Genomic DNA, 57,583 nt, shown 5'->3' with positions numbered 1-57,583 from the left:
CAAACTTTGTTTCTTTTACAAGAAGTTGGCAAAAATGTTTAGTATTTTTTAAAAAATTTTTAATATATCGCCTGTAAAATCCAACATGTCCTAAAAAGCTCCTAACTCCTCTTACTGTAGGTGGTGGAGGTAGGTTTGATATAACCTGAATTTTTTTAGGATCTAGTTCCATGTCATTTTCTGAAATTTTATGACCAAGCAAAATTCCTCTTGCAACCATAAATTGACATTTCTTCTAGTTTAATATGAGATTAGTTTTTTTCACAACATTTCAGAACTTTCTCTAAATGATTTAGACATATTTCAAATGAAGTTCCAAACACAGAAAAATTGTCCATAAAGATCACCAAAAATTGACATCATACATCTTTAAAATATTGCAGGTGCATTACTTTATTTAAAGGGCATTCGCCAAAATGAAAAAGTTCCATAAGGACTAGTAAATGTTGTTTTATCTTGATCCTCTAAAGTAATAGGTATTTGATGATAACTGGTATATCGATCTCGAAAATAAAAATATTCATGCCTAGCCAGCCTATCCAAGCCAGCCTATCCAACATCTGGTCCAAAAAGGGTAAGGGAAAATGATCATTCCTGGTGGCAGAACTTAATTTTTTATAGTCTATGTAGATTCACCAACCAGTGACTTGTCTTGTTGATATTAATTCATTATGCTCATTTGTCACTACAGTCACACCTCCTTTCTTTGGAACATAGTGAATTGGATTTACCCAAACACTGTCTAAAATAAGATATATTATTCCAACATCTAACCATTTTAGAATTTCTTTCTTAACAACCTATTTCATTATAGGATTTAATCTCCTTTGAGGATCAACTCTTAGTATATGTTGATCATCCAATAAAATTTTATGCATACAAATTGAAGGACTAATTCGTTTAAAATCAGCAATGTCCATCCAAAGACTTTCTTATATCTTTTTAACATTTCCAATAACTATTGTTCTTGCTCATCAGTTAACTTTGAGGATACTATAACATGTAATGTAGATAAATCTCCTAAGAATGTATACTTTAAATGTGTAGGATGCATTTTTAGTTCTAGTTTAGGAGGTTTCTCAAAAGATGAAATCAAATTTTTGTTACTTTCTGCAGGATCTAATATTTTAATTTTTTTCTGAACATAATCCAAATCTTCTTTACTCACTTCCGTAATTTCATCTAGAATTTTATCCTCATTTTGATATTTCATATATTCTTTTTCAAATTCGCTTTCAAATGTCTTCTTGAAATATTCATGGCTTAAATGTTCATTAATATCCATTATGAAGCATTCAATCTCTTGCTCTTTTGCAGGGTATCTCATTGATTTTGTAATGTTAAATGTAACCTCTTGATCACTAACTCTCGTAATTAGTTCTCCTTTCTGCACATCTATCAAAGCTCTTCTAGGGCAAGGAATGGTCTTCCTAAAATAATAGGAATTTTCTTATTTTTATCCATATCTAATACAATAAAGTCCACAGGAAATATAAATTTATCAACTTTTACCAAAACATCTTCTATAACTCATATCTTCTATAACTCTCTATAACTCATTTAGGATAGGTAATCGAACAATCAGCTAACTGAAGAGTTGCAGTAGTAGGTGAAATATCTCCCAAACCCAACCTTCTGAAAATCGACAACTGCATAAGATTAATACTGACTCCTGAATCACATAAAGTTTTTCCATAAAATCATTTGCCAATAGCACAAAAAATTATAAAACTTCCAGGATCCTTAAGTTTTTCAGGAAGTTTTTTCTGAATTATTGCGTTACACTCTTCACTGAGTGCAACAGTCTCATTATCTACAAACTTCCTCTTCTTATTAAGTATATCCTTCATGAACTTCACATAGCTTGACATTTATTCCAAAACTTCAACAAATGGAATGTTTATCGTTAGTTTCCTTAATATTTCTAAAATTTTTGAAAATTGATTGTCTCTATTTTTCTGCTTCAATCTTTGAGGAAATGGAGGCAGTGGTCTTTCTATGGTGATTTTCATTGATTTAATGGGACATTCTGACTCAAAATGAAAATCTTCTCCCAATTTTTCATTTTCCACCTCAGTTTTTTCAACTTCAACTTCTTTTAAGATTTACTTAAATAAGTTCCTGAAGGTTTATTGCTAAGTGCGGTAGCAATACATTCCAATTGATTTTCCATGTTTCTAATTGCAGCTCGACTTTATAATTGACTTCTCATTTGCAATATCAATTATTTCATTGGTAACTTTTTCTCCTTCCTCTGCAAATTATTAAATCTTGGGGGGTAATAAGGTTTATAAGCTTGATTCACTTGATTGTTAGATTTTCTCAATGGGTTCACAATGTTGTTTCCCCATTACAGATTTATAGTATTAGAATTATTGTTACTCCAACTAAAATTTGGATGATTCTTCCAATGAGAATTATAGCAATTAGTATAAGGATTATTAGAACAATTATTTATTGCATTTAAGGTTTCATAAGAAGATTGAGATTCTACCATTTATCCTAATGAGTTCTCATCAAGCATAGGTGATGTTTGAGAATTATTCATTTCATATTGATTTATCTTCTTTGATATAGCAGCTATTTGTGTAGCTAACATAGATATTGCATCAGAATCATGAATACTAGCTACTCTTTTTGGATTTACCCTTTTAGAATGCCATTGAAAATTATTAGTTGTCATTTCTTCAATTAATGAATATGTTTCATCGAATAGTTTTAACATTAATGATCCACCAATAGTAGCGTCAATTATAGATCTAAGAGATCCAACCAACCCATTATGAAAAGTTTTAATAATTAACCAATCTGGCAACGCATGGTGTGGACACTTTCTACGGAGATCTTTGAATCTTTCTCAGCATTTATAAATTGATTCCCCTTCAAACTGGCAAAAAGATGTAATATCATTTCTAAGCTTAGCAATTTTTTAAGGTGGGAAATATTTAGATAAAAATTTTTGTGATAAATCTCCCCATGTTCAGATGCAAGTGCTAATAATTTTAACTACATCTTAGCTTTATCCCTTTGTGAAAAAGAAAAAAGTCTAAGTCTAACAACATCACTCGACACTCCAACATATTTAAATATAACACATAATTCTAGAAAACTAGCAAGGTGTAAATTAGAATCTTCAATTGGTGTTCCTCCAAACTGATTATTTTGAACCATTTGGATAATAGCAGGTTTAAACACAAATGAATTGACAGCTATAACAGAGTTTTGTATAATCAAAGAATTTCATCTACTATAAGATTATCATAATCTCTTAAAGGTATCTGAAGATGTTCATTTTCATTTCCAGCATTATTCAAATTGCAAGCCATTTTGCTAAAATGATCTATCCATTTTGCTAAAATGATCTATCTCTTTTTGTTGATCTATCTCTTTTTGTTGTTTATCTATCTCTTTTTGTTGTTTTCAAATTTTTTAAATAGTTCTTTCTAACTCAGAATCGTAAGGTACTGAATTTTCAGATCTTAAACTACACATGAACAAACAAAATAGGTAATTTAAAATAAGCAAACACACTTAAATAATAAAATGTTCAATATAAACTACAAACACTCTTTTTTTTTAGTTTTTAAAATAAAAATTAAATAACTTACTATTTTCTGTTACTTCCCGACAATGGTGCCAAAAACTTGATGCGAGTAGATTTAGTGTGTTAATTTTGCAATTATTTTTCAATATTATAAAATACACATGTCAGATATAATAATAAATATACATTGTAATCCCAACAAAAATAACTTTTATAAAAATGGTTTATCTTTAAAACTCTTTTAAACTGTCAAATCCCTTTAAAAATAACGCAAGTATATGTATCTCTCAAGTAATAATAGTCTCTAATGGAGTCCTAGATATCGATCCCACAGGGAAGTTGGAAATGCTTGGAAATATTTCTTAAGATTATAATTATAATTTAGACTACAAAAAAAGTAAAGTGAGATGTTTGAATATTAAATATAGTGAATGTTATTTAAAATGTAGTTTAAAGACAAATTTAACTAAACCAGAAACTAAGCTTTTAAAAGTAAAATTATGAAAACTAAACAAAATTTTTGTTCAAGGAAAGCTCAAATTTAAGAAAGCATCCTTCCCTTACAATGAGCATTTGGATTGTGAACAAAGTAAAATTATTTGAAAATATATATATAAATTGTTTTGTGTAAAATAAGAGCAATCTTATTCTTTACTCTCTTTTGAGTGTTAAAAAGAACATTAACTAATCCAGGATTTGGTCTCTAATTCTATAGTTAGGCTAGGAGGATATCGACAACCACTCTGGAGCTCCCACCACTCCCTCTTCTAAGAACTAACAATCTTGCATTAGATTCTAATCAACTGGACCAACTTAAGAATTTTAATCTGTCACCTTAAAATCTCCAATTATGCATCCAACAAAGTATATTTCCCTATTTATTTTCACTTAATTCCATGGATGGCATGCTCTCCAATGAAATTAAATGTGTTTTTCCCCATGTTGTAGAAATCATAGCCCTTTCAGAACATATGTTTCTCAACGCATTTTGACATTTCAATTGGCCAGATCGAAAAGTAAATAAAGATCGGAGTTCAAATCATCACAAATTATTAACATTTAAAACCGTAGAAAACAAATTTACTTCATCACAAAACCATATTTCAAAGTAGAGAAAAGGATAAAGAAGACTGCTCAAAATTCATGAGAAGGATATAACAAAACACATATTTCATATATAAAAACAAGTTTATAAAATAAAAGAAATAAAAGACGCAACTTATTTTGCAATCCTTCCCAAGAAAATCCCTAGAAGTTCTCTTCAATCCTTTCTCTTTTTACAAGCACTTTCAATTCTCTCTTAGAATTGTAATGAAGAAGAAATATCTCACCTTCCCTCTCCTCGTACAACCCTAGAAGAAAATCTCCAAGCCCTTGACTTTCTCTCCCTATCTCTTCCTCTTGCCTTTCACGCCACCACCCTTTCACGTCACACACAAACTCCTTGAAGTATTCTTCTTTTATTTTAGGCTGCCTCCTTTCAAAAAGAATTCAAATTTCCCTAAAAAATTCCCTTCAAAAGTCAACTCTTTTGAATTCAAAAGATGTGTCATTTGATCTAAGAGACATATCCCTTCATAAAAGAGCCTTCCAAAGTGTTAGATGCAATAAATTAATCCAAATGGTATTTTAAACAAGTGTCCCTTTGAAAATTTTCCCAAAATTTGCCTCAAACAACCTTAATTTGCAAAAAGTCATCTCTGGCGCCAAGACTCTGTCAAACAATGCATCATGTGCTAATCTGGCGCATCATGCGCCAGATTCCCAAAATTTGTTGTTTTAGCTCCAAATTTTGTCTTTTTTGCTACGTTTGCTCCAAATGTCTAAAAATGTTATACCTGCAACAAAAACACAAAAAATATCATTCTTTAAAGTGCAATATCACCAAAAAATAGGCATAAAATACATACTTAAAATAACATATTATTTTGGTGTATCACCAAGCTTAAGTTAGGTAAAGCTTAAACTAGGTCTAGTTTCAAATTAGACTAACCTATATTATTAATGGTAATCTAATTGTCAGGAAGGGTTGCTATACTTTTAATTCCCTAAAACTAGGGCTTAATATCTTAAACCAAATTTTGGGAACAATTTGGACTAAAGTGTAAATTTTTAATTTTAAAATTTTGCCCCTAGGTTCCTAACTTTTTATTTTATATATTTTAAAGTGTGGAAGTTGTTATTTTAGGGTTTAATTTTTTATACCCTAAATTTCTTAGCCAATTCTCATTTTAATTTCCAATTTTTTTATATCTTATAACTATATTTCAAAATAATTACAAAGTTGGTAGAAAGTTGGTCATTTTCATTTTAGAGAAAGCCCCTGCCCTTGGAAAAACAAGGAAATGTTCACAAGGGCGAGGGGAATAATCCCTGAAATTTTCATATTTTTTGGGATTATATTTATTTTTTAATAACTAATGTACTCTAGAGTATTTAATTATTTAAAAATTAAATATAATTCAATTGCTCTTAACTTTATTTTTATTATTTTCTCCTTTGTTCACTAAGTTCATCGGTATTTATAATTTCTTTTTATGATTTTTCTAGACAATGTTATGTAATTTTAAAGTTGCATTAAATTATTAGGATTTAGTTAAGTAGGAAAAGGAGGATATTATAACTTATCCACGCGACATCCCAGTCATGATCGACAATGTCAAAAATCAATGTGGCGCTATGTGATTTGCAGTGCTTTCCATGTTGCAGTCCACTCCTTTGCTCCACACAGTTCAATGGTCTGATCTAATCTATGTCGTTCATTTCTAATACACGGAAATGGATGACATCAGTTCATCATCCACATAGAACAATGAAACGAAGATCGTTGATGATAAAATGCTAATTTTTCCCTCAATTTTTCATGAATCCTCATAGGGTTTGTTCCTAAAGTTTCATCTAACCTAAATAAACATATATATAAGGTTGATCAAGCATGGTGCATTTATTTCTTTCATAAAAGACCAAAATCAAAGTAAACTTTAGGGTTTTTGATCCATGCCTTATCCCAAGAGGTGTAGCCTTGATGTGACTTGATATAAATGATCGCTTTGACCCTATAAAGCTTCTCCTTAACTCAATTTGGATTGAAATTAGATCTAGCTATGAGCTAGGCTAAATGGTGGCTCAGTTTATCTTGGGATTGGTTTGAGTGCACAAGAAGGCTTGATTTTGATTGGGATTGTGTTCGTGCAACTTGGGGAAGCTTTTAGGATGTTTGGATTTGAATTTTGACAAGGTTCAATCAAGTCAAAATTTTGTCTGGGCTTAAGGTTAGAAAAATAATCCAAGTGGGGTTAAGGGCTTGGAGAGATGGGGGATCGAATTCCTTTGTCTAGGAGAAAATTTTCTCTGTTGAAGGCTAAGGTTAAAGAGTCTAAATAGAGAGCATGGTCATCTATGGAGATCTCAAGTTCCTCTTTTCAATGGCCATGGGAAGCTTGACATGAACTGAGATAGGCGTGGGTAGCTCCTTTATGAGTTTACAGAAGCATGCAATGCTTTCTTGGATGAATTAGGGGTGTCATTTGCCAATTTTTGAAGGCTTGACCATGTGGGCTCCAGTGGGGAAGAGAGTTGGAGGTGTGGTTGTTGAGCTCAACCAGGGTCTGGCTTGACCCGAACATGAGAGGATTTGAGTATGGGAAACTTAGTTGCCAAGTGTAGAAGAAAGGGGTGGGTGTGATCTCCTTTATATCATCTCCATTATTTTATTTTTTTTTTAATTTTGGTTTTTTGTAAAATAGTTTAGGGTATAAGTCATCATATATCCTGATGAGTTAAGCTTGGGTTATGGACGACTCATTTAGAAATGGGCCATGGGCTTGGACCATGGACTTGGATCGTGGGTTAAGGCTTTAAGGTTTAAACCTATGTTAAAGCCTAACAATCCTTACAACAATCCTTTTAATTAATTAATTAATTAAAAAAATGATAAAGTTGATGATATGATCATGGGTTAACCATATGGTCCAATGTTGACCATATGGTCCAAGGTTGACCATATGGTCCATGGGTTGACCGCATGGTCATGGATTAGATGGAGGAGGTGAAAAGGTCAATTTGGTCAAATTTTGGCTAAATTAGGGTTAAGCCTAATTGGTGTTGACCATGTCTAAGTACCATCAAAGTTTGTATTCAAAAGGTCACATTAGGATTTTAGTCTGATTTTTATGATTTGTTAGAGTTAATGAAGTCCTTGGTAAGGTTAAGGATCAATTTGTATAGATCCTTCTCCCATGATAGATTTGGTAGTTAAAGTGGTTCATAGGGTGTAAAAACAAGTTCCTAAGGTTTCAGATTGATTTGGGGGATCTAGGGAAAATAAACAACTCTCTAGGGTTTCAGGTTCTGGAGGTTCTGGGGTATGTCTAACTCCTGGTAGTCAATTTAGGTTCACCTAGGCATGTCTACCCCCTGGTGATTTATTTAGCTTCTCACCAGGTCAAAAACCTAAACCCACTCAACTAATGGTTGGGGCTTGAGCTTGAAATGGTGAGGTCCAGGAATGCACAACCTTAGTTTAAGGTCATGTATAAGTGGGTAGGATGAGTTCTCACAAAAGTGAGGTTAATAAGGCCTCATTAAATCTATTAAAATACTAACTTTAAATTTTACAATTTACTAGGTCCCAGGCCCCAGATATGAAAAGTGGAGGGATGTAATAGGTAGTTGAAAACAAACATATTTTTTGTCGAATGATCATGATATCAAATTTTTTAATCATTGTGTAAATGATAGGGCGACTCTTCAAAGTAACACACTGTATGACCTGAATAACGTGAAAGTGTACAAGGGCTGCTGCACTAGCGCCCCGACAGATGAGGTAAATAAGTTATTCCATGAAACTAATATAATGGTAGGATATTGGTATATAGGTACTCTCTCAAGTAGATTAATGAAAATTTTTGGTATCACGATTAATAGAAAGATAAATATCTTATGTATTTAAGAAACTATATGGGTTGGAGAAAAGGCTAAGGAGATTGATAGCTAAGTTATTAAATTGTTACTCAGGTAAAAGTTGCACTAGAAATGGTGTAGGTGTAATTATAGATAAGAGTTTTAAAGATAATATTGTAAAATTAATAGAATTGGAGATAAAATTATAGCCTAGATTGTTGTTGATACTAAGATTTTTAATATTATAAGTGCTTATGCTCCTAAAATGGGTTTAGATTAAGGATCCAAAGAATAATTCTGGAATGGTCTAGAAGAATTAATAGAAATGATACCTCTTAAAGAAAGAATTTTTTATTGGAGGAGATTTAAATGGACATGTCGGTAGAGCATTACAAGATTATAGAAATATTCATGGTGACTAAGGTTTTGGAGCGATTAAATAAGAAGGTAGAGTCATATTAGATTTTGCTTTAATGTATGCTTTTGTTACTACTAATACTTTATTTAAAAAAAGAGATAAACATATTATTACTTATAAAAATGGATCTAATAAAACACATATTGATTATTTTCTTATGATAAGAAAAGGTCATCAAGAATGAAAATATTGTAAGGTCATTCTAAGTGGGAATCATAGTCATAAAATTAGATTAGGGTGCCTAAGAGACACAAATAAAATTATTTTTATTAGTAAAATTCAAGATTTTGAGATGTGGCATGTTCGTGAAGAAGAAAATTCTATTTAGGATAAAATAACAAACACTAGCAAACATGTGGCGAAAGATGTACTTCGAGAATTAAAAGAAAAAAATTTTATAAATAAAAATAGATGGTGGTGGAATAACAATGTTCAAAAAAAGATAAAATATACAAAGTTATCTTATAAAAATTGGTTTAAATGTAAGATATTAGAAAACTGGGAAAAGTATAAAATGGCTTGTAGGGTGTTTAAGCGAATAATATATGATGTAAAAAATCATGCTTTTAGTGATCTTTATAATAGATTGGATACTAAGAAGGGAGAACAAATTAGATAGTAAGGATATATATACATATATATATAAACTAGTCAAACAATGAGAAAAGAAAAGTAAACTCAAGTAAAGTGTATTAAAGATGAAAATCAAAAGGTGCTTTTTTTAAAAAAAAGATATTCAACATAGGTGGGTGAGCAATTTTGATAAACTTTTCAATGAAGTTTTTGAAGATACAATCAACTTTAGTAATCTTAATATTGTTAATAGTAATAAAATATTTCATTTTTACCATCGCAATAGTAAAAAAGAAGCTGAGGAAGCTATAAAAAAAATCTAAGGGTGAAGACTCTTTTGGACCCGATGATATCCCAATTGAAGTGTGGAAATATTTAGGAGATTTTTTAGTTTCTTGGCTTACTAAACTCTTTAATGGTATTATAAAAATTTTTAAGAAAATTTCTGAGGAATGGAGGAATAGTATTTTGGTCCTCATTTTTAAAAATAAAGGGGATGCATAAGAGTGTGCAAAATATAGAGAAATTAAGTTGATCTGTCATACTTAAAATTATGGGAGAAAGTACTTGTACATAGGTTAAGTCATATTACAAAAATTTCTCATAATTAGTTTGGATTTATCTTGGGTAGGTTTACTATGGAAGATATCATTTATTCAGAGGTTTGATGGAGAAGTACAGAGAAAATAAGGAGGATATACATATGACTTTTATTGATTTAGAAAAAGCTTATGATAAGGTTTCAAGGGACATCCTTTGGAGAGTATTAGAGAAGAAAGGTGTTTCTATGACTTATAATCAAGTCATTAAAGATATGTATACTAAATTTGTTACTTGTGTCTGAACATTAAGAAGATTGACCAAATATTTTCTTATTTCAATTGGATTACATCAGGGATCTACTTTAAGCCCGTATCCTTTTGCTTTAGTTATGGATGCTCTTACTAGACATTTACAAGAGGATGTACCTTAGTGTATGCTTTTCGTTGATGATATAAATTTTGTGGATAAGACTAAAGAACGTGATCAAGAAAAAAATTAATTATGGAGGTCTACAATGGAGTCTAAAAGCCATTGTTTCAGTAGAACTAAAATTGAATACATGTAGTGTAATTTTAGTAGTAGTAGCTCCAGTGACATATTTGTAACATGGGTGAACAAATTATTAAAAGGGGTGAATGCTTTAGATATCTTGTGTCTATTGTTCAAAGTGATGGTGATATAGATGGGGATGTTATAAGAAGAAATCAAGCTACTTGGTTGAAGTTGAGGAACACTTCAATTATATTATGTGATATAAAAGTTCTGCTTGGGGAGAAAGGAAAATTTTATAAGATGGTGGTGAGACCTGCAATGCTCTACGACACATAATGTTGGTATTTAAAAGAGAAGCATAAAATTAAGTTAAGTGTTGTCGAGATGTGAATGCTTACGTGGACGAGTGGCTTTACACTTAAAGAAAAAATGCGAAATGAATTTATCCATAATAGGTTCGTGTAATTCCTGTGGCGGATTAAATTAGTGAGAGTCATCTTAGATGGTTTAGTCATATTAAATGTAACCATCTAATAATCCGATTAGGAGAGTACATATTTTAAATTCAACTTATGTTCAGAAAGGCAGAGGTAGATGTAGAAAGACTTAGGCATATTGTATAAAAAATGATCTTAATATATTAAACTTACATGAAAATATGACATTCAATATAACTCAATGGAGAAAAAAGATTCATGTAGCTGACCCCACCCAACTTAGTGGGATAAAAGGCTCTTTTTTGTTGTTGTTGTTGTTGTTGTTGTTGTTGCTGCTATTGTTATTGTTGTAAATTAACCTAGAAGATTAGCAGCTATTTGGTTCATTGAAAATAAAAAATCAAGAGTAAAAGGAATAAAATTTATATCAGCAAAGTTTTTTTTCCGACGTGTAGTTGGACGTTTCTCCTTTCATTTCTTTGATCATCATGGCTGCCACAATATCGGTAAAAAACAGAGAACAAAATCAGGACATAAGAAGTATCTTTTGATAGTATATTCCAAGAAAAAAGAAGTATATATCCGCCCCCAGTAAGCACTTAAAACCAGAAAACTTCTTGACTAAACCTCCTCGGTAGGTAACAAGATGGAGATCGTGTATTGGCTGGCGTTCGCAGCCACAGCGGTGATAGCCGCGGCGGCGAGTTGGGTCGGATGGTCGTTAGCATGGTTATGTTTCCAGCCGCGGCGTTTGGAACGCAAGCTGAGGGCGCAGGGGCTTCGGGGAAGCAGGTATCGTTTACCCTTCGGTGATATCAAGGATATTGGGAATCTCGTCGGAGAGGCTCGCCGGAAACCTCAGCCGCTTTCTCACCGGATAGTTGATCGAGTCGATCCCCATTTAGCTCGCTTTGTGGATATTTATGGAGGTAAATCTGTTTATTTTATTTTATTTTAAGCTGTTTGTTTGGGTGAATCTATTCTGCTGTTCTGCTTTTAAATTTTTGCTTTTGCTGCTTAGAGGTTTTTAGGGTTTCGTTGGCCTTCGGTTTGGGGAAGGAGGTATGATTTGCGGGGTTTTGGAGTAATTGTAGACTTAAAGTAGTCTTGTTATTTACACATGGCAAGCTTAATCCTGACAAAAGCGCAGCGGTAGTTTACTGTTTGCTGCATTTTTGGATTTATTGAAAGCAGGGGTGCAAACATTAGCGCAGACTTAGCTCTTGTTCTGCTCGTTTATATTTCGAGCTCAAAAAGTGTGTTCGTGTTCGACTCGTTTGCTTAGCGAGCCGAACACGAGCCGCTCACGAGCAAATAGTAGTTTTGACAACCCTAATTACGTAGCCAGACATAGCCAGAAGATGTTAAGGATTGAGACAAGATTTAAAAAATCATTTGAATCTAATTTAATAATTTTTATTTTATTTTCATAATTAATACTTTTAATTAATTATAAATCTTTGCTGCCTATTTTTAAATACTACTCATCAAATATATATATATATATAATTGATTAGTAGTATTTCGAACTAAAACGATCCGAACATGAACGAACAAACATTCTCTTAAAACTTCTATGTACATAAAATACTTAATCAAAACAACATTCGTAATACACAGTGGCAACAGTAGTGTTAATTTTGATTAAATTTTTTATTAACATAAACCGAAAGAATATTTTCAAAATGATAATATTTACAAAGCAATAGTGGCAAAATTTTACATTAAAAAGCACAACATAATTATAATCGATGATCAGAAAAAATATAATTTAACTTTTAGTGGAAAATCATAAGTTCAAGTCGTGGGTCTTAGAATTTTAGCACATTCATAAAATCTTTTTTCATAAATTTATGCAAATCATTGTTTGAGAATTTCTGGCTAAACTATGTTCTGAAGTCAAGTTTTACCCGGGCTTAATTTAACTCACATTTCAATAGGCTTAGAGCAAAATCAAGCCATACTTGGAGAAAATTATTTTTATTAAGAAATGTTGAGCAATAAATCATAAATTATGTGGTTCATTTTCGAGACTTGAGTAATGAGAACAACTAGGCCACAAAGACTTCCCAGGACATACAAGTTGGCTAATTGACGCTTAAGCAGACTTAAACTAAATGATTATGTTCTGCTAATTCCGGTGGATTTCTTTCTATCATTCCTCGCATTAGTAGTGCTTTATTGGTTACCAATATTAATCAGAAGTATTGATGTTCAAAGGGATAGTGCAATTATAATTTTAAGCAAATTTTGTTGTGAAGCGATTAAGTACATGCCACACAATTCTTATATATTTACATACCTAACACCTAAACTCTACTTTTTACCTTAATAACACCCAAATCTTTCATATCTCTATTTTAAGTAATGTTGTATATATAAAGATTAAAGTTTAGATGTTAGATATGTACATGTATAAGAATTAAATGGTATGTATGTGTGTATGTATGTAAATCTTTTTTTATTTATGTTGCGTTTTCATCGCGGTATAGTAATAATTTGGCATCTTAGTTTGGACGAAGCTATAACACAAATAAAATATCAAGCAGGAGGACACCCCTCAATTTTTACGTGGAATACTCTATGAATGAAAAAAATCACGTGATTCGGCTCTACTGAAATAATTCATTTTGTAATTATGACTACAGAGACCTAGTCTCCTCTTGAATTAGATAAGATGAAATTACAATCTAGATGTACAATAATAGTTCAATAGTAATATTTGTAATGGCCACAAAAGCCATAGTCGATTACTATGAAGGCATTAGTTTGTCATAGATGTTGTAGACGGTGATTGTAGCGTCATCTAGTCTTTAGATTTCATAGTTGAAAATAACGGTAGTATTGGTTAGGTAGGCTGTAGATGGTTGCTTTAAGAGCATCGGTAGACCACATAAATCATATGTCATATTTGGTCACATAGGATGTAGTGGTGAGCTGTGATAATGTTCATAGGCCACAAAGGCTAGAGTTGAGAGCTGCATGAATTGTGGACCACGTATGATGTAGTTAGTCATGTAAGTCACAGTGGTGAGTTGCAATGATGTCTAAGCCACATAGGTTGAATTTAGGATCTGCATGAGTTATGAACCACATAGGTTGTAGTTAGTCACATAGGTCATAGTGTTGAGTTGTGATAACGTTTGTAGGCCATAAAAGCTAAAGTTAAAAGCTGTATGAGCAGTGAAACACACAAATCGTAGTTGCTTATGTAGGTCGTAGTGTTGAGATGTGATAACATTCGTCGGTCACATGGGTTGGAGTTGGGAGCAACATGAGCTGTGGACAGTGTAGGCCATAGACGTGTAGGTTGTAGTGGTAAGCTATGATAATATTTGTAGGTCATACATGTTAAAGTTGGCAGTTGCAAGAGTTGTGGACTATGTAGGTCATAGCTGGTCATATAGGCTATAGTGCTGAGTTATGATGTCTGAAGGTCATAAAACCTATAGTTAGGAGCTCTATCTGCTGTGAACCATGTAGGTTGTAGTTGGTCTCGTAAGTTGTAATGGTGAGCTACGATAATGTCTGTAGGTCATAGAGGCCAGAGTTGGGAGCTGCATGCGTTGTGGACTATATAAACCATAATTGGCCACATAGGTCATTAAATTGAGCTGCGATAATATTCATAGGCCATATAAGTCGGAGTCAGGAGCTGCATGAGCTATGGACTTTGTAGGTCAGATGTTGTCATATAGGTCATTATGGTGAGCAACAGTAATGTCTATAGGTCACATAAATTGGAGTTAGAATTAGCCTGGGATGTGAACCACGTAGTCTATAGTTGGTCATGTAGGTCATAATGTTGAGCTGCAATACCACACCAGAGGCTAGAGTTGGGAGTTGCATGATCTATAGACTATGTAGGCCATAATTGGTTGGGTCGGTCATAGTAATAAAATACGATAATGTTCACAATCAATAGGGGTTGATATTGGGAGTTACACGAGTTGTGCTCTACGTAGACCGTAGTGGTGAACTGCAATAATGCCCTTAAGCCACAATGACCAGAGTTGTGAGTTGCATGAGCTGTGGACCACATAGGCTATATTTGATAATGTAAGCCATATTGGTGAGTTGTAGTAGAATTATTAGGCCACAAAGAACGTAGTTGGGAACTGCATAATATGTTGATCATGTTGGTCATAGTTGGCCATTTAAACCATAATAGTGAGTTGTAATAATGCTTGTAGAGCTCATATGCCAAAGTTGAGAACTGCATGAGCTGTGCACCACATAAGCCGTAGTTGGTGATGTAGGCCATGGTGAAAAAATGCGATGAGAGAAATTCATGAGTTTAGAGAAAATCATCATTTGAGAGGTGCATTGTTACACCATATTTGGGGGATGCCATTGTACCATATTTTGTGTGCATTATTATATTGTATGTGGGGTGCATTGTCACACTATGTTCGGAAGGCATTCTTACATCGTCTTCAGGGAGCATAGTTAGATTGTATTCAATGCTCGTTGCAGCACCATATTTAAGGTGTATCTTTACATCATTTTTAAAATGATGCATTGCTCCATATGATACTTCATTACTCCATGACAGTGGTCATTACTTTGCACGGTTCATCATTACTCTGCATCGTACGTCGAGACATTGTAAGGGGGTTCATTTAAATGAGCAGGGAGTGGCTAATGGTGGTCGACGATGACTGGTGTGTGGTTTTCTGGGGTGTTCGGCAGGAGTGAGAAGCATTTTTTGGGACTTCAATTCAAAACCGTACTAGAATTCATCTCTTTCTTGAGGATTGGCTTTAGCTCTAGTCGTTGGTCCTCTAGTTCAAGGTCTGGGTTTGATTTCATAAAGGAGGCAAGACTCTATTTATAGAGTCTAGGAGTGTCTTCTCTATAAATTAGGAAGGAATCCAGACCACTCCATCAGACGACTAGGAGATTCTCACAATCAAATAATATTTTTTTGAACATTTAAGTGCCTTCATGATGTTGAAACTAAGTGATATTGGGCTACTTAGATTCATCTCACGAAGATGCTCAATTTAACTGTAAGATTATTAAATTTGGAATATATTCGATCTTTTAACTCCCTAAAGCTTCCATGATTTAAGCTTGATTTGACTCAGATTAGGGCAATTTTGGTGTCATTAGTTCCATCTAGTTGAGCTAGTCAGTTCAACTACAAATTTGCTAAAATTGGGGTTATGTATGTCATTTGATTTGAGTTTAAATTTTTCTTGCTAAAAATACATTGAGATTCATGTTAATCGCCTTGACTTTTATGGCTAACAATAAAATTTGTCGATGATGTATTAGTTGCCCCTGAATTTTTTAGCGATGTCGTTTGCTTGTCCAAAAATTATCAAAATAATAAAATTTTTAAAAACATATGAAAATTTGAAATATTCTAATGGCGGTGGCTAGCAGCGGCTTGTGGGGGCAGGCAATGGTGTTAAACAAGGATTGATGGCGACAATTGATGATCAACAGTGACGATTGGTCAAAAATGACTAGTGGTTGATTGAGACTAGTGGTCCTTGGTATATGACAATGGGTGACATCCAATGACAGTTGGCATGGGTGACGGGTGAAAAGCGTCTTGTGGCAATGGGTGGTGACTTGTCGCGGTGGAGGAACTAGTCGACAGTTGAACTAGTGCATTAGGTCGATGGGCTAGAGTAGGTTAGTAGGTGTAGCTGGAATGGGTTTGCTGGTTCCATGGACCCACTGGGTGGAATGGCTAGCAGAGTACCACAACAACTGGCCGAAGATTCACGTGATGCGGATTAAATAACAGCCTCATGCCATCTTGCCACACTAATCAGATCCTACAGTGTGATCCATTGCTCAAGCAACTCCTAATTCTGGCCTCTATGAGCTATGTCTTTATGGCAGCTCACCACTATAGTCTGCATAGCCTGTATGAACAACTACGCTCTACGTAATCCACAGCTCATGCTGGTCCCAACTTCGTCCTCCAAAGTCTATGGATGTTACCATAGCTCACCATTACCGTCTGTAATGAAATATGATATACATGTTTCATAACTCATGCAGTTGATAATTCCGATATCTACAATAAACGAGTATTATTGCAGCTCACCATTACGACCTATGTAATCAATGACTTATGTTGCTCATAGCTCATGCAACTCTCTATTACAATTTTTATGGTCAACCGATGCTTCTGAAGCAACTATCTTTGGTCTGCATGGCCTGCATGAGCAACTGCTACCATAGATTTTAACTATAGGCTCTACAACTAGCTAACATTAGAACTACCATCTACAACATTCTTGGGGGGCTATTGCCTTCATAGTATTGTACTCGACCTTTGCAGTCCTTTACAACCATTATTACTAAACTAGCATTATATATCAATTTTGCAATTTTATCTTCCCTAATTTAAGAGAAGAGTGAGCATATGTACTTTTAATTACATAGTGAATTACTTCAACTGAGCCAGACCACATGATTTTTTCCTTTCACTATGTATTACATGTAAAATAAGCTGGCCGAAGATTCGCGTGATGCGGATCAAATAATAGCCTCATGCCATCTTGCCACACTAATCAGATTCTACAGTGTGATCCATTGCTCAAGCAACTCCTAATTCTGGCCTCTATGAGCTATGGTCTTTATGGCAGCTCACCACTATAGTCTGCATGAACAACTACGCTCTACGTAATCCACAGCTCATGTTGGTCCCAACTTATTCCTCCAAAGCCTATGGATGTTACCACAACTCACCATTACCGTTTGTAATGAAATATGACATACATGTTTCATAACTCATGCAGTTCCTAATTTCGACATCTACAATAAACGAGTATTATTGCAGCTCACCATTACGACCTATGTAATCAATGACTTATGTGGTTCATAGCTCATGCAACTCTCTATTACAACATTTATGGTCAACCAATGCTTTTGAAGCAACCATCTTTGGTCTGCATGGCCTGCATGAGCAACTCCTACCATAGATTTTAACTATAGCCTCTACAACCAGCTAACATTACAACTACCATCTACAACATTCTTATCGAGCTATTGCCTTCATAGTGTTGTACTCGACCTTTGCAGTTCTTCACAACTATTATTACTAAACTAACATTATATATCAATTTTGTAATTTTATCTTCCCTAATTTAAGAGAAGAGTGAACATATGTACTTTTAATTATATAGTGAATTACTTCAACGGAGCCAGACCTCATGATTTTTTCCTTTCCCTGTGTATTACATGTAAAAATCATGGTGTCTCTTCCCGCTACTTTTCTTTTATCTATTTGTATGTGGGATCTTCGTGCAATATTAAGACGTTAATTTGTTACTATATAGTCACGGATCTTCTGACACACTTTAGTTTAGCATTATCTTTGGGAAGTAAAGTCCTGTCTGACACAACCTTGAAGTCTGAGACCCAAAGGCTTCGCTTCTTTGAATTGTTTGATGTGAGGGGAAACCTTTACTACAATGTTGAAAGTTTTTTTCATTTAACATTCCATAATTGTCCACCAATATAGACATACAAGCACTAATCCACTACAACACCTCCTCAGTATTAGGAGTACGTTCCTACAAGTCACTTTCAATTAGACCCACATTATGAGCCCAAAGAAGAGAGCTTTAGTGCCTAGAATAAAGACTTGCCCTTTGGATCAATTGCGGTCTAACTACACGATCAGTTAAACCTTTACTTGAAGCATCAACAAAATTCTCCTCCTGTGCACCAACATCAAAACTTTATATTCTCCCTTTGAAGAAATAATATCATCAATTGAAAAACCTACAAAGTATCCACACTTTTATTTAGGCTAGCCCCGTATCACCCTTAGTTAATCTTAAGTATCCATGAGTTTTTGGTATTGCTGAGAGAAGAAAACAACCATAGAAGATAATTCATCTTTGCACTTTGCTAACTGACTTACCAATAATAATATGTGTACTACATATGAGTTATTCACCTTCTTGTGCTTGTCAAGGATGTGGTAAATCCTTGCAAGATCAGTCTTCCATGACCTTGAAGAAAAGGCCAGTTCATCTTTCAAGGGTGTCAGCATCGCCTCCTCAAAATTTTGCTACTTCTACTATTTTTTTGGGGGAAAAGATTCCCTTGAATTTGGCATCTCAAAGCACAAAAAATCTCATATGGAAGTATAACAAAGGCATAGAAAATTTTCTCCATAAAATGCACTGGCAGCTCAAAAAATCTCCTTCAATGGTGAATGATAGCAACACAAAAGGGAACTCCGTTTATGGTTCAATAGTAGGTTGAGAGACTCAGTTAGTAGGCTAATGGAGCTCTGTTGATCGCATATAAAATAGATTGGAAGATTCTGAGGCAGAAAACATCAACACAAAAGGGAGCTTCATTGATCGCACAAAAATAGCCTGGGAGACACCGGAGTGGGCAACAACAATTTAGAATGGGTGGTCTTTGATAGGAAAAAAACAAAAAAGAAAAAAAAAAGGCTAGGAGACTTTGAGGTGGGCAACAAAAATGCAAAACGGAACTCTATTGATTGAATAAAAATAGGCTGCGAGACTCTAAGGTAGGCAACAACGATGCAAAAGCGAATTTTATTGATCACACAATAACTAATTATGAGAATCTAATTTTTCTCCTCTTTTTGGTCTATTTATAAGCTCAAAATCATAAAAAGGGGCCAAATTTTGAAAAAAAATCATGGATCCCGTGGATTGCTGCTGTGGCCGCCTTTTGTCCACCAGATCACTCCCACTTTATATCGTTTGATCTTGCATCTGTCAGATCGCTGTCGTTGTCAACCATCGTCCATGTACCCTTATCACTAACGCGGTCTTCCTGCTTGATCACTATATCCTCTCATCATCTAATTGAACACCCAACTGACCCAATCAGACCCAAAGCTATCCCAACTGCCCCGAAACTTGTCAACTGTCACCTGATTTAATAAGTTGCTACCATCTTCTACCTCTACCTGCATCTGCCGTCGTTGACTTTTATCTCTGGCCATCAGTACTAGCCTTCATCACTGGTCGCCACCATAGCTGTCGGCCTCTGCATGCCGACGCCGATCACAAAATTTTAAAATTTTCAAAAAAATTTGGCTATCTCGATAATTTTTGGGAAGAAATTTGAAATTGCACAAAAATTGTGGAGCAATCGATAAACCATCAATAAATTTTCTCATTTGGCACGAATCTTGAGAAGTGGCATGAATCTCGAGATATTTTTTTTGCATAAAACATTTAAAATCAAATTAAAAATCATCTAAAACTTCAATTTCAGCAAACTTAAAATCAAATTGGCCGACTTAATGGGATGGACCCAATAACACAAAAGTCAGCCCAATCTGAGTCAAATTAAGCTCTAATCATCTTTGGGTGACTAGTTGGAAGGTCAAATGGATTCCAAATCTAAAAAGCTTTTATTTAAATCAAGCATCTCAGTGAGATAAATTCAATGAGCCCAAGATCGGTTAATTCCCATATAGTTAAGAGACTTAAATGTCAACAAAATATCATCATTTCAAGGAAATATTTCTGAGGTGTCTGATGGAGTAGTTTGGATTCCATCCTTATTTATAATAAGACCAATTTTGGACTCTACAAAAAGAGTCCTACGACTTTTATAAAAGGGAACCTAGGCCTTAAATTAGAGGAGGCAATCTGAAGCTAGTCCTAGCCTTAAATGAGAAGAGAAAGAGTCAATTTCTTGAGTTATTTTAGACTGAAGACTTAACAACTACTTTTTTCTTCTACAACTGTCAACCACCATAGACCACTGCTCGTCGTTTGCCATTGTCCCATTCCTGCCTCCTTAGCTATACCTTACAAAGTAATGCTGGGTGTAATGAAACACCCCTGAAGATTTTGAAATGTTGCATATTAAAGATGCTTTAATGACATCTCTGAAGATGATGAAATATCACACCACAAAGATGATGTAACAACGCACCCCAGTATGATTAACTACTCACAACTGTAGTACTTAGGAAGATGATGACCTTCTTTAAGCTCTTTAAGTTCCCTCATTGCAGCTCCCTGCTTTGGCCTTTGAGACTAATTGATGCTATTACAACTCACACTGTGACTTATTTGAAAAACTAGAATCTATATGGTCCACAACTCACATAACTCACAACTGTGGCCTCGATGACATATAAACATTATTGTAGCTTACCGCTACGACCTATGCGACAAATTATTACCAACGTGGTCCACAACTCATGCAGCTCCCAACTCCAGCTTCTATGACATACGGATATTATTGTAGCTCAACATTATGGCCAACGCGACCAACTACTATCACGTCTTTCAATTACGGCCTATGTGGTCCACAACTCATGTAACTCTCAACTTTGTCCTATATGACCTATTGACGTTATTGTAGCTTACCACGAAGGACTATGTGATCAACTACGACCTCGTGGTCCACTCATACAAATCCCTACTTCAACCTCTATGACATACATATGTTATTATATCTCGCCACTACGGCGTGCATGACCTCTTACACACTATAGCTCATGTAGTTGAAAACTCTAGCCTTTGTGTCATACAAAAGTTATTATAGCTCACCATTATGGTCTACATGAAAAACTATGACCTACGTGGTCCGTAGCTCATGCAACTCCAAATTATGACCTTTGTGGTCTACGAACATTACTGCGGCTAATCACCATGACCAACATGACCAACTATGACTCACAACTCATGTAGCTCTAAACTCTAGCCTCTATGACCTACGAACGTTATTGCATCTCACCACTATGACCTATGCGACCAACTACGAAATACATGATTCATAGCTCGTGCAGCCTCCAATTCCGACATTTATGGGTTATAGACATTATCGCAGTTCATCATTACAGACAACATGACCACATCGACTTACGTGGTTCACAGCTGATGAAACTCCTAACTCTGGCCCTTAGAACTTAGAGTTGTTATTGCAGCATACGTGGCTCATAGCTTCTGCAGCTCCCTACTAAGACATTTATGACCAACTGATGCTTCTAAAACAACCATGTTGACTTACAAAGTGAATAACAACCACAACATTCAACTACGATCTTTACGATTAGTTGGCACTACATCCACTGTCAGCAGCATTCATGGTGGGTTATTGTCATCATAGCAATAAATTACGGTCTTTGCTGCCCTTACTATTATTGTTGAATTACCATTATACATTAACTTTGTAATTTTATCTTCTCTAATTTAGGAGAAGAGTGAGTATATGTACTCATAATTACGTACCAGTGATTTTTTTTCTCTTTCTAGGATTTTTCATGTAAAATCGTGGTTTCTCCTCCCACTACTCTTTTATCTCTTTGTCGTGCAATATTAATATGCTAATTTCTTACTCTATCTTCGTAGATCTTCCGGCACACATCAGTTATTATTAAAAATTTGGCATAGTTAATGCATATAAAATAAAATTAAACTTAAGTAAAATTTAAATTAATCATTAATAAAATCAAAGGAATTATAAATTTTTATTTTAAAAATTATACATTAATTAACTATTTATCATATACTAAATTTTATAACCGCATATTACTAATTTCCTAGTAATATTTTATTGGATGAATTTTGGCTAAACTGTGTTCTGAAGCCAAGGGTTAATCGGGCTCAATTTAACTCACGTTACAGTAGGATTAGAGGCAAATAGGAAATGTTGAGCAATAAATTATAAATTATGACTCATTAGTTTAGTGTAATAACAACAACTAGGCCACAACAGACTTCTCAGACATACATTTTGGCTAATTGACGCACAAGCAGACTTAAGCTAAACCAAAAAATAACTATGTATTTCCAAATTCCGGTGAATTTCTATCAATCGTCCAAGAATTATAATTGATTACCTATATTAATCAGAAGTATTGCTGTTCAAAGGAATAATATAATGAAAAATTTATGTAGAAAATTTATTTTTGAGGCATTTACTTACAAACCACACAATTCTTATATATTTACATGCCTAACATCTAAACTTTACATTCGCCTTTTATTCCACCTAAATCTTTCAGATCACATAAAAAATATCCCTTTTTTTCTTAACTTTTATGTACAAATAAGATGACATATATATATATATATATTAAGTTTAGATGTTAGAAATGTAAATGAATAAGAATTAAGTGGTGTGTATGTAAATCTTTCTTTATTTAATTAATTGTTTTTTTTTTGCATTCTCTTAACACAATTTTTTTAGATTCTTTACAATTCAGTCTCAATTACAAAGCCAAATTTATCAGATTAGATTCTTGTCTGGGAAATTTGATCTCATGGTCTATTTCTAGTTTTATTTGTTAAAAAAAGGGGGCCATTTACATCCATACCACCCAATTGCTACATATCTACCTACCACCTAAATTTTAATTTTTACATGTATACCTCCCATACTTTATTTTTAAACAAAAAAATATCACAGTTTTGACTAGTAAAAAGTGACCGCACCTTTTATGTCATAGGTAGTGTTAGATATGTAAATATATAGGAATTAGTGGCATGCATGGAAGTCTTCCAAAACAAAATGCATACAGGTAAGAACAAGGCGGCATTTTTTTGGTTTGGGCCTTATCGCCCTCATCCCAGGGTGATCATCATGGATCCTGAGCTTGTAAAGAGCATTCTATCTACTAAATTTGGCCAATTTGAGAAGGTAAAACCAACCGCAATTTCAAGGCAACTTTTTGTGGGCCTTGCTGTTTGTGAAGGCGAGAAATGGGTCAAACGCAGGAGAATCGTCAGCCCTGCCTTCCATGTTGAAAAGTTGAAGGTATTTACATATCTAACGCCTAAATTTTGCTTTATATAATCATACCAACTAAATCTTTGCTATGACATCAAATACGTCGCCATTGTAATTTGTAAATACATAGGAATTGAATGGTATGTATTTAAATATTCCTTTTTTTTGGTGTGTATAGATAATGATGCCAGCATTTTCTGCTTGTTGTGATGAGCTGATAAGTCGATGGGAGGACTTGGCTGATAATGTGGGTGTGTTTGAGACAAATGTTTGGTCTGAATTTCAGAAGCTTTCGGGAGACATCATCTCCCGTTCGGCATTTGGTAGCAGCTATAATGTGGGACGACGCATTTTTGAACTGCTGCGAGAGCAAATGGAGCTTGTGATGCAGGCTTCTCGGAATTTGTATATCCCTGGTTTTAGGTACTTTTTTATTTTCTAATTTTCTCGAAACAAATGTCGTTTTTTTCTCAAGTTCTCAAACATTTTGGCGTAGGACATTTACATGAAAATAGGGATTTACTATTACTTTCTCTAAGGATTTTTAACTTACAAGTAATCCAAATTTGTTTTATGACTTTACAGAACCATATTCTTCTAGCAGTTAGTTTCTTAAGGATTTTCTTAGGAAATTGTTCAGGTGTAGATGAATTATATCATCTTATCATTTCATTTAATTTGTACATATCTCTTGTTCGCATATGTCCTATGTTTTAATTATCATAATTAGCAATTTGCTTTATGCAAATCATGCATATTAATTATTAATTTGAAGCAATAGGATATATTCAATAACAAAATGCTAAAAAAATTTTTGTATTTCTCAATGAAAATAATATAGCCAATTCCATGAAAGATTATGAAAAAAATATAAATTTAACTTTTTCTAAAATTCATAAAATTTTCCTTAAACTGATAAACAGCAAATATAATGTGCCTATCATGTATTTGAAAAAAAAAAATCAAAGAAAACTAGCTAAAATGCCTTATAATTAGTAAGAGATGAATTATGTACTCTGATTTCAACCAATTGGATGGAGGTTTAACCTTTTGTTTTCTAGGGAATGCTAATCTTGATAGTTGTCTTGTAGGTAGTTATATTTGTTGGATTCTTTTTATAGCTTTATAATAAAGAAGCCTAGTTCAAATTTAAAAATCAATAATTCTCTTATTGAACATATGAATAATTTTTTTTTAATGGTAATTTGTTTTGTGTTGTGCTTTCAGAGTTTCTTTCTTTATCCACAAGATCAAAAGGCATAGAATTCAATTCCACAATTGATGATGGATTTAGATTCTAGTTCAATTCGGCATTCAATGTTGATTTAATTTTTAAATTTAGTTCTAATTTTAAATATTGTTTTATATTTGATATTAGATTCATTTTTTAACTATTGCTTAACTTTAGATACATGTTGAGAAGCATGTTTTAGATAAAAACCTTTTGGAAATTCATATTTAATAAACTAGATCTTGAATCATATTGCAATTATTTAAAAAATAGTTTTATAGATAAAAAAATGATTTTTAATTTTTCTACTGAAAAGCTATTAAGTTTCATTGATTTTTTATTTTACTTGCAAGAATATAACCAACCATTGGAATTATAGATTTATACCCACCCAAAAGAACAAGCGAAGGAGCAAAATCCACAAGGAGATTGTTGCATTACTTAAAATCATGATTGAACAGAGAGAACATGTGATAAAAAAAGGTGAAGTTGTTCCTAATGACTTGTTGGGCTTGTTGATGGAATCAAACCAAAGGCATGATCAAGAAGGAGATCACCTCCAAGATGTTAATCTAACCACAAATGACGTGATTGAGGAGTGCAAGCTATTTTACTTTGCTGGTCAGGAGACAACATCAGTTCTTCTTACATGGACCATGATTTTACTCAGCATGCATCCATACTGGCAGGATCAGGCAAGAGAAGAGGTTTTGCAGGTGTTTGGCCAAAACAAACCTACCTTTGAGGAATTAAACCGATTAAGGATTGTAAGTATCAATGTATCTGTTGCTTTTCATCTAAGTGCAATTCATTAGTTTATTTTTATTATTACTAAGGAAAAAAAGCCTTTAGTTTTATGGATGTACCAAGAATAACAACCTTTGATTCACTAACTAGTTCAAATTTTGCTCTTATTTCTATGAAACACATGATTGTCAGAAAAATTGAATAAGCATATCTTGATACATAAATGAATAAGGATATAAAGATATTTATTCAAAATAAGAAAATATTAACTATAAACATAGAATTTTTACTTAAAATTCATGATATAACGTGGGATATTTTTATCTGTGTATTTTATGTAAATATATTCTTATATATATAATTTTAAAATGTTACATCTTCATGCTTCCTGTTTTTTAACAAAAAGTTTCCTCAAAACACTCCATAGACCTTCTATAGCTGATGCTAAGGTCGCTATACTAAGATCCGATACTCTTTTTTCAGCTGACTATGATTCTCTATGAGGTTCTAAGATTATATCCACCTGGAGTCACACTTCTTCGACAAACTTACAAAGAAGTAAAGTTGGGAGAGTTTACTTTTCCTCCAGAAGTGCAACTTGTGTTGCCTATCCTCCTCCTCCATCATAGCAAGGAGTTTTGGGGTGAGGATGCTGAAGAATTCAACCCTGATAGATTTTCTGAAGGAGTTTCAAATGCAACAAAGAACCAACTCATCTTTTTTCCATTTGGTTGGGGTCCTCGAATCTGCATCGGCCAGAGCTTTGCACTTATAGAAGCAAAAATGGCCTTGGCGAGAATTCTGCAACGCTTTTCAGCTGAATTGTCACCATCTTATACCCATGCTCCTCACACTATTTTAACTCTTTGCCCTCAACATGGTGCTCAAGTTATCTTACTCAAACTTCCTCCACTATAAATATCATGGCTCAAGTCCTATAAACTTTATGTACTATTACTATCTTCTTCTTTTCTCTTTATCGACTATTTTTCAACTCTAGTTATAAATTTTTTGCATTCTCTTATATGAAAAATATATATACAGTGCATAAGCCTTTATTTGTATTCAAACGTCAAAAAGAAAAAAAAAAAATGAAGCAATGGGTGTATTATTTTCTTATGTTAAAATAATGACTATAAATAGATTTTGTTCCTGTTTTATTCTACCATATGAACTAAGTTTAATCGGAGAACTTAAACCTGGTTTATATTTAACATTAGGGGGCATTTGCATGTATGCCAACTAATTTCTATTTATACAATTCTAATCACTAAAGTTTACTTTTTTTACATTTATACCATCCAAATCTTTCATATTACATATAAATACCACTATTTTAAGTCTTAAAAAGTAAAATACATCTTTTTTTTATGAATAGGTAAAGTAGCATATATGTTAAAATTGAAGTTTATGCGTTAGATATGGAAATGCATAGGAATTACATGGTATGTATGTAAATCTTCCCTAGTATTAGTTATAATTAAATTGTGTGTTACTATAATTGATTTTAAATTGGTGGCATCATGAAGCTACTTTTTTGCTTACTTTGATCACTGCAAGAAAAATAAACTAATTTGTTGGTCATTATTGACCTCACTTTTTAGTCAATTGATTTCCTTGGCTCATATCTAATTGAACCTCACTTTATATAAAACTTGAACGAAAACCAATAATCCCTAAGTTAATATCTAACTAAACATAATTGAAATCAAATAAATCAAAACAAAATCAATACAACCAACTCCAACAAAACCCTAAATTTGACCTAAAAACTCTGTCTTAACCAAAATGCACACTGAATTTATCGTTTTCTCTCCAGATATCATCGTAAGATTTTGAACTTCATTCTAGAAGTTCAGTGATATTTATTATCACATATAAAAACTATGTAAACAAGTTTGATGATTATATGATAAAATTTTTATATGAAATGTTTCACTTCAATTTTTCATACATGAATATTTCAACAAGCACCGTGAAATAACAATTTCGCCATATAGTAATTTGGTGATCATAAATATTTTCGGTATGTTACATGAAGTTTATAATAACTTATGAGGAGCATGCAAACAAGTTTTATGATCATCTGCGACCATTTTTTATGCAAAATTATGCAATTTGGGCTTTCGTGCATGAAAAAAATTCCCAAATAAAAATGTTTCAACAAATAATTACTTTTTAAAACGAGCTTAATGAGTACATCCGGATCATCAAAATCTTTTAAATAAACTCCTTCGTTCTAGAATATGACTCCGTTTGGAGGAATGTTAAGTCGACGATAATTTAGATGATAAGTTTAATAGTAAAATAATAATCCTTATAATGACTTCAAAATAGATTCAAGTCGAAACTAAACTTTAATAAACTTAAATATGACCGGAAAAAACATCATTTAATTCAAGAAACCCCACCAAAAGCTCCAACTCAAAATATATCAAAATTTTCTCTTAAAAGGTGGGACCCACACTTCGACATGAAAAATTATGAGATGGGGCCCATTTTGGCTAAAACCAATTTCCTCACCAAATTTCTTGTATTTTTCTCTATGAAATGAGCTAAAGTCATAATTTTAGTCATAAATACCAAGCCACTTCAAATTGAAAAATATCTTGAGCTAAAAACAAGCTTTCTCACATCTAATCGGACCACAAATTCCTTGCATTTTTCTCTTCAAAATGTAGTGTACATTTTTTTTTCTCTAACCACTATAACCACCCCAAATTTGGATTCCCCTACATCCAAAATTCAAAATTTTCTCCACTCCCTCTTAGCCATTCCCTCTCTTTTTTTCCCACTTAAATGTTCCTCAACCAAAACCCGCCCACATATTCTCTCCCTCTCTCATTATTATGACTTCCCTCTCCTCTCTTCTCCCCAACTTGAGAAATGTTCTCTCTCATTTTTCCCTATAAAGTGAAACCACCAAGTCCCTCGTCCTCTCCTCTCCTCTCCATGAACCGAGAAACCCCTCATTCCCCTCTCTTATCTTCTAACTGAGAGCATCACCAAGGAAAGTAAGGAGGACATTTATTTCAAGCAAAATTCATTAGAAAAACCCAAGCAAAGGTATAAGTCCTTATCCTTTTTCATTTCAATTGAACTTTGCATGATGTAGACTAGGAAATTTTGATGGATCTCCTTTTTTCGTCTTACTTCTCACCATACCCTAGTCTATCTCTCTATCCCTTCTTATTTATCACCAAAACCAAGACCCACATGACCATTCCTACGCGTTTCTCCCCATGACCAAACCTTAACCTTTCAATTTCATTACCCAAACTGAGCTCCCACCCACTTCTTTCTCAATTTCTCACTATACACAAGACCTTACCACTACTCTTTCCTTTTTAAACCATAAACTGAGGCCTTAACACTACTTTTCTTTCCCAAACCCTAAATTAAGACCTTCACGCACTCCATCCTTCTTTACTTACTCGTACCTAAAACCTCTTGCACAAGTCACCACACACTTACACCTGACTCTAACCTGAAATCAAAACACTAAACATCCATTCTCTAACCCTAACTCTAACCTAAAAAACACACAACATGACCCACCATTTCTCTTCTTCTCTCAACCTACTTGAAAGCCACCTTATCGTCATACCACACTATACATTAACCTTAACTTGAAATACCAAATGAAACTTCCAACTCATCTCGATTCAATCTTATCCAAACTCTTCACACATAGAAACCATTAAACCTCCTCAGTTATCCAAAACTCTAAACATTCAAAACTCATCACATTCTCATCCCACAAGCTCTACCAAAAACTTTAAAGACACCACACCTTACACTCTACTCTCATTTCATCTTTCTCACCTAAACTGAGCTCACCAATTCATCCTTGCCCTCTCCTTTCTAACCCCAACCCAAGTCCAACCATTCACCATACCACCCTCCTTCGTAACCCTAACCCAAGCCATCACCTTAAAAAAAAGAATGAATAAAATTAAAGAGAAAAGAAAGGAAATTTAAATCTGGTGGTTTATGTGCTACACATATGGATTGGGTTCATGTGCCATACTATTACTTGTGATCATATGTTTATGATGTTTATTCATGTGATAATCTTAATTATTCCATGCAATATAAAACTTATATGGTAGTTATTTTCGTTCGTTTTTTCTCTTTTATTTTAGAAGAAGCCACTAGCCTATCGATCGTCATATACTTCCCTTTTCCGGATAAGTCTCTCTTTCTAGTCATATGAATGATCAGGAGAATAGAGGAACCGGAAAGGAGGGACATAAGACAAAGCGACAAATAAGAGAAAAAATAATAATGTGGAGAACCTACGTGTGATAAACCTCTTAAGGATATGTTAAAAGGATCTGCCCAAAAAAGATTGGGCAGAGGCACCTTAAACCAATATCAATGAAAGAATACCTATGTAGACTATCTATAACCAGAGATTAAAGAGTAGGTGTTTGTTCTGGGGTCATGAGTGCTTCTAAGGGGACGTATCCCACTTAGTTAATTACATCTTAGGGGTTGGCTAAGAAAACTCTTGATCCAAAAGGGGTTTGCTTACTTAAGAAATGACAACTAGCATAGGGTCATCAAGGGAGGTTATCTCACAGGGGGGATGCTCTGATGCTTCTAAGCTCTCGCTAAACCATTGAGCGAAGAGTGAGTCTCTCATGGTTCCCACATGAATAACTGACTGATCAGCATATGAAGCCTACAAAACAACAGTATCATCCCAACGGGGAATCAATATGTCAAAGCACATCCGGGCCATAAGGGCAGAGGACAAATTGTCGTATCCCAAACGGGCCTACAGCTCATCGACAATTGGGTCATTAAGGTGATGCCAACGAAGGCTAATGAAAAGATAGGGCTCTATAGGGGTTGTCATAGGAGGGGAAGAGTAATCCCTAGTAGATAGAGGTAGTCAAGTCGGGGTCCCACAGACCCGTCATCCCAAGCCACTAAGACCCCAAGTGTACCTGGTGGTGAAGGTAGTCGACCCAACACGTCCTGAGGTCCCCGATCAACAATCCATGAATTGTGCTGTCCCCGAGGACCTCGGTAGCCCTATGGTCAAATGAACGAGACTTTATCCTTTGACTATCGATTGGAGCTCTGAAAAAGTGGGACTTATACATACCAAAATGACAAGGATGTCTCGGGAAAGGAGGAGAAAGAACCTCGTTTGGATTGGGGAGCCTCCTAGCACCCTAAGAATGCTAGACAACCACCTAAGCAAAGTTATGTTGAGCTAGTCGGATTGGAGAAGCACGGGGGCTACTCCTCGGGACATGCAAGTATGATGAAGTTATCTACCACATTACTAAGCATGAAGGCCATATTAAATATGACTGGGCTATAACCATGCTTGCGAACCATTTTTAAAACTGGCCCAAAGGCCATGCAGAAAGTAAAGACTGATTTGAAAAATCTTGAAAGTTTTAATCCTAAAATTTTAATTATCTTAATATGTTATTATCAATATTTTTAGGTAGAAAGAATTAAAATTTTAGGGTGCTTAGTAAGCATATATTACATTTTTGTAAGTTCCAAATACATAGAACGAAACAATATAAAATGCTCCAAACATGTAAGACACACGAAGAGAAAAAGAAAAGGGAAGCACTCCAAAAGAAATATATAAAAGATACCAAATGTCGCTAGACCAGCAACATAATCCAGGAAAAGTAGTAGAAGCGGTCGGACTATGAATATACATGACCGGTCCTAAGTCTACACAAAAAAAAAATATAAAATTTGGATGTATACATGACCGGTCCTAAGTCTACACAAAAAAAAATATAAAATTTGGATTTAAGGTACGAGACACGAGCTGCCGCTCCTAGTCCCCGTCATGCGGTTCGGTGCGTCATTTGCCTCAAAACCTATGCCCGTACCTTATTTCTGATGACTCTCATGGGACTCTATCAAATACATTTGAAATAGAAAATAAAGACTCGGTTTACACAATATTAGCGGGCATGTCATCCATCGTGAAAATAATAAACAGTGCTTTATAATTGAGGGAGCTAAAAAGCACGTGCAAGCAAAGAATTAGAAATCATTACTTGCTCCCCCATAATAGCACCTGTGTGAGCGTGCACAAATAGACACGACACCTGCAGAAGATCACCCTAATATACCATCACACACAACAAACATACAAGCACATTGAAAAAAGCATAAAGGTGACATATGGCTAACACAAGGAAATACAACATATACATTAGCCAGATATGTTAAAAAATACTACCTAGCATCCTAAACCCTATCCTAACACACCATTTAACGACAAGTGCACCAACCTAGTATCTAAGTGCGGGATAAGCCTGGGTGTAGTATGACTTTGACAGCGTCGCTCTGTCGGTCTCGTCATAAAGATTCGAAGGCTCTAAAGGGTGTCACAAAGAGGGGTGACAAAAATTAGATCAATTAGATCCTTAGCACATTCATACTGTTGTGAATCTCAATGAGTTAATTTGCATCTCTCACCGCGATCAACCCCGCAAGCAATGCTCGTTAAGGCAACACGACTGATACGGGGTCACTCTCCAAACGGGTCTGGCTCACTATCCATGCAAACATGCAAAATGCAAGTGCAAGCAATCAAAATACATAAGCGATGAGTGTACCAAGAGGTAGTGACTCGAGAAAATATGGTCATACCATAACGACAACGACTCAAGAAGGGTACCCAAAGGGTTGGGTGAGCTGTGATGGCAGTAGGCCGAAGAAGGTGTGCTGAGGTGGTAGTTACCAGAAGGGATGGGCATGTCGTGGCCACAGTGTCTCAAGGAGGGTGTGTCGAGGAGACAGTGACCGAAAGAAATGGGCATGTCTTACTGCGCTGGCCCGCTCGAAAAGGGTGAGCCGAGGCGGCAGTGACCCGAAGGGATTGACATGTCGTGGTGGCAGCGACCCGAAGAGATGCAACATGGGCAAGTGGACATTAGAGCAACATGAATAAGTACACATACAACATCCAGTGGTGCAGGTGGTTGGTCAACCGGGCCGTGGTGGTTGGTCGAACCAAAGTGCATGGTTGACCAGGTCGGGGGCAGCTGGTTGAACCAAAGTAAGATGCTCGTCGGGCTAGGGCGGCCGATCGAAGTGAAGTGAGGTGTTCGCCTGACCGGGGCAGCGGGTCAGAGCAAAGTGAGGTGATTTTTGAGCCGGGGTGGCCAGTCGGAGTGAAGTGACATGCTCATCGGGCTGAGGTGGCCGGTCAGAACAAAGTGAGATGCTCATTGGGTCGGGGCGTCCAGTCAGGGGTGAAATGAGGTGTTAGCTGGACCGAGGAGGTCGATCAAAGCAAAGTGAGGTGCTCGCAGGCCCGGGGCGACCGGTCAGAGCCAATTAAGGTGCTATCTGGGTCAGGACAGCTGGTCGGGACTAAAAAAATGTGATATGTGATCCACCTCAAAATAACCTATTTTTTGTGCATATTTTATAAGCATTTTATGTATATTTTTAAAGATATTGCACTTTAATTGAAGAAATTTTGCATATTTTAGGTTTTAGGTACATGGAATGAACATTTAGAGAAAATGAGAAAAAAATAGAGTATAGTGATGATTTTTGTGTGGTGCTATAACGCCACCCCTTGTCGCCATAGTGCCACCGTTGAGCGAGAAGGGCGCTATAGTGCCAGTAACTACCTTTCTAGAAGATACCTCAAATTTGACTGAATTTTGGAGGGTGTTTGAAGGAACCATTGGTTATTTTATGTTTTCTATTTAATGAGAAAGATTTGGCCAAATTTAGAGTTTGGCCAAATTAATGAGAAAGATTTGGCCAAATTTAGAGACCTTTTGGAGCCTCAAATCTACAATTAGGCGACACCAGTGAGTTATGTTTTTCATATTTTTTGTTCAAGTGTAAGTGTAAGTATGTTTTAGAGTGAGAAAATTTAGCAGATTTTAGAGACCTTTTGGAGCCTCAAATCTACAATTAGGCGACAATAGTTAGTTAGATTTTTCATATTTTGTGTTCAAGTGTAAGTGTGAGTGTGTTTTAGTGTGAAGAAGTTTAGAGATTGCTTAGAGAAAACTCCAAAAGTTTGCTTGGGGAGAAAACATAAGGTACGTTGTATTTGCATTTAAGTTTTTGTTGTAAGACTTGGATTTCATTGCAAATGTTTTATTTTTGTTTAATCTCCATGAATTTTGTGTAATTTCCTTTCTTTCTTCTTGCATTTGAAACTTAATCTTGTGGGATGAGAATGCTTTAAAAATTTCTTTTTACTCTTAAAAATTGTGATGGTATTTTTACCGAATTTTCATTTACTTTACAAACTGGTCACTTGTGAAGTTAAAATCAATTAAAAAACATAATGAAACGAGGGTTATGATTTCACCCAACTAGTGGATACCACATTTCATTCCAGGCAGAGTCATTGCGATCACCTAAGAGGGAGTGCAAATAAATAGGGAGATATGATTTGATGGGCGTAAAATTGGTTAGATCTAGAGTGACAAGCTAGATTATTATCAGTTTGGCTTAAGGTTTAGTAGACAATGGGATTCGGTCATTATGATGACATATGCTAGGGGCATCTAGAGGTGAGAGAATAGATAACATTGATGTGAATTCAAGATGTTAAGGAATCGACCTCAAGTTAGCTAATGTTCTTTGCAAGCATCGGGAGTGGGTAAAGAATAAGGTATGCTTCTTTTTGTCACAATACCTCATTTTTCTCTTAAATCATTTGAATCCTACATGGATTAAAATCTCTTTGCATAGGAAAATGTTTTTCATAATATCCAAACTATTGTTATATTTTGCTAAGCTTTTGCATTTAGTTGTTAGTTTCTTTTTAGCACTTTTAGTAGTAATTTTTGGTAATCATATCATTTTAAATCTCTTAACTTTTCAATTTGTAATTTAAATAGAATTTATGTAAGTTAATTTTAAGAGTTACAACATTCCTCGTGAGATCGATACTGAAGTTTTTAAAGAAAATCCTCTCTTAAAATGACTCCTTAGATCTCGATGGATGTCACAAGATTGGATCTGATATTTCTCTCTGGATTTTGTATGTCTAAAAGGTCCAATGTAAGAATTTTACTCTTCTATGAAGATTTGACTGTTCACTAGCTCTGGTAGCTTTTCCAGCATCTTCAACTTCTACAAGCAAAGTGTGTATCAAAATGGTCCTTCACATAGGACCCATGCCAGAGCTATGTGGGCGATAATAGGCTTTAGGCCTTAGGTGTCAAATATTTCTTGTTGAAAATGAGTGATGAAGCTCTTTAACCTCTCGACTGGCTACTGGTACATTTTTACGAGTTCTTGCAAGATATTTAGAGGCTTTTGTGCATGGACAAACCGTGCAACAAAATTCTGTCTAAATACATTAAAGAAGGCATAGCTCTTACGGGTGGGTTGTTGAAACTAGTGTAGAGATGATTATTTCAATGTCATGAAAAATAAACAACATTTGTATGCATCATTTATCTAAACTAAATAGGAAACTGATTTAAAGGAAGCTAGGTAGTTGATGGGATCAAGTTTTCCTCTATAAGATTCTAAAAATAGAATCTTAAATTTCCTTGCTGCCTCAGCTTTTGAAATCTCTCTTAAGAATGGGTTCTCTACTAGTTTATTTCTCCTCCTTTTTCTCCTTGCATTTTCTTCAAAGTAGTTAAGAGAAAACTTTTTTCTTTCTTCTTCTTTCTTTTCCAATTGAGTTTACTATAGGTCTTTCTTCTGAAAAATTGAGGTTGTTCATGTGTAATATTTCTCACCTATAGATAAGATTAAGAGATCTACTTACTTTGATTCTTCGTAAGTCTTGGGCATGTGGCTCTCACCTTAGTTGTTCTTATCTTGGTACCTCTTATTTTCGTAACTCTTGTCGTGGGGTGCCCTCTATCCCCAGCTGATCTTTGCCATGTGCCACTTATCTCGACGATCTAGTATATGTTTGTTCTATACTAAAAATGGATTCAGGAAGCTTCCCTCATATCTTGCATTTCCTTCCTCATCAGTTCTCTTAACTCATTAATTTATTGAGCCATGTATTCATTGGTACAATCCATCATTCTTTAAGGGTGGTCTTCATATGGGAAGGAACTTTTTGCAGAGTTTGTGAATAAACTCCATGCTTACTGCACCTTTCAAAATATTGAATCCTTTTAATATGTCGGCTCTCTTATTGTTCTTGAGTGCATATAAACTAATAAAAGACTCTATATCATAGAGAAAGAAAGAGAGAGAGAGAGAGAGAGAGAGAGAGAGATAGAGATGGATGATAGCCTTGAGAGGGAACCTTTGGAATGCATTAAATTATTATCTTCGATAAGTGAGAGAATTGTGAATCCTTAGGGGTTTCTTGAGTTATAAGATTTGAGAGTGAGAGAGAAAGAGAAAGAAAGGAAGAGATAAGGATCATAAGGAAACCTCCTCCTCTCATTTTCCTTCTCCATTTATACATGAGAAGGAGAAACAATAAAATAATCAAAATAGTGATCTTGTATTGTATGTTATCTTTCTCTGGTGTCTTGATGAAAAGGTAGTGATGCAGGTGTGACGTGTTGTTGGTACGATACCCGTCATTGGTATCTGAGTGAAAAGATCAAGGCTTAAGTGTTGGACGCGTCTTTAATAATAGATTGATAAGTGTTTTTACTAGTCATCATGGTCTAATTCAATAGCTTTCTCTCGCACAGGCGGGTCGGGTTGCTCTTTTGAGAATGAAGAGTATAATTAGATTGGCAGGTGGACAATCACTTTGGCATGTGGACTCAATTCAACCACTTCAACGGGTGGATATGGTCTAGCCACTTCGGTAGGTGGACTCAGTTTAGTCATTTCGGCAGGTGGACTCGGTTCAACCACTTCAACAGGTGGATTCGACACCACTTCGGCATGTGGGCTCGATTAAGCCTCTTTGACAGGTGGGTTTGACTCAACCAGTTCTATAAATGAGCTCGATTTAGTTGATTCGGCAAGTGGGCTCGAATAAAGCAAAAAGTTTCATATTTATATTTGTGTATACATTAATGTATTTTAAATATTTTAGAATAATTTAATAGAGTATAAAATAAATACATGCGATTATTTATTATTATTTTTATTTGATTTGAAATAAAGTTAACATTGCCTTTGCCGGTCTCAAGCTCAAATGTGAAAAGTGGAGGGTTGTGTTAGGTAGTCGACAACTAGGGTAAAACTTGTCAAAAAAAATCATGAAATGAATCATTTTGATCATTGTGTAAGTGCTATGGCGTTTCCTGGAAGCGATGCGCGGTATAACCTAAATACAGTGAAAAGTGTGCAAGGGCTGCTACACCGACGCTCGGGTGTAGTGTCAAATAAGCAAGGGTTCTAACATTACTGATGAATGCGGGTAAAGAAGTTAGTCTATGAAATTAATGAAACTAATATTAGAATAGGATCTTGGAATATAGGCACTCTCAATGACAAGTTAATGAAATTAATTGATATTATGATTCATAGGAAAATTAATATCTTATGTATTCAAGAAATTAAATGGTTGGAGAAAATGCTAAGGAGATTGATAATTTAGGTTTTAAACTTTGATATTCAGGTAAGTGTCACACTATAAATGGTGTAGGTGCAATTATAGATAAGCAGTTGACCCCAAATACTTGTGAAATTTAAAAATTAATAGAGTTGGAGATAACTTTATAGCCCTTAAGATTATTATTGATACTAAAATTTTTAATATTATAAGCCCTTATGCTCCTCAAGTAGGTTTAGATAAAGGGTCTAAAGATAAATTTGTCTAAAGATAAATTTTGGAAGTACAAATGATAATAAATTTTGGAATGACTTAGAAGACTTAATACAAATGATACCTCTTGAAGAAAAAAAATTTATTGGAGGATGTTTAAATGGACATGTCGGTAGAGTGGTAGAAGACTTCAAAAATACTCAAGTTGGCTACGGTTTTGGAGTAACTAATGAAGAAGGTATAGCTATTTTGCTTTAGCGTATGATTTTGTTATTACTAATACTTTATTCTAGAAAAGAGATGAGTATCTTATTACTTATAAGAGTGGATCTAATAAAACACAAATTGATTATTTTCTTATGAGAAGAAGAAATCGTCGAGATTGTAAAGATTGTAAGGTCATTCCTAGTGAGAATTTAAGTACCCAACATCGTTTATTAGTTTTAGATTTTAAGTTGAAGAGTTGTAAAATATAAATACTAGGACTCATCATCCTAGATTTAGATGGGGGAATATAAACGACACAAATAAAATTATTTTTATGAGTAAAATTAAATATTTCAAAATTTGGGATGTTGTTGAAGAAGCAAATGTTATGTGGGATAAAGTAACAAAAAATATTAGCAAAAGATGTGCTTGGAGAATCAAAAGAAAAAGTTTTTATAAATAAAAATATTTGGCGGTTGAATAATAATATGAAAAGCAAGAAAAGATGAAATATAAGAAGTTATTTTCATACTCATATAATTAATATATCCCTTGTTTTAGTTATATTTCTTTTTCTAGTTTTTGAAAGAAACAATATTATCTTAACCGAATGATGCATGATGTTCTTGGGTCTATGGTTTTTTTAATATGTGTTTGTACAAAATATATAAACACAAAAACCACATACTACAAACCCTTAATCTTAATAATTATTAATTATTTATTATGGAAAAAAAAGATGATAAAAATTAATGGAAATTGTAAATAATTTTTTTTTCTATAATTAGTATTTAAAATATGGTACAAAAAATATTAAAGATGTAATTAAAAATGATTCAATTGTGAAAAGATTTGATAGCCATGTTTGAAATAATTCAATTGCACACTTAAACTAATAATAAGTTTTGTTGACAAAACATGCAATAGAAGAAAAGAAATCATCATATCAACTCACTTCTAAATAAAGATAACTTCTCTTTATAAAAAAAAAAATAATAATAATAATAAAAAACGGTGGGGTGGTCGATAACTCAAAAATGAATTAAGATTGAGTTTCAGATAAATTTAAAGATTATATCACATTTCTTTTTCATCCAGCTAAACTTCAAATTTTAAAAATTTCTTGCAAAACAATATTATAAAATAAACCAATTAACCGGTTCAACCTACCATAACCTACTAATTAATTTTAAATTAAAAGGTCATACTCATGACTTCAAATTTTGATAAATTCTTGCAAAAAAAAAAATAAAAAAGTTATATCTTAAAATAGTTTTAAACACAATCCCCATAATTTATCTTACACCTCAATGTTTATCCTTGTTTTATTTCCTGCATGAAGTTTGAATATTCTCGTCTCATTTATCATCTTTGATTATCCAGGCCGCCTGCCAGCCTGCCAACGGAATAAATAATACGTCTGGAGTCCAATGAAATCACGCCACATGGAGGTGAGTCAGGTGACAGAAAAATAAAAAGAATTTATTTTAGCACAATAGAATATTCCCCAGAGTGTTACTCCGCGTTATTCATGTGTTATTGTGGTGATATTCATGTATTATTATGTTCTGAGAATATTCATAATTTTATAATAATACAATAACACATAAATATCATCATAATAATAACTGAATAATGTGAAATAATACGAGAGGAATAGTCCAATCACAAAAGAACGAGTTTTTTTCTATAAGCTCCACGTTGTTAAGGTGATTCATTGGACTGGGAGTCGGGAGGTAATAATTTTTCCAGTCAACGTGTCATGAAATCACTAAAAAGTCAGCAAGTGAACCTGGAGATAAAAAGAGGACCTCCGCCAGTATATTTGCAAAAAGGAAGTGTATCATATGCCGGTAAGCATGAAAATGGAGTTCGGGCATTGGTTGGTGTTGGCGGCCACAGCGGTGATAGTTGCGGCGGCGAGTTGGGTCGGATGGTCATTGGCGGAGTGGTTATGGCTCCAGCCGCGGCGTTTAGAACGCAAGCTGAGGGCGCAGGGGCTTCGAGGAAGCCGGTATCGTTTACCCTTCGGTGATATCAAGAATATTGGGAATCTCGTGGGTGAGGCTCGCCGGAAGCCTCTGCCGCTTTCACACCGCATTGTTGATCGCGTCGATCCCTATTCAACGCGCATTGTGGATACTTATGGAGGTAAATCTTTTTTTTTTTTCTGTTTGTTTGGGTGAATATGCTCTGTTATTCGGCCTTTAATTTTGGCTCCTCGGCTTAGAGGTTTGTATGGTTTCGTTGGGCTTTGGTTTGGGGAAGCTGACATGATTTGTTGACTTATGATGTAGTGTTAGTATTGTTGGCTAGAAAATTTACGGTGGTAAAGTGATAATAAAGATTTCACTCACTCACAAATAAAAGAAAAGCCATGAGATGATACATCAAAATTTTTTATCTAGAAAAGGCTTGAAAAGAGAAAAAATCACAATTTCTAAACCTCTTAAAATAATCTACCATGTAATCAAAAGTACATAAGTCCACCCTTCATTTGGATTAAGGAATACGAGATTTTAAGATGATATTAAAATTGTAACCACTTTGAAATAATTGAAGGACTATAATTGTTAAGAGTAATTGAAACTATAACTGTTATAGTCTAACTATAATAGCATGTTAGGGTCATAATAGTCGTAGTTGGCTATAGAAGCCACAATTGACTATAAAAGATGTAGGTGTGTTGAAATATCTAATTTAAATTACAAGATTTATTGTCTTTTCTGTTAAGACTTATAATAGGAAATAATTTATTTCTAGAAAAGTTATGAGGAATAAATTCTTTCCTTAATATAAAGAGATATTTTCTTTTCATATATTAAGAATTGTTTGTTTTCCTAATTTATATTATTTCCTATCATCTCCTAATAATTAATATGAATTAATTATTGGAGATATCATGTGATATATCTTTCCTTTCATATCATTTTTTCTTTATTATTTTTCTTCTTTATTTTTCTTTATTATTTTTCTTATTATAGGATTTTTGTAAGGGTTATTTATCCCCCGTTCATATCAATGAAAGCGTTCCGAAGTATTCCACTTTATTCTAAAATTTAACATAGTATCAGAGACTAATTTCGTACTCTAACCACCGACCCTCCTTTGAGAATTGTCGCACTCCCTTCTTTGTATCCTCATATGCCGGCATCAGCGATGCCGGCACCCACCTCATCATCATCTCACTGGAGGTATCACTGTCGTTGATCAGACAAGCCGTCCATTTCTCCTGCAGTATTTTTTCTTCCCTACCCAAGCGTCAAGGGGAGCTGCATTTCCAACCGGACCTTCTCCAAGCTTCCATCAAAACAAGAGACCTCTCTACATTCTTCTCTGTGACCGACAATTCCTGTAGCTTCTGTTGCGTCTCGTTTTTTTTTCCCTATGCAGATGCCGCTAGTCATCAAAGTCAATTTCTGCAGCCTTTGTTGCGCCTCAATTTTTTTCCCTGCGTAGGTGCCTGGTTCACTACACCATTGCGATTTCAGTGGTTTTCCTTGCGCAGACATTTGTGTAACTGCAGGCTTGCATTTTCAGTAAACAACAGACATTATTCTCTTACTAATAGAAATTTTGGTTCGCCAATGGGATTTATTTTTTCTACAGTGCAAATCACAGAAGATCTCTAGTTGAAATCCCAGTTTTCACTCTTTGGTGAAAACCGTTATCACCCGCAGAACCGCACAGAGCACTGGCTTCCTTGCGGGCTCTCCCATGGTCGTTTTCCTTGTACTTTTTTTTTTCAGTCGCAGATGCTTCCTGCGGGATCTCCGAGCCGTCGGACCTCCCGATTTCCTTCTAGGACTGTCGAAGCATCCACCTCATCCCCCCCCGGCGGGCCCTACCCCTTGATGGCTTTTCCTGCCACTGGAACTCCCTCCTATAGTCCTTTCTACCGGTGAAATTCCCTCCTGCGGCCTTTCCTGCCGCCAAAACTTCTTGCAGACATATCTGCTATCGACTGGACCTTCGGGCTTACTCCTGCAACCGGTTCTCTCCCTTGCAGCCTTTCCCACCATCGGACCTCCCTCATGCAGCTTTTCTTGCCGTCAGATCTACCTCAACAAATTTTTCCCTGTAGATTTTGGCCGACTCTTCCCAAGGAAAGCACTGCTCTTTCCTGCAACATTATTGCAGCCTTCTTCGAGCACTACAACTTTCTTGAACACTGTCGTTGACCCTCTGCAGCCTTCCTGCAACCTTCCTGCAACCTTCCTGCATTCTTCCTGCAGTTTTCTAGCATCTCTCATGCAGCATTATTGCAACCTTCTTGTTGCTTCTATGCAATTATCAGTCAACTGGTGACTTACAAATTCATCAATGTCTCAAAATTGAGCTTGGCCCTCGTCCAAGCTACTCTCAAGCTTCGACATTCTCGGCTTCGGAGCTCTCAGGCTTCGGCGCCCTCAGACTTCAGCATTCTTAGGCTTCGACATTCTCGGCTTCGGGACCTTCGGATTCGACACTTACGATTTGAGGATTGTTGGAATTTCTTGTTGGCAAATTGATGCTACCTGTCTAGTCAGTATACCACAGCCAATGTTTTCAAATTCAAATTGAATATGGTTTTCAACCATGTTCAATTTGAGGGGGAGTGTTGAAATATCTAATTTAAATTACAAGATTTATTGTCTTTCCTGTTAAGATTTATGATACAAAATAATTATTTATAGAAAAAGTTATGCGAAATAAATTCTTTCCTTAATATAAGGAGATTTCCTTAATATAAGGAGTTCTTTTCATATGTTAGGAATTATTTGTTTTCCTAATTTATATTATTTCCTATTATCTCCTAATAATTAATATGAATTAATTATTGGAGATATCATGTGATATATCTTTCCTTTCATATCATTTCCTCTTATTATTTTTCCTATTATAAAAATCTTGTAAGGGTTATTTATACCCCCGTTTATATCAATGAAAGCATTCCGAAGTATTCCGCTTTATTCCACATTATTCTAAAATTTAACAAGGTGACTATACAAGTTGTAGTTGACTATTAAAGCCATAATTGGCAGTGATCGATAATGCGCGGTGATTAATGATGAACTTTGGTTGTCGATGACGATCTTTGGCAGTCGACAATGAGCACTGATTATTGGCTGCATTTTCGGGGGATCAGTTGTCGAGACTTTAAGCGTTAAACTTTAGTAGTAAGCTCACTCTTCTCTGCTTTTTATTTCTTCAAGTGAATAATGATGACCAATTTATAATTGTTTAGAATGCAATTTTAATAAATTTGACCAATCTTCCAAAACACTCTAACGAACAGTCCACATCGATTCCTTTGGTCATATATTTTTTTTAATATTTAACGGTCTTTATGGCATCAAAATTGAATGATCTTGAACTTATTGGATTCCTCTCTTCTAGATGGTCGATTTAATATAAACATGTCAAATTTTGAGATTGTTTAATATTTCAATTGATGCACCAAAATTTTTGACAATACTTTAAGTATTTGATCTGGGTTTATGTAAATTCAAATTACATGACTCTTAACATCATTTGATTTGTCCTGTCAATACGCTCAATTTGACAATAAAATTATTGAAATTGGAGTATGGATGATTGTGAATTTGAGCTCAGAATACTTCTTATTAATATTGCTTCGGGATTCATCATTAGTGATTAAAATTTTTAATGATAACACATCAAATATCTTTTGAATGATTGATTATTCGTAACCTATGAGAAACTTCTTAATAAATAGAAAAATATATATGTAATTTATAAATTTTTTTTTTCTACAATGAATAGAGTTTTCGACAATAATTTGTGTCGGTCTTGAGATTTTGCTGGACCTAGTAATTTCAGTAGAAGGCGACTAAGGAACTTTCCGTTCTTTATCTGATTGAGCACTCTTTCTATGTTCTCCTCTTGATCACTTGTATCTTCTAATTTAACATATTTGAAATATTCAGAAATAACTGACAGACAATCCTGAGTTCTGCTTTTATCCTTGTACATATTTCTTTTATAGAAAGTAACATTCTTACTCTTGATGAACTTCTGTTTCTGATAGTTCTAGAATTTGTACCCAAATTGATCTAAGATATACCCCAAACAACTGCACTTAACAGACTTTGAATAAAGTATACTCTTAGACCCTGCATAAATATGTACAAATGCAGAAAAACCAAATAACTTTAAGTGATATAGATTTAGCTTTTTATCACTCCAGGCTTCTTTAGATATCCTTCCCTAAAAAGTATTAATGGACCACGATTTATCTGATAATTTGCTTTGTTCACAACTTCTACCTAGAATTTCCTTGGCAAGCTTACATGCAATCTCATATTCCTAGCATGGTGCGTAATCTATGCATGTGTTCAAGCACAGTGTTATATTGTGGTCTCCTTTAGTTAGTGAAATCATGTCTAGTCCTTTCTGCAATGTAGAAATTCATTAGCCGCTGATGACGATACTCACCTCAAATATCTGATTTGAGATGCTTCAGCCTCGAGCTTGTCTTCTTTTTAACTATGATCTTCCACTTCTTAAACACTTCGAATAAGCCTTTTTTTTAAGAAGTAACCCACGTCTTTCTTATGTGATTGTTAATGAAAATGAATTAGTGGGAACCTCCACTGTACTAAACTAGAGTATGACATATATGTCACTATGCACTAACTCTAGCTTCATTGCATTCACCATTTACTCACCTTGTAGAAAGAAACTTTCTTCTACTTTACATATACATAATTTTCATAAAACTTTAAATTCACAGATTTTAAACTCTTTGCATGTTGGAACTTCACACGCTTCTTGCTCATATTATCAAGCCCGCGGTGGCAAAGACTTGCATCAACTTTGATTTCAACTACATCAATCAATTCTTCTATCTCATTGATTCAGTAAAAGCCGCTAATTAGATTTCCTATATTTTCAACATTCAACATTGATATTTTCAACACTGATAAGCAACCACAACTTCCACGAATCACTCATGAAAGTAGTCATGTGCTCGTTACCTAGATTAGATTTCTCTTCATAGTTGGAACATGATTTGCTTTATTAAGCTTTATACTTTTCCATCAGGCAAACTGATAAGGATAAAACTAAGGAGTCACCTTAGATTTTGCTTATAGAGATAATTTTAAAGATAGTCTTGTCTTGGCCTCCACCATCAGCCTTTCTTGGAGCTTTATAGTCATTTTTTAAATGATCATTATTCTCACATTTTCGGTATTCTTCTCTACCATTTCTTTTGCCTAAACTAGATTTTCCTCTTTTGGAGTTGAATTTATCTCTGCCTATATTTCTGCCATGATTCTTTCCCATTATTTCAACATTCAACACAGAACATCAAGATTCACCATATGTTGTGTTTCTGCAACTTCTTCATTCATCACGATATCATCAAAGTTTAACTTCATTTTGCTTGATGATTCACTCACGGTCGTGGCAAATCTATCCCAGTTGTCCAAAAAAAGTCAAAATTAATAGTGCCCTGACCTCTTCCTCGAATTTGATACTCACAGAGCACAACTAACTAGTCACAATATTAAAATTGTTCAAGCGTTCAACCATCAAACAGTTTTCGTCATCTTCATATTGTATAACTTCTTCATCAGAAAAAACTTCACATATCTTTGTCTCTGTCGCCATGAGATCTACCGTAATTATCTCATTTATTATGTTGAACTCTACAGACGAGGAAAGTGAAAGATGAATCAAACTCGTGGTTGTTCGATTCAACACTTCCTATTTTTTCAGTGTCATTATTTCAGGAATCTTGGTAATTTCTTGTAGTGACAAATAATTTTTTTGTATACAACAAATCCTCTATTTGCATTTTTCAGAATGCAAATTCAATCCATTTAACTTCTCCACCCTATACCAACGGCCATTGCTCCCACTTAAATCAAAATTCTTAAGAAAAGGAAACCTTCTGCTCTTATACTATTTATTGGAATCTAAACTGTTATGGCTTCAATCAATTAGGATCAAACTCACACCATGGATAACAAGAACAGACAAATATGAGAAATACAAAATAAAATATCAAAAAAATATGCACAACAAAGTAATTAAAGTAAAAAACATCAGACTTTTACGTGGAAAAATTTGAGAATGAGAAAAAATCATAGAGCTACACCTCACTAAAATTTTAACTATGAAAGGTGAAATGTACAAATATTTTAACCACTTCGATCTTCTCTCAGTAATTCTAAAAATTACAAGAATACCACTCCAATTCATCTCTTGATGATATGACGAGAGGAATTGCACGCCGAAGATTCACCCCTCAAACACTCTGCAACTTCTATGCTCCGTCAAGAAATCATTGTGCACATAGGAGTCTTCTTTTTGAATTGAGAAATTTAACTCTCGTAATCGAGAAACTGTCTTTGTTTAACCACTTCAACACTCAACATACATATTTTTCACTCTTGGCCATCAGCACTAGGAACGAGCGAAACAATGACATAACTACATCCGGTTGCGGCGTACTTACGCCGCCCTGCGTAGCTATGCCAACTTTAGCAAAAGTACAACGCGACTGCATTCTCCATGCTTAATAGAGTCATGTACATACATACATACCACCCATTTTTTATATAGTCACATACCTAACAGACAAACATTACTTTTTACATTTATACCACTCAAATCTTTCACATCACAAAAAATAATATCGCTATTTTAACTTTAAAAAATTGAAATATAACCATTTATGCATTAAAAAGATGACATATATATAAAACGGGATAATTACATACATCCACTCAATTTATTTGTATTTACATATCTAACCTCCAAAGTGTGTTTTACATTTATACCACCATATATTTCATATCACATAAAAAATACTACTTTTTTCATCTTTAAAAACTGAAATACACCTTATCATGCATAAGTAAGGTGATTGTATGCAAAAATTGAAGTAAAATGAAGTTTAGGTGTTAGGTAGGTAAATACATAGGAATTGTGTGGTATGCATGTAAATCTTCCCTTTTTTTTCTGGCATTTTTTTACACAAATTTATTAGATTCTCTACAAATCAGCCCCAATTACAAAGCCTAATGTATCAATTCTTGTCATTGTTTTTATTTGGTGAAAAAAATACAGGTAAGAACAAGGCGGCATTTTTTTGGTTTGGGCCTTATCCCAGGGTGATCATCATGGATCCTGAGCTTGTAAAGGGCATTCTATCGACCAAATTTGGTCATTTTGAGAAACTAAAACCAACACCAATTGCAAGGCAGCTATTTCTAGGTGTAGCCTCTTGTGAAGGTGAGAAATGGGTCAAACATAGGAGAATCATCAACCCTGCCTTCCACACTGAAAAGTTGAAGGTAATCTCTCATTCTTGTGTAAGAAACTTTGGCATCTGACGAGAAATCCAAATTTAGGGCCTCTACCTACATACCAATTGTTTTTTGGGAGAATTTACATACATACCAATTAATATCTATCTATTTACATATATCACACCTAAAATTTGATTTTTTACATTTAAACCATCGAAATCTTTGATATCATAACAATTATATCACTATATTAACTTTTAAAAAGTGAAATACACCTTTTAATGCTTAGGTGATGTGTAATGAATGTAAAACTTGAAGTTTAGGTGTTACATATGTAAATACATTGGAATTGAATGGTATGCCTTAAATTTTCCTTTTTTTTATTTTTTTGTACAGATAATGATGCCAGCGTTTTCTGCTTGTTGTGATGAGCTGATAAGTCAATGGGAGGACTTGGCTGATAATGCGGGTGTATTTGAGCTAAATGTTTGGTCAGAATTTCTGAAGCTTTCAGGAGACGTCATCTCCCGTGCTGCATTTGGTAGCAGCTATAAAGAGGGGAGACGCATTTTTGAACTTCTGGGAGAGCAAGTTGAGCTTGTGATGCAGGCTGCTCGGAATTTGTATATCCCTGGTTTTAGGTACTTATTATTTTTTTTAATTTTCTAGTAACAGATGCCGTTTCTATTAAGTTTATTTATTTATTTTTTTAACATTATCATGCAGTACATCATAGGCTGCTTCATTTTTATAATATAGATATGCACAAAATCATATAAACATTTATAAAAATAAAAAAATTGGTTAAAACAATGCAAATGATAATGCAATTGTTTCAACTGGAAGCAATGTTTAGAATTCTGGACAAAAAATTTGTACAACTAATTAAAAACCATTTGCTCGTAAAAGTTAAGACTGTATCGGACCTGAATAAATCAATTAAAAGCAGTCAGAAAAATAATAAGTTTTTGTGATATAAAATGTAACAAGAAAATAAGTCATCAATTCAAATATCTCGTTTATATGAAAAGATAACCCCTCTTGAAAATCTTCAAGCCTTTCGCTCGATCAAGTACTGAAATCCTGAAACTAGAAAGAATTCAAAACCTAACTAAAGCTTTATTCAAAATGACTAAATAAATGAGCTTTGCTTAATCCAAAGATCAACCATTTTTAATAAAAAAAATTTCTACATATTTGAGGGATAAGGATTCCATATTAATTATACATATATAGCTTGAAGAAATTTTACTTCAATAAATTGTTTGTGGATATTCGTCAAGCTAACATAGCATGATTACACTTCCTATATAGAAATTCATTAATCATCAGTGTCCTCCAAAGCTTGAGATATTCTTATTTCCAGAATCTGATATAGGATTCCTAGGTTCTAGACATTTTACTTTTTAGCATAAATCTACAATGAGATTCACAAAATTAGATCACAAACTCTTAATTGTAACAATTATTCGTTAGTTTTTGATAAAATGAAAAATATGATGGGAATCAATCTTGATAAATGATTTGACAGTTTCCTAATCGAAATAATGTTAAAAATTTCAATGAATGAGAAATGATACAAACAATTAACGTAAATCATCACTACAAGAAAAAGCTCGATTAGCTTCGTTTTTTTTTTCTGATATTAAAATGGGTGTCGCTAATTTACTTTCGTCTACATTAGTGTCGGATTTTAATTTGCGTCCGTATTAGCTTCGAAATCAGCCGTCGCTAAAAATAGCGTCCAACATGCAAGAGACGTGACGTAGTGATACAAGAGGGTCGAACATGACCGACGCTAATTAGTGCCGGCCATATCCGACGCTAATCAGCGTCTATGGACGGCCATTCCGCCGGCCATATCCGACGCCAATCAGCGTCGGTCATAATCTAAATTATGCCACCTGCCATGTAATAAGGAAATATCTTAATCTTTGATCTTCTACTTGATCAAGGAGTTGACAGGAAGGAATAACACATTCAACTAAACAATTATTGATAATAACTAAACCCTCATTTTACATGCCAGAGATCTTTATATATAATTACAATATCTCCTTGAATCTCTTATCAAACAAACACACAAAGAAAAATGTTCAGATGAAATATACAATGAACAACAAATAATTAATTATCATGGATCCAAAGAACATTAAGTTATCAATATAAACATTCTCCCATAATCTAGTAATCACAAGTCATATATCAACAAAATTTATAGATAAACATTTGAAAATTAAATTTCTACGAAATAAAATTTTATATTTCAGATTATTCATTGTAATGACTCATAACTTATGTTTTTAATGATTGTAGACTTTGAGATTTGCATCAATTAAAAAAAAATTAAATTTGGTTGATATTTGTTCTGCTAATATGTGTGTCACTACTATATTTTGCACAGTGACATTCATGATTCATGATGCCTATATTTGTCTCGACAATGAATAAAGTATTGTTTAATATTCAACATGTTATAGGGTTCATATATATATTATATAGATGAATAAAGTATTGTTTAATATTCAACATGTTATATAATATAGCTTCCAGCGACATAATTATGTTATTTTTGGGAAATTATACATATGATGTATTTAGCAGAAGTTCAGAGGAGGTAGAAAGAGAGAAAAAAGTTAGTTGATAGTTCAAGCTAAATATCAGTTGCTAAAAAATGTGATATTATTATTATTTTGAGATTTTTAACTCTCAAGTAATCATCCAAATTTGCTTATAACTTCATAGGATCATATTTTTCTAGCACTTAATTACTTAGGGATTTTTGCAGGAAATCTTTCAAGTCTAGATGAATTATCTTCTTATCATTTGATTTGAATTGTACATATCCTCAGTTCACATATGTAGTAGATGATAATTATCGTAATCAGCAATAAGTTTTATGAAAATCATGCATGTAAATAAATAATGATGCAATACGATATGGTTTAAATAAAAAAATTGCTAAAATATTTATGTATTTCTCAGTGAACATACTATAACTAATTATATGAGAAGTTTATGTAAAGAATAAATATAGCATTTATTAAATTTCATAAAATTTTCTTTAGATGGATATAGCTTAAATATATTGTGCCTATCATATATTTGGAAAAGTTCTTTAAAGAAAACTAGCTAAATGGCTTAAAGTTAGTAAAAAATGAATTGTGTATTTTGATTTCAGCAAATTAGATGGAGATTGAACTTTTATGTTTTATTGGAGACACTGGTCATGATTAGTCCTTTCATATGTTTATATATATATATATATATATAGATAGATATATATCTATATATATATATATATATATATATATATATATATATATATATTCTTTCTTCATAAACTTCTTTCTATAAAGTTATAATAAAGTAGCCGAGTCCAATTTAAAAATTACAAATTTTTTTTTATTCACCATATGGATAAATTTTTTGTTGATAATTTGTTTCAAGCTGTGCTTTCAAGCTTGCTTGCATTCTTACACTAGCTTAATTGGCATAAATTCAATTCACAACTGTTGGTAGATTTAAATTCTAGTTCAAATTGACATTCAATATTTGATTTGATGCTTAAATTAAATTTAGTTTTAAATTTAAACATAGTTTTATATTTGCTGTTAACTTCTTAGTTTTATCTATTGCTCGACTTTAGATTCAAGCTCATAAACATGTTTTATTTAAAAATCTATTGCAAATTCATATTTAATAAATTAAATCTTGAATCATTTTGCAATTATTGAAAAAAATACAAAATAATTCTTCAATGTTATTCTTAATTTATTCTACTAAAAATTTGTTATTTGTATTTTCAATTAAATTTTTAATGTATTTGCAAGAAAGTAACCAATATTTTGAGCTATAGATTTTTACCCACCCAAAAGAACAAGCGAAGAAATCAAAATCATGAGGAGATTGTTGCATTACTTAAAATCATGATTGAACAGAGAGAGTGTTTGATAAAAAATGGTAATGCTGTTCCTAATGACTTGTTGAGCTTGTTGATGGAATCAAACCAAAGATATGCTCAAGAAGGAGATCACCTGCAAGATTTTAGTTTGACCACAGAAGATATGATTGAAGAGTGCAAGTTATTTTATGCTGCTGGGCATGAGACAACATCAGTTCTTCTTACATGGACCATGATTGTGCTCAGCATGCATCCAAATTGGCAGAATCTTGCAAGAGAAGAGGTTTTGCGGGTTTTTGGACATGACAAACCTACTTTTGAGGGATTAAGTCGGTTGAAGATTGTAAGTAGTATCTGTTGCTTTTCACCTGTTTGCTATTCCTTCATTTATTTTAATTATTTAAGGGACAAAATCCTTTAGTTTTGTGGATGGAGCTGGAAAAAACAGCCTTTGATTCACTAACTAGTTGTTCAAATTTTACTTTTATTTTTATGAAATATCTTGATAGAAAATTTATTAGGATATAACGATATTGGTTCAAAATAAGAAAATATTTATTATAAACCATATAATTTTTAAATAAAATTCAAGATAACATGTCATATATTTATCTTATATAATTTGTTTTAAAATGTTATATCTTTATGCTTCCTGTTTTTTAAACAAAAAGTTTCCTCAAAACACTCCATAGACCTTCTATAGCTGATGCTAAGGTCGCTATACTAAGATTTGATACTCTTTTTTCAGTTGACTACGATTCTCTATGAGGTTCTAAGATTATATCCACCTGGAGTCACACTTCTTCGACAAACTTACAAAGAAGTAAAGTTGGGAGAGTTTACTTTTCCTCCAGAAGTGCAACTTGTGTTGCCTATCCTCCTCCTCCATCATAGCAAGGAGTTTTGGGGTGAGGATGCTGAAGAATTCAACCCTGATAGATTTTCTGAAGGAGTTTCAAATGCAACAAAGAACCAACTCATCTTTTTTCCATTTGGTTGGGGTCCTCGAATCTGCATCGGCCAGAGCTTTGCACTTATAGAAGCAAAAATGGTCTTGGCGAGAATTCTGCAACGCTTTTCAGCTGAATTGTCACCATCTTATACCCATGCTCCTCACACTATTTTAACTCTTCGGCCTCAACATGGTGCTCAAGTCATTTTACACAAACTTCCTCTCCTATAAATAACATGGCTCAAGTCCTATAAACTTTCTGTAATATAAAATTTTATGTCATTATCATATTGCTACTATCTTCTTTTCTTCTCTTTGTTTGCTTTTTCTCTAGCCTTGTTATAATTCGTATTGCTACAGTTTTCTTTTCTTTGCTTTTTCTCAAGTCTTGTTATCATTTTTTGCATTCTCTTACATGAAAAATATTCATACAGTCTATAATCCTTATATATATATATATATATATATATGTGTGTGTGTGTGTGTGTGTGTGTGTGTGTGTGTGTGTGTGTGTGTGTGTGTGTGTGTCCAATGCGTAATAGGGAGAAATTAAATCTGGTTTATATTTAATATTAGGGGCATTTACATGTATACTAACTAATTTTTATGTATTTACATATCTATTACCTAAACTTTACTTTTGCACGTTTATACCACCCAAATCTTTCGTATGAAATGGAAAAAAAATAACTATTTAAATCTGGAAAATACATTTTTTATTTATGCATACGTAAAGTGGCATATATGTTAAAGTTGAAGTTTTCCTGTTAGTCATGAAAGTACTCGGTACTTATGTAAATCGTCCTTAATATTAGTCACAATAAAATGGTGGGCTACTATAATTCATGAAGCAACTTTTTTGCTGGCTATGATCATTGTAAGGAAACTATAACTAATTGATTGGTTATATGGAATTATATTATTATGTTATATGATTTGATATAAATGTTAAGCTTATCCTATAAAGATGAATTGATTACATTGAAGTATATTATTTAAAGATAATTATATTTTATCTACATTAATTTATCATATTGAACATAAAATACCATTTTAAAAAATATAAATTACTCAAATACATCTAACATTATTGTCACTATTATCCCTTTTTTTATAGAATTATAAAGTAAAAAAAAAAAATTTCTTGCACTTATTTAAATGTATCTCTTGTTAGCAACTCAATATACATGAATGATTATAAGGTGAAGAATGATTATAAAGTGTAAAGCTTAGAGTACAAATACTTTTTTTGTGTTAAAGGATAAAAAGAGTTGGATGATATTGCATGAGATAAGCGGGCTTGCATTGGGTTGGTGGTGATATAAGCTGATATATAAAAGTTTAATTGGCATTGTTGTATGAGCCAACTTGAGCTTCTTATGAAAGAGTTGAGAAGGAATTGAAATGATAGAGAAAAAAAAGAAAGGGATATAGAACTAAAGGGGATTCTTTTAATATTTAGAACTTGGCTTTGGAATGAAAATTTCATTTTGAGTTTTTTTTTTTGTGCTTGTCCTCTCAGGTGAAGGACTACTTGATTTTTTGAGTTGATAATCATTAGAGAATAATTTCTAAGGAATGAGATCTCCACAATGAAGAAGTATTTGTATTGGTCAAGTTCAACTTTTCCCGACTTCACGGGTTACCTTAGATCTATCTTAAATCACATTCATTCTCTTTTATTTGATTAAAATTTTTGTTTTATTAACAAAATAATAGCTTGAATCACTTCTTGTTTTACACATCTTTTTATTGTGTAACGAATATGTTTCTCCTAAAAAATATAAGATTTTGCAGCCTTGGCTTATGAGTATATAAATCTTTGGTCATTTAAAATCTATATAATTCTTATATAATTAAACTCTTATCGCCCATACTTTTATTCATGAGAAAAACAATTTTTTTTTTTAAAATCTTTTTGCATGAAAATAAAATATTTTAGTGAGAATATGAGTGAATCTTAAATAAGAAGAGTATGGATTTTTCAGGATTTAATTTAAAATATTCATATAAAGTCTTAGAGTACACATACTTGAAACTCAAAAAATGAGACCAAGAACACTTAGATTAAAAAATGAATTCGAACCATGAGAGAACAACGATTTTCTGACACTAACCAACACCCTGGAAAAATTAAACCCAAAAATTTGAGAAGAACTTTGATTTATTAACATAACTAACAAAATTAGGAATTAAATAAATCACTTTTTAAATAGTGAACCCTTAAAATAATTCAAATTGACAGACTCTTATTTTTATAACCACCGCCTAGGATAGCTCTATATTGTGAACCTTAGATTAGCTAACATAGGCGAAAGCCTAGGTTCACACACATTCTATAATAGTTCAGTTTAGAAGCCTAGGTTAGTTTATTAGGTACCCAATATATATAATTAATGATTAGGACCTAGTAACAATGGCCTACCCCCTTGGACTACATGGGTATCATAGAATGAAATGACATATGGTTATTGACAAAGATACCTGAAACCATTAATAATAAGACAGTTTGTCTTAAGTCATGGTGGATATTAATGATGTTGGCACAATTTTAGGAGGGATCGTCCTGTGGAAGTTGTCGGTCGCAGGAATAAAAATCTCGTCGTCTGCATATAAGTTTAAAAAAATATGAAATCAAACTGATCTCATACCTTTCAAAGTTTAGATGAAAGAGCCTACACCTCAAGCTATTTATCTATTTTAAAAGATAAACACAAGACTTGAGAATGAGGCTCAATCAAACAAACTAAGAAATATATTACATCCGTTTGACCTGCGAAACCATTTTATTATAAGCCGACAAGTTCCCCTATTTAATATGAAAAATTTAAGTTGGGTTCGGAAAAGCTTCCTATAAGGGCAAACCTCTATAGTTAATTACATCTTAGCTAACCGAAGTCACCTAAGAAAACTCTCAATAAAAATCAGGGGATATTATCTTTAAGAATTTCAAAGAATAGGATTTCAACGAGATCAGATAAAGAGGTGTGAAAGGGGAATGACTAAAATATGGAACATTTTGTTTTAGAATCCAAAGGAAGAAGAAATAGATGATGTCACGGATCCTGAGGAGAACCTCAGTGACTTCCAGACTATCATACTTTTTTGGCTTCAGTTTTGGAGAATAGAACTATTTATTTTATCCTGCTAATTTTATTAAGTAGAGCTTACATTTATGTGAAACGATCACACAAATAGCCTGAAAGATGTGACGGTTTAAGTCATGACGAACGACAACCTCATAATCCTAAGACGAGTTAGGGCTTATATTGTATAACAAAACCATACAAAGGTCTAAAGATAAGTTGAGGATTTATGTCGCACTAGACAAACAACCTCGAAATTCTATTGATTGTTATTTAATTCTAAGGAATGGTTTAACTGGTGTAGACATGTTCTGCTGTTGAAGATGGTCGTGCTCCACACAATGCTAACTCCAACCTCCTTATCGTAGCGATTTTAAGTTTTCTAACGTGTCAAGTCCTGATGTCAAATCAAATGTTTCCTAAGATTATGGTTATTTGAAATATTATGGGGGATATTAAAGTTGATTATAACAACACTGGTTAGGATCCTATGGTTCTCTCGTTCCGGTACCACTATTTTCTTTCAGATTCACTTAGTCCAAATGAATTTACTAAACTCAACTTAATGAGTTCCATATTTTCATTTAGACCATGGGAAATATCGTTAGCAACCGTAGGTTACCTCCTCCAAGGGATTCCCAATCATCCGATAGAGACGTTTTAATTTATTTACTATTTTTTTATTTTATTTTGTTTGTGATTAAATTTTGAGTTGTCTTATATTTTGAATCTTGTGGTGGTGAATTTTATCTTGTTTAATTTTAGATTTGGTTTCAGTTTGTGGCTATGCTAAAAGTTTTGGTTTTGACATGCAGGGTGACATCGTTGTTTAACATGTAAGTTCACAAGCAAGAAAAGTACAACAAAGAAAGTGCAGGAAAAGAAGGTGTTGTAAACTATTGTCGGCACTATTTTGATTGAGAAGTTGCTCGTAAGAAGTTGTCAGTCACCGGAATTGAAATCCTGTCACCCTCTTCGGAAGGACATTTTGATTTACATATATATATATATATAGTTTTAGAAAAATATGAAATTAAACTGACCCCATACTTTTCACAGTTTAAATGAAAGATCGCTATACCTCAAAAACTATATCTATCCCAAAGGATAAACACAAAACTTGAGGATGAGACTCGATTAAATAAACTAAGAAATATATGACATCCTTTTGGTCTCGGGATCATTTTATTTGCCGACAAATTCTCCTATTTAATATAAAGGATTAAATAGGGTTTATATTAAGCTGGGTTCGGACAGACTTCTTATAAGAGCAAGCCCCTATAGTTTATTACATCTTAAATGACCGAAGTTACGTAAGAAAACACTCAAAAACTCTCGATAAAAATCAAGAAATATTATCTTCAAGGAGTTCAAAAGGATAGGACTTTTCAATGAAATCGAATAAAGAGGTGTGAAATAAGAATGACTCAAAATTGAAATATTTTGTTTTTTGAAATCCAAAGGAGGAAGAGTTAGAGGATGCCATAGGTGAGAATTTACGTTGCATAGGCAAACAACCTCAAAGTCCTATGACTTTGTTGTTTTAAGTATAAGAAAGGAAGATAGGTTTAGCTGGGGAAGCCATGTTTTGCTATTTGTTAGGGCTTACATTCGTGTGAAACGATCATACAAATATCCTAGAAGATGTGAGGATTTAGGTCGTGACGGACAAAAATATTGGAATCCTAAGATGAGTTAGGGCTTATATTATATAGCAGGCCTACACAAAGGCTTAAAGATAAGGTGAGAATTTACGTTGCATAGGCAAACAACCTCAAAGTCCTATGACTTTGTTGTTTTAAGTATAAGAAAGGAAGATAGGTTTAGCTGGGGAAGCCATGTTTTGCTGTTGAAGATGGCCATGCCGCCCACCATGCTAGCTCCGAGCTCCTTGTCGTGACGAGTTCAAGTTTTCTAGTTTGTCAGGTCAAGAAGATGAGTTAGGGCTTATATTATATAGCAGGCCTACACAAAGGCTTAAAGATAAGGTGAGAATTTACGTTGCATAGGCAAACAACCTCAAAGTCCTATGACTTTGTTGTTTTAAGTATAAGAAAGGAAGATAGGTTTAGCTGGGGAAGCCATGTTTTGCTGTTGAAGATGGCCATGCCGCCCACCATGCTAGCTCCGAGCTCCTTGTCGTGACGAGTTCAAGTTTTCTAGTTTGTCAGGTCAAGATGTTAAATTAGGTGGCCCCATGGTTGAAGTTCTTTAAATTTTATGGGGGATGTTAAAGTTGATTAGAGCGACACCGGTTAGGATCCTATGGTTCCCTCGTTACCACTATTTTCTATTGGATTCACTTAGTCTAAATGAACTTACTAAACTAAACTTAATGAGTTCCATAATTTTATTTGGACCGTGGGAAGCCTCATTAGCAACCGTAGGTTACCCCCTCCGAGGGATTCCCGATCATCCGATAGAGACGTCTTAATTTGGTTGAAGTTGTTGTTTTTTTGATGTTTGTGATTAAATTTTTAGTTCTTTTATATTTTGAGTGTTGTGGAGGTGATTTTTATCTTGGTTGATTTTATTTTTGGTTTTAGGTTTTAGTTTTGTGGTATCCTAACAGTTTTAGTTTTCATGCAGGGTGAAATTGTTGCTTAGCATGAAAGTTGACCACGACTTTATATATGCTTAAAAATATAAGATAAATATGGACGTAATAAATATTCAATAATTTTAAAGTCACACTTATCAACGCAAGTATACGTATCGCTCAAGTAATATAGGGCTCTAATGGAGTCCTAGATATCGATCCCATAGGGAGTAAGTTTAGAACTATGAACTAAGATTTTAGAAAATCAATACTGTAATCGCAACAACGAAAATCAATTTGTTTATCTGTCACTAATAGGAAATTGAAATAAATATGTAATTTTAATAACTATTAAATAAC

At 33.8% G+C, this 57,583-nt stretch overlaps 2 protein-coding genes across 2 annotated transcripts; both read left to right on the top strand.

The window, feature by feature from the left end:
- The first annotated feature begins 11,529 nt into the window (after positions 1–11,529).
- Positions 11,530–26,600, top strand: LOC110036863 (cytochrome P450 CYP72A219-like). The gene is made up of 5 exons (XM_020741414.1): positions 11,530–11,838; positions 23,412–23,647; positions 23,799–24,043; positions 25,231–25,618; positions 26,082–26,600. Exons 1-5 carry the CDS (start codon positions 11,556–11,558, stop codon positions 26,514–26,516), a joined length of 1,587 nt encoding a protein of 528 aa, XP_020597073.1. The 5' UTR covers positions 11,530–11,555; the 3' UTR covers positions 26,517–26,600.
- A 12,678-nt stretch (positions 26,601–39,278) lies between these two features.
- On the top strand, positions 39,279–51,866 carry LOC110036862 (cytochrome P450 CYP72A219-like). The gene is made up of 5 exons (XM_020741413.1): positions 39,279–39,630; positions 46,561–46,787; positions 47,139–47,383; positions 50,602–50,989; positions 51,395–51,866. The coding sequence occupies exons 1-5, from the start codon at positions 39,327–39,329 to the stop codon at positions 51,827–51,829; spliced, it is 1,599 nt and encodes a 532-aa protein (XP_020597072.1). The 5' UTR covers positions 39,279–39,326; the 3' UTR covers positions 51,830–51,866.
- The last annotated feature ends 5,717 nt before the right edge of the window (positions 51,867–57,583 follow it).

This window comes from Phalaenopsis equestris, unplaced genomic scaffold (assembly GCF_001263595.1).
Source record: "Phalaenopsis equestris unplaced genomic scaffold, ASM126359v1 Scaffold211921, whole genome shotgun sequence".
Classification (NCBI taxonomy): Eukaryota; Viridiplantae; Streptophyta; class Magnoliopsida; order Asparagales; family Orchidaceae; genus Phalaenopsis; species Phalaenopsis equestris.
The sequence above is the reverse complement of the archived record's forward strand: the minus strand, read 5'-3'. Positions and strand labels throughout refer to the sequence as shown.

Coding starts and splice junctions, on each gene's coding strand:
- LOC110036863 (XM_020741414.1), top strand. CDS start 11,556: ATGGAGATCGTGTATTGGCTGGCGTTCGCAGCCACAGCGGTGATAGCC. Junction 23,648..23,798: donor TCCATGTTGAAAAGTTGAAG/GTATTTACATAT, acceptor TGGTGTGTATAG/ATAATGATGCCAGCATTTTC. Junction 25,619..26,081: donor AATTAAACCGATTAAGGATT/GTAAGTATCAAT, acceptor CTCTTTTTTCAG/CTGACTATGATTCTCTATGA.
- LOC110036862 (XM_020741413.1), top strand. CDS start 39,327: ATGCCGGTAAGCATGAAAATGGAGTTCGGGCATTGGTTGGTGTTGGCG. Junction 46,788..47,138: donor TCCACACTGAAAAGTTGAAG/GTAATCTCTCAT, acceptor TTTTTTGTACAG/ATAATGATGCCAGCGTTTTC. Junction 47,384..50,601: donor TTGTATATCCCTGGTTTTAG/GTACTTATTATT, acceptor TTTGAGCTATAG/ATTTTTACCCACCCAAAAGA.